This window comes from Aegilops tauschii, chromosome 5 (genome assembly GCF_002575655.3).
Source record: "Aegilops tauschii subsp. strangulata cultivar AL8/78 chromosome 5, Aet v6.0, whole genome shotgun sequence".
Classification (NCBI taxonomy): domain Eukaryota; kingdom Viridiplantae; phylum Streptophyta; class Magnoliopsida; order Poales; family Poaceae; genus Aegilops; species Aegilops tauschii.
In genome coordinates, this window is record NC_053039.3 from 425,060,441 (window position 1) to 425,131,865 (window position 71,425).

General features: G+C 46.0%; 4 protein-coding genes and 1 long non-coding RNA gene across 5 annotated transcripts in view; 2 read left to right on the plus strand and 3 right to left on the minus strand.

Moving 5' to 3' along the window:
* Nucleotides 1–1,330, minus strand: part of LOC120965236 (uncharacterized) — a 3,027-nt gene extending 1,697 nt beyond the window's left edge. The window contains exon 1 of the long non-coding RNA XR_012182979.1: nt 425–1,330. This is a non-coding gene — a long non-coding RNA (uncharacterized lncRNA). The remainder of the gene's footprint in view (nt 1–424) is intronic.
* Nucleotides 1,331–10,336: 9,006 nt separating this feature from the next.
* On the plus strand, nt 10,337–11,449 carry LOC109753234 (putative F-box protein At3g10240). The gene is made up of 2 exons (XM_020312152.1): nt 10,337–10,519; nt 10,625–11,449. The coding sequence occupies exons 1-2, from the start codon at nt 10,337–10,339 to the stop codon at nt 11,447–11,449; spliced, it is 1,008 nt and encodes a 335-aa protein (XP_020167741.1).
* Nucleotides 11,450–24,077: 12,628 nt separating this feature from the next.
* LOC109753240 (ATPase GET3A) lies at nt 24,078–28,720 on the minus strand. Its single transcript, XM_020312153.4, has 7 exons — nt 28,263–28,720; nt 26,853–26,974; nt 26,581–26,731; nt 26,087–26,197; nt 25,082–25,220; nt 24,706–24,821; nt 24,078–24,624 (listed from the first exon to the last, which is right to left on the minus strand). Exons 1-7 carry the CDS (start codon nt 28,536–28,538, stop codon nt 24,448–24,450), a joined length of 1,092 nt encoding a protein of 363 aa, XP_020167742.1. The 5' UTR covers nt 28,539–28,720; the 3' UTR covers nt 24,078–24,447.
* A 19,355-nt stretch (nt 28,721–48,075) lies between these two features.
* Nucleotides 48,076–50,798, minus strand: LOC109753248 (SPX domain-containing membrane protein OsI_32082-like). The gene is made up of 5 exons (XM_040388493.3): nt 50,723–50,798; nt 50,493–50,613; nt 50,094–50,405; nt 49,836–49,943; nt 48,076–49,740 (listed from the first exon to the last, which is right to left on the minus strand). Exons 1-5 carry the CDS (start codon nt 50,773–50,775, stop codon nt 48,250–48,252), a joined length of 2,085 nt encoding a protein of 694 aa, XP_040244427.1. The 5' UTR covers nt 50,776–50,798; the 3' UTR covers nt 48,076–48,249.
* A 3,763-nt stretch (nt 50,799–54,561) lies between these two features.
* LOC109753263 (flap endonuclease GEN-like 1) lies at nt 54,562–58,426 on the plus strand. Its single transcript, XM_020312173.4, has 8 exons — nt 54,562–54,937; nt 55,246–55,443; nt 55,712–55,882; nt 55,968–56,149; nt 56,250–56,499; nt 56,887–57,019; nt 57,203–57,717; nt 57,864–58,426. Exons 1-8 carry the CDS (start codon nt 54,734–54,736, stop codon nt 58,134–58,136), a joined length of 1,926 nt encoding a protein of 641 aa, XP_020167762.1. The 5' UTR covers nt 54,562–54,733; the 3' UTR covers nt 58,137–58,426.
* Nucleotides 58,427–71,425: the final 12,999 nt, after the last annotated feature.

Below are 71,425 nucleotides of genomic sequence, written 5' to 3' on the forward strand. Positions count from 1 at the left end.
ACAGAAGAATAACCAAGCAGATTTCAGTATGCAATTGGATTTCATTAGTACTATATGAGTAAGGCTATCACAGATTATCGAATCCATCAAGCACTATAACTGAGGAATGACCAATTCAAACAGTGACAAGCAAGCAAATCTTTTCAGAAGGACAAACCGATCTTTCAAGCATTCAGTTCAGAAGATTCAGAACACACGTGTTTGGTTCACAGCTTCAGAGTGATTTTGGCTAGCTAGACAGGAAACTAACGGAAGGAAAAGGCACGAGCGAGCAGCGGCAGCAGCAGGGACATGCACAAGCACGAGAGCAGCAGCAGTCACCGCGCACGGGCTCGCCAGCGAGCAGCGGCAGCAGCAGGGACGCGCACGGGCTCGCCAGCGCGACAGGGGACAGGAAAATAAATCAAACAGGGGTCAAACATACCTCTGGTGTAGCCGCTGCTGGCGACATTGGAGTGCTCGACGTCTGTTCTTGTAGCTCCGACGAACTCGACGTTTCTTCCTCCGGCGAACTCGACCAATACATTGGATGTTTCGTCCAAATCAAAAATTGATCTCATGGAGATTCTGGCCGACTACCCTTCCTTCTTATAGCAGAAAACAACAATCCGGGTTGGGCACTCCATTGAACTGTGTTCGACAAGGACACGGCCTGCAATCCGATCCAAATCAGGCACGGGTCTCGTGCGTGAGCACGGCGCCGCTCACGGCCCGCAGCCCCTGAAGCAAGCTGTTGACGACTGCATCGTCAAGCTGCAGCCGCCGTTGATGGCTCCATGAGAACACATCCTCCTTGTCGCCCGTCAAACCACAGGCCCGGCCCCGGCGCCATTGGCAATGGCCCGACGTCGTGCTGCCGCGCCCGAGCCCCGGCGAGGCGGCCTCAATCCTCCCAAGCGAGCACGCCGGCCGCCGCCAATCCCTCGCGACCGCTGTAGCCCTCGCCAAGCCCCCGCCGGAGCGCCACCGGCCTCCGTCCTCCTGCGCCTCCTCGACCCCGCCTCCTCGCGCCTCCGCCTTGGCCTCTCCTCGCCGGCGACAAGCCCCCTCCGGAGCTTCCCGAGCTCGCTCGCCTGCTCGCCGGAAGCCGCCGCCGCCGGGAATGGATTTGCCAACGCCAGCTGCGACGCCTTGACCCGTTCCGGGAATGGATAAGTGGTGGAGCTGGCCGGTGGTGGCAGGGTTTGTTTTGCAAAAAGATGAAACGTTTTCCATCACTTTAAGTAGGACGGCGGGTTAATTTCTCAAAAACAGAGGGACGTTTTTGCAAAAAGACTAACAACGGACGACCAGCAGCAATCGCTGGTTTATTACTGATAGCGAAAAGGCCCGTGAGTTGCAACGGGAGAAAAAAAATACCACACGCTCTTAATTTACAAAAAAATTGTCTATAATCTAAGAATTTGTAGCTACGGTCCAAACAAAGATGGTCTTAGCCTACAAAAGCGTGTTGAAAATATGCCCTAGAGGCAATAATAAAATGGTTATTATTGTATTTCCTTGTTCATGATAATTGTCTATTATTCATGCTATAATTGTATTAACTGAAAACCGTAATACATGTGTGAATACATAGACCACAACATGTCCCTAGTAAGCCTCTAGTTGACTAGCTCGTTGATCAATATATGGTTATGGTTTCCTGACCATGGACATTGGATGTCATTGATAACGAGATCACATCATTAGGAGAATGATGTGATGGACAAGACCCAATCCTAAGCATAGCACAAGATCGTGTAGTTCGTTTGCTAAGAGCTTTTCTAATGTCAAGTATCATTTCCTTAGACCATGAGATTGTGCAACTCCCGGATACCGTAAGAATGTTTTGGGTGTACCAAACGTCACAACGTAACTGGGTGGCTATAAAGGTGCACTACAGGTATCTCCGAAAGTGTCTGTTGGGTTGGCACGAATCGAGACTGGGATTTGTCACTCCGTATGACGGAGAGGTATCTCTAGGCCCACTCGGTAATGCATCATCATAATGAGCTCAATGTGACTAATGAGTTAGCCACGGGATCATGCGTTACGGAACGAGTAAAGAGACTTACCGGTAACGAGTAAAGAGATCATGTGACTAATGAGTTTCCCCTGTGGCCGCCGCCCCTCCCCTAGGGAACCCTAGGGCGCCTCCTCCACCCCCTTCCCCCTATATATAGTGAGGGAGAGGGAGGGCAGCCGCACCCCTGGCCTGGCGCAGCCCTCTCCTCCTCCAACTCCTCCTCCTCCTCCGTAGTGCTTAGCGAAGCCCTGCCGGAGAACCACGAGCTCCATTGCCACCACGCCGTCGTGCTGCTGGAGTTCTCCCTCAACTTCTCCACTCCCCTTGCTGGATCAAGAAGGAGGAGACGTCCCCGGGCTGTACGTGTGTTGAACGCGGAGGCGCCGTCCGTTCGGCGCTAGATCGGATCTTCCGCGATTTGAATCGCCGTGAGTATGACTCCATCAACCGCGTTCTTATAACGCTTCCGCTTAGCGATCTTCAAGGGTATGAAGATGCACTCCCTCTCTCTCGTTGCTAGCATCTCCTAGATTGATCTTGATGACACGTAGGAAAATTTTGAATTATTGCTTCGTTCCCCAACAGTGGTATCAGAGCTAGGTCTATGCGTAGATTCTATGCACGAGTAGAACACAAAGTAGTTGTGGGCGATGATTTGTTCAATTTGCTTACCGTTACTAGTCTTATCTTGATTCGGCGGCATTGTGGGATGAAGCGGCCCGGACCGACCTTACACGTACTCTTACGTGAGACAGGTTCCACCGACTGACATGCACTTGATGCATAAGGTGGCTAGCGGGTGTCTGTCTCTCCCACTTTAGTCGGATCGGATTCGATGAAGAGGCTCCTTATGAAGGGTAAATAGCAATTGGCATATCACCGTTGTGGCTTTTGCGTAGGTAAGAAACGTTCTTGCTAGAAACCCATAGCAGCCACGTAAAACATGCAACAACAATTAGAGGACGTCTAACTTTTTTTTGCAGGGTATGCTATGTGATGTGATATGGCCAAAAGGATGTGATGAATGATATATGTGATGTATGAGATTGATCATGTTCTTGTAATAGGAATCACGACTTGCATGTCGATGAGTATGATAACCGGCAGGAGCCATAGGAGTTGTCTTAATTTATTCTATGACCTGTGTGTCAATGAAAAACGCCATGTAATTACTTTACTTTATTGCTAACCGTTAGCCATAGTAGTAGAAGTAATAGTTGGCGAGACAACTTCATGAAGACACGATGATGGAGATCATGATGATGGAGATCATGGTGTCATGCCGGTGACAAAGATGATATTGGCCATATCATGTCACTTTATGATTTGCATGTGATGTTTGTCATGTTTACATCTTATTTTCTTAGTAAGACGGTAGCATAAATAAGATGATCCCTCACTAAAATTTCAAGAGATGTGTTCCCCCTAACTGTGCACCGTTGCGAAGGTTCGTTGTTTCGAAGCACCACGTGCTGATCGGGTGTGATAGATTCTACCGTTCGCATACAACGGGTGTAAGCCAGATTTACACATGTGAAACAGTTAGGTTGACTTGACGAGCCTAGCATGTACAGACATGGCCTCGGAACACGAGAGACCGAAAGGTCGAACATGAGTCGTATGGTAGATGCGATCAACATGGAGATGTTCACCGTTGATGATTAGTCCGTCTCGCGTGATGATCGGACACGGTTTAGTCGATACGGATCATGTATCACTTAGATGACTAGAGGGATGTCTATCTATGTGGGAGTTCATTAAATAATCAGATGAACTTAATTATCGTGAACATAGTCAAAAGGTCTTTGCAAATTATGTCATAGCTTATGTTTTGGTTCAATTGTTTAAGATATGTTCCTAGAGAAAATTTAGTTGAAAGTTGATAGTAGAAATTATGTGGACTGGGTCCGTAAACTGAGGATTATCCTCATTGCTGCGCAGAAGGCTTATGTCCTTAATGCACCGCTCGGTGTGTGAACCTCGAGCGTCGTCTGTGGATGTTGCGAACATCTGACATACACGTTTTGATGACTACGTGATAGTTCAGTCTGTAATGCTAACGGTTTAGAATTAAGGCGCCAAAGACGTTTTTGAAACGTCGCAGAACATATGAGATGTTCCAAAGACTGAAATTGGGATTTCAGACTAGTGCCCACGTCAAGAGGTATGAGACCTCTGACAAGTTTCTTAAGCCTGCAAACTAAGGGAGAAAAGCTCAATCATTGAGCATGTGCTCAGATTGTCTGAGTACTACAATCGCTTGAATCGAGTGGGAGTTAATCTTCCAGATGAGATAGTGATGGTTCTCCATAGTCACTGCCACCAAGCTATTAGAGCTTCGTGATGAACTATAACATATCAGGGACAGACATGATGATCCTTGAGCAACTCGCGATGTTTGACACCGCGAAAGTAGAAATCAAATAGGAGCATCAATTGTTGATGGTTAGTAAAACCACTAGTTTCAAGAAGGGCAAGGGAAAGAAGGGATACTTCATGAAATGGAAAATCAGTTGCTGCTCTAGTGAAGAAACCCAAGGTTGAACCCAAACCCGAGACTAAGTGCTTCTGTAATGAGGGGAACGGTCACTGAAGCAGAACTACCCTAGATACTTGGTAGATGAGAAGGCAGGCAAGGTCGACAGAAGTATATTGGATATACATTATATTAATGTGTACTTTACTAGTACTCCTAGTAGCACCAGGGTATTAGATACCGGTTCGGTTGCTAAGTGTTGGTAACTCAAAATAAAAGGCTACGGAATAAACGGAGACTAGCTAAAGGTGAGATGACGATATGTGTTGGAAGTGTTTCCAAGGTTGATGTAATCAAACATCGTACGCTCCCTCTACCATCGGGATTGGTTTTAAACCTAAATGATTGTTATTTGGTGTTTGCGTTGAGCATAGACATGATTGGATTATGTTTATCGCAATACGTTCATTCATTTAAGGAGAATAATGGTTACTCTGTTTATTTGAATAATACCTTCAATGGTCTTGCACCTAAAATGAATGGTTTATTGAATCTCGATCGTAGTGATACACATGTTCATGCCAAAAGATATAAAATAGTAATGATAGTACCACATACTTGTGGCACTGCCATTTGAGTCATATTGGTATAAAACGCATGAAGAAGCTCCATGTTGATGGATCTTTGGACTCACTCGTTTTTGAAAAGATTGAGACATGCGAACCATGTCTATTGGTAGATATGCATGAAGAAACTCCATACAGATGGATCGTTTGGACTCACTTGATTTTGAATCACTTGAGACATGCAAATCATAACACATGGGCAAGATGACTGAAAGGCCTCGTTTTCAGTAAGATGGAACAAGAAAGCAACTTGTTGGAAGTAATACATTTTGATGTGTGCAGTCCAATGAGTGTTGAGGCACGCAGTGGATATCGTTATGTTCTTACTTCACAGATGATTTGAGTAGATGCTAAGAATATTTACTTGATGAAACACAAGTCTGAATTATTGAAAGGTTCAAATAATTTCAGAGTGAAGTTGAAGATCGTCGTGACAAGAGGATAAAATGTCTATGATGTGATCATAGAGATGAATATCTGAGTTACGCGTTTGGCACACAATTAAGACATTGTGGAAATTGTTTCACAACTAATACTGCCTGAAACACCATAGTGTGATGGTGTGTCCGAACATCATAACTGCACCCTATTGGATATGGTGCATACCATGATGTCTCTTATCGAATTACCACTATCGTTTATGGGTTAGGCATTAGAGACAACCGCATTCACTTTAAATAGGGCACCACGCAATTCCGTTGAGACGACACCGTATGAACTATGGTTTAGAGAAACCTAAGTTGTCGTTTCTTAAAAGTTTGGGGCTGCGACGCTTATGTGAAAAAGTTTCAGGCTGATAAGCTCGAACCCAAAACGGATAAATGCATCTTCATAGAATACCCAAAACAGTTGGGTATACCTCCTATTTTAGATCCGGAAGCAAAGTGATTGTTTCTAGAAACAGGTCCTTTCTTGAGGAAAAGTTTCTCTCGAAAGAATTGAGTGGGAGGATGGTGGAGACTTGATGAGGTTATTGAACCGTCACTTCAACTAGTGTGTAGCAGGGCACAAGAAGTTGTTCCTGTGGCACCTACACCAATTGAAGTGGAAGCTTATGATAGTGATCATGAAACTTCGGATCGAGTCACTACCAAACCTCGTAGGACGACAAGGATGCGTACTACTTCAGAGTGGTATGTAATCCTGTCTTGGAAGTCATGTTGCTAGACAACAATGAACCTACGAGCTATGGAGAAACGATGGTGGGCCCAGATTTCGACGAATGGCTCGAGGCCATAAAATCCGAGAGAGGATCCATGTATAAAAACAAAGTATAGACTTTGGAAGAACTACTTGATGGTCGTAAGGCTGTTGGGTGCAGATGGATTTTAAAAGGAAGACGGACAATGATGGTAAGTGTTACCATTAAGAAAGCTCGACTTGTCGTTAAGATGTTTTCCGACAAGTTCAAGGAGTTGACTACGATGAGACTTTCTCACTCGTAGTGTAGTGATGCTAAGAGTCTGTTGGAATTATATTAGCAGTTACTGCATTATTTATGAAATCTTGCAGATGGGATGTCAAAACATTGTTTCCTCGACGATTTTCTTGAGGAAAGGTTGTATGTGATACAACCAGAAGGTTTTGTCAATCCTGAAAGATGCTAACAAGTATGCAAAGCTCCAGCAATCCTTCTAAGGACTGGAGTAAGCATCTCAGAGTTGGAATGTACACTTTGATGAGATGATCAAAGATTTTGGGTTTTTACAAAGTTTATGAGAAACTTGTATTTCCAAAGAAGTGAGTGGGAGCACTATAGAATTTTTGATGAGTATATGTTGTTAACATATTGTTGATCAGAAATGATGTAGAATTTCTGGAAAGCATACAGGGTTATTTGAAAAGTGTTTTTCAATGGAAAACCTGGATTAAGCTACTTGAACATTGAGCATCAAGATCTATAAGGATAGATCAAAAACGCTTAATAGTACTTTCAAATGAATACATACCGTGACAAGATTTTGAAGGAGTTCAAAATAGATCAGCAAAGAAGGAGTTCTTGGCTGTGTTACAAGGTGTGAGTATTGAGTGAGACTCATGACCTGACCACGACAGAAGAGAGAGAAAGGACGAAGGTCGTCCCCTATGCTTTAGACGTAGGCTCTACAGTATGCTATGCTGTGTACCGCACCTGAAGTGTGCCTTGCCATGAGTTAGTCAAGGGGTACAATAGTGATCCAGGAATGGATCACATGACAGCGGTCGGACTTATCCTTAGTAACTAGTGGACTAAGGAATTTTCTCGATTATGGAGGTAGTAAAAGAGTTCATCGTAAAGGGTTACGTCGATACAAATTTTGACACTAATCCGGATGACTCTGAGTAGTAAACCGGATTAGTATAGTAGAGCAGTTATTTGGAATAGCTCCAAGTAGCGCGTGGTAGCTGCATCTACAAGATGACATAGATATTTGTAAAGCACACATGGATCTGGAAGGTTCAGACCTGTTGACTAATAACCTCTCTCACAAGCGAGATATGAACGAACCCCATGCGTGTTGGATTCATTACAATCACATAGTGATGTGAACTAGATTATTGATTCTAGTGCAAGTGGGAGACTGTTGGAAATATGCCCTAGAGGCAATAATAAAATGGTTATTATTGTATTTCCTTGTTCATGATAATTGTCTATTATTCATGCTATAATTGTATTAACTGGAAACCGTAATACATGTGTGAATACATAGACCACAACATGTCCCTAGTAAGCCTCTAGTTGACTAGCTCGTTGATCAATAGATGGTTATGGTTTCCTGACCATGGACATTGGATGTCATTGATAACGGGATCACATCATTAGGAGAATGATGTGATGGACAAGACCCAATCCTAAGCATAGCACAAGATCGTGTAGTTCGTTTGCTAAGAGCTTTTCTAATGTCAAGTATCATTTCCTTAGACCATGAGATTGTGCAACTCCCGGATACCGTAGGAATGCTTTGGGTGTACCAAACGTCACAACGTAACTGGGTGGCTATAAAGGTGCACTACAGGTATCCCCGAAAGTGTCTGTTGGGTTGGCACGAATCGAGACTGGGATTTGTCACTCCGTATGACGGAGAGGTATCTCTGGGCCCACTCGGTAATGCATCATCATAATGAGCTCAATGTGACTAATGAGTTAGCCACGGGATCATGCGTTACGGAACGAGTAAAGAGACTTACCGGTAACGAGATTGAACGAGGTATTGGGATACCGACGATCGAATCTCGGGCAAGTAACATACCGATAGACAAAGGGAATTGTATACGGGATTGATTGAATCCCCGACATCGTGGTTCATCCGATGAGATCATCGTGGAACATGTGGGAGCCAATATGGGTATCCAGATCCCGCTATTGGTTATTGGCCGGAGAGGTGTCTCGATCATGTCTGCATGGTTCCCGAACCCGTAGGGTCTACACACTTAAGGTTCGGTGACGCTAGAGTTGTTATGGGAAATAGTATGTGGTTACCGAAGGTTGTTCGGAGTCCCGGATGAGATCCTAGACGTGACGAGGAACTCCGGAGTGGTCCGGAGGTGAAGAACGATATATTGAACGAAGGGTATTGGAGTCCGGAATTGTTCTGGGAGTACCGGGTGACGACCAGCCTGACCGAAAGGTGTTTCGGAGGCCCCGGCAAGCGTTGGGGGGCCTTATGGGCCAAGGGGAGGGGGCACACCAGCCCACTAAGGGGCTGTGCGCCCCTCCCAACCCCTCTCACGTAACGTGGAGAGGTGGGGGCGCCTCCCCTAGGGCAGCCACCCCTCCCGGCTTGGGGGGCAAGTTTCCCAGGGGTGGGGGCGCCCAAACCCATCTAGGGTTTCCCCTGTGGCCGCCGCCCCTCCCCTAGGGAACCCTAGGGCGCCTCCTCCACCCCCCTTCCCCCTATATATAGTGAGGGAGAGGGAGGGCAGCCGCACCACTGGCCTGGCGCAGCCCTCTCCTCCTCCAACTCCTCCTCCTCCTCCGTAGTGCTTAGTGAAGCCCTGCCGGAGAACCACGAGCTCCATTGCCACCACGTCGTCGTGCTGCTGGAGTTCTCCCTCAACTTCTCCTCTCCCCTTGCTGGATCAAGAAGGAGGAGACGTCCCCGGGCTGTACGTGTGTTGAACGCGGAGGCGCCGTCCGTTCGGCGCTAGATCGGATCTTCCGCGATTTGAATCGCCACGAGTACGACTCCATCAACCGCGTTCTTGTAACGCTTCCGCTTAGCGATCTTCAAGGGTATGAAGATGCACTCCCTCTCTCTCATTGCTAGCATCTCCTAGATTGATCTTGGTGACACGTAGGAAAATTTTGATTATTGCTACGTTCCCCAACAAAGCGCAGTTCAAGATTCCACAGGAATTCTATTTCAACGCGGCTTGCATATATATTTAATCCGTACAAAGAAACGGGATCATGCATTTATTCATGTCATGTGTGAAATGGGGTATTATTACGGGCCGGTAAAAGAAAACGACAAAAATAGACGATGAAACATAAGCACACTACGGACACATGTGTGCATCAAGGGCGGTTTTCAGTTTAAGCATCACCAACTTAGTGTAACACTTGAACACTTTTTTTTCACATGCATATTTCTTAAATACATGTTGTTAAAAAGATACATGATTTTTTAAGCATAAAGAGAGATTTTTTTTGTCTGAAAAAGAACATTTTTGTATGGTCTCCTATGGACGCAGGTACTTGCGTCCATATTTCATCACTATTTCTTGCCATACATGTCATAGGTATTGGTCCCTAGATAGTAATTTTTTAAAGGTTTTTAATAAGTAAAATAACATTATATTTTGATTCTACATATTTTTCTAATCAAAATTCATATATAACATGTTAAATTCAGAGTTAAGGTTTAGAAGATATGCCTATTTTAAAAAACATTTAATATATTTACTGCGGGTTTAACGTCAGAAAAATCGGGGGGTTTCTGTAAAATAGTATGACGGACTAAGAATATCTATTTCTTTTATTAGTAGGTATAGATATAGATATAGACTAGGTAATAAAAAGATAGATATATATATATAGATTAGGCAGAGAGCTGGCCGAGTGATTCAGTTTAAGCATTGACGGATTCATTGTGGCCTGAAAATCGGATCCAAACTTGGCAGCCAAGTTCGTTCCGGATACAAAGGAACTTGACGACCAAGTAGGATCCAATCCCGTCCCGTTAAAAGGATCGGAAATGATGGGCAATATAAACTGGAAGATCGAGAACAAATCAGAGATCAAATCCAATGGAGGCGTGCTTCCTCCCCACCGACCTGCTGGTGGAGATCCTGCTCCGGCTCCCGCCCAGCGCCCGCCGCCGCGCCCGCCTCGTCTGCAAGCTCTGGCACGACCTCGTCGCCGAGCACACCACGGAGATGCAGAGCCGCGCCAAGGTCCTCCTCTGGCACGCCGGCTCCGCCGCCGCCTACGTCGTCGACGACCTCTCCTCCTCCTCCACGGGGAGCTACACGGAGCTGTGGCGAATCGCCCGCGTGCCCGGCGAGCGCACATATTACTACCCGGATGAGGTGCAGCTGGTGGGCACGTGCAACGGCCTCCTCTGCATATGCGACAACCGCGGCGAGAGGACCGGCGGCACCGTCACCCTCGTCAACCCGGCAACCGGGGAGAAGCTGTCCATCCCGCCGCTACCAGGCGCCGCCCAGTTCGCGCTAAACTACCACTGCCAGAAGTGGGACAGGGCGTACAGCTTCGCCTACCACCCGACGTCCGGGCAGTACAAGGTGGTGCACGTCCCGTGCAGCTTCGACCGGGTCTGCGACTATGACGCCGCACATGTGCTCACGCTTGGGGAGGCGGCCTGGCGGGAGGTGCCGGACTCCAATGGCAAGAGATGCAACCTCCACGCCGGCATCGTCAGTGTCGACGGCGTGACATACTGGGTCACGGACGGCGGCACCGCGAGGATTGTCTCGCTCGACCTCGATGATGAGCACGTCGCCTCCTCCACCATGGCGTTGCCTTCTCTGCCGGACAAGCCTGACGACTACAACTTGACCGAGGTGGACGGGAGGCTGGGAGTCGTCCTCCGCAGCCCCTCGGGGACAAGGGAAGCGTGGGTTCGGGACAAGGGGAAGTGGATCTGCCGGTACGTGCTCAGGTGCAAATGGCAGCAGATTCCACGCCCGTACTTCGCGCACGGCGAATACTTCCTGAAGTTTGAGGGCAGATTGTTGTTGTATGTGTACTCACGGAAGTCCGGCGTCGTGAAGGTTAGTCGCAAGGATGAGGGAAGGCTGGTGGCCAAGATGAAAGATGATAGCTACGGTTCTAACTACCAAACCTTTGCGTATGTCAAGACGTCTGAGCCATTAGGTGTTTACGATGGAACCAAGTAGGGTAGAGTTAGTGCTTACTCCCTCTTTCACATGTATGTGTTCCCCTAGCCATGAACACCTTGTTTCATTATTTTTGTCCATTGCAAAATTAAAGAATGGTGTTGAGTATCGTGATTATTAGGAAAGCTAGGATAGCGTAGGATATTATTCTACCTTGCCTTGTACTCCAAGATGATCATGTACTCCTATATATATGCCCACGAGGCTCAACCAATACAATGAATATTACACCAATCCCTCTCTCCCTTCTAACATGGTATCAGTTTTCGGGTTCTAAACCCTAGCCGCCGCCGCTTCCTCACCCGCGCGCAGCCACCGGGATGGTCGGCCTCCATGACCGCCGTCGGGGGCCGCGCCGCCCGTACCTAGGGTTCGTCCGCCGCTCGTGTTGACCGGTTGCCCTAGAGTCTTTTTCTCGAGCCCTTTGCTCCGGGTTTTTTTTTCGCTCTCTTGCAGGTCGTTTTGATCGGCATTTTTCCTTTTTGATTTTTCGATCTATGCTTGATCGGTTTGCGTCGCCCGCCGCCGCCGTCGACCACCGTGCGCCTCTACACCGACACCGACGCGACCGGTCGGCCTCTTCACCGACCCGGCGGCCCCGCACGACAGGCGGCCCCTAACGGCCGTCGTCCGTGCGTCTGCCCGCCCGTCGCCCCGACCTGGCTGCCTCGTGCGACAGGCGGCCCCTCATGGCCTTCGTCCGCGCGTCGGCCCGCTCGCCGACCTACGCCGGCCGTCGCCGCCCTGTCCCCGAGTTCAGCACGCCCCTCCACCGATCGAGCAATGGGCAGTCGCTGCGTCGTCCCATCGGGCCGCAGCGCCGCCGCCCCGTGGTTCTCCCTGTGGCTACACCGATCCGCGTCGCCACTGCGTTGCCCATTCGGGCCGTAAGGTTGGGGTAAGAAGATTGTGATCAAGTTGAAGGATGTCTTCTGTTGCCGGAACTTGGTCCTCCGTGGCCTTCTTGATCCCTCCATCCTTGTTGATTTCCATGGGTTCTTCCCTCTTCAGCTCTATCTTCATTAGCCAAGCATTGTTGTCACCATTGTTGGCGGAGGGGGACGACATGATGCCTGGCCTTGACAACCCTGACAGAAAACAGCTCGAAACAAGAACAGAGGACAATTGCGTGATACGGTGGCCAAAACCTTCGGGAGATTATATAATGAATTTTTACCGACCAAAATACATATCGTGCAAGAAAACGGAGTCCGGAGAGCACACGTGGTGCCCACGAGGCAGGGGGCGCGCCCTCCACCCTCGTGGAGGCCTCGTGCCCTTCCCGGACTGCTTCTTATTTTTCTATTTTTCTAAATATTTCAAAACGGAGAAAAATTGCCATTAGAACTGTTTTGGTGTCGGTTTACTTACTGTACCACATACCTCTTCCTTTTCGGAGTCTGAAACGTTCTGGAAAGTCTCTTATGTATTCCTCCGGGGTTACGGTTTCAATAACATTAGTTTCAACATTTATAGGATTACCTGAGATATAATGTTTGATTCTTTGACCGTTCACCACCTTTGGATTTGTGCCTTCGAAGTTGTTGATTTTTATGGCACCGGAACGATAGACCTCCTCGATAACGTAAGGACCTTCCCATTTGGAGAGAAGTTTTCCTGCAAAAAATCTTAAACGAGAGTTGAATAGCAACACATAGTCACCTACATTAAACTCACGCTTTTGTATCCTTTTGTCATGCCATCTTTTAACTTTTCTTTAAACAACTTGGCATTCTCATAGGCTTGGGTTCTCCATTCATCAAGTGAGCTTATGTCAAATAGTCTCTTCTCACCGGCAAGTTTGAAATCATAATTGAGCTCTTTAATAGCCCAATATGCCTTATGTTCTAGCTCGAGAGGTAAGTGACATGCTTTTCCATAAACCATTTTATACGGAGACATACCCATAGGATTTTTATATGCAATTCTATATGCCCATAGTGCATCATCAAATTTCTTGGACCAATTCTTTCTAGATCTATTAACAGTCTTTTGCAAAATTAATTTGAGCTCTCTATTACTCAATTCTACTTGACCACTAGACTGTGGGTGATAAGGAGATGCAATTTTATGATTAACATCATACTTAGCAAGCATTTTACGAAAAGCACCATGAATAAAATGTGAACCACCATCAGTCATTAAATATCTAGGGACTCCAAACCTCGGAAAAATAACTTCTTTTAGCATCTTAATAGAGGTGTTATGATCAGCACTACTAGTAGGAATAGCTTCTACCCACTTAGTAACGTAATCAACAGCAACTAAAATATGTGTATATCCATTAGAGGCAGGAAACGGTCCCATATAATCAAAGCCCCAAACATCAAATGGTTCAATAACAAGTGAATAATTCATAGGCATTTCTTGACGTCTACTAATATTACCAATTCTTTGACATTCATCACAAGATAAGACAAACTTACGGGCATCCTTGAAGAGAGTAGGCCAATAAAAACCAGATTGCAATACCTTGTGTGCAGTTCTATCTCCAGCGTGGTGCCCTCCGTAAGCCTCGGGGTGACACTTGCGTAGGATCTGTTCCTGTTCATGCTCAGGTACACAACGTCTAATAACACCATCTACTCCTTCTTTATAAAGATGTGGGTCATCCCAGAAATAATGTCTTAAATCATAGAAAAACCTTTTCTTTTGCTGGTATGTGAAACTAGGTGGTATGAATTTAGCAACAATGTAATTAGCATAATCAGCATACCATGGAGTAGTACGAGAAGCATTTGTGACATTTAATTGTTCATCAGGAAAGCTATCATCAATAGGTAGTGGGTCATCAAGAACATTCTCTAACCTAGACAAGTTGTCTGCAACGGGGTTCTCAGCTCCCTTTCTATCAATAATATGCAAATCAAATTCTTGTAGCAAAAGAACCCATCTAATAAGTCTAGGCTTAGCATCTTTCTTTTCCATAAGGTATTTAATAGCAGCATGATCTGTGTGAATAGTTACTTTAGAATCAACAATATAAGGTTTGAACTTATCACAAGCAAAAACAACTGCTAAGAATTCTTTTTCAGTAGTAGCATAATTTCTCTGGGCATTGTCTAGAGTTTTACTAGCATATTGAATAACATTTAATTTCTTATCAACTCTTTGCCCTAGAGCAGCACCTACAACATAATCACTAGCATCACACATAATTTTAAAGGGTAAATTCCAATCAGGTGGCTGAACAATAGGTGCAGAAATCAATGCTTTCTTAAGTATTTCAAATGCTTCTACACAATCATCATCAAAGACAAAAGGAATATCTTTTTGTAATAGATTAGTCAGGGCCGAGAAATTTTTGAGAAGTCCTTAATGAACCTCCTATAAAAACCGGCATGACCGAGGAAACTTCTTATACCTTTAATGTCCTTAGGACACGACATCTTTTCAATAGCATCCACTTTATCTTTGTCAACTTCAATACCTCTTTCAGAAATTTTATGCCGCAAGAGAATACCTTCATTAACCATAAAGTGGCACTTCTCCCAATTCAAGACAAGGTTAGTGTCTTCACATCTCTGCAAAACTCGATCAAGGTTGCTCAAGCAATCATCAAAAGAGGATCCATAAACGGAGAAATCATCCATGAAAACCTCACAAATCTTTTCACAAAAATCAGAGAATATAGCCATCATGCATCTTTGAAAGGTAGCAGGTGCATTACATAAACCAAAAGGCATACGTCTATAAGCAAAAGTACCGAAAAGGCAAGTAAAAGTGGTCTTTGCTTGATCATCAGCTGACACAGGTATTTGAGAGAAACCAGAATAACCATCTAGAAAGCAAAAATGTGTGTGTTTGGATAATCTTTCTAGCATTTGATCAATGAATGGCAAGGGGTAATGATCTTTTTTAGTAGCTTTATTTAATTTGCGGAAATCAATTACCATCCTATAACCTGTAATAATACTTTGCGGAATCAATTCATCTTTATCATTAGGAACAACAGTAATACCTCCTTTCTTAGGGACACAATGGACAGGACTTACCCACTGACTATCAGCAACGGGATAAATTATACCTGCCTCAAGGAGCTTTAGTATTTCCTTTCTTACCACTTCCCTCATCTTCAGATTTAGCCGTTGTTGGTGATCAATAACTACTTTGGCATCTTTCTCAAAATTTATTTTGTGTTGACATAGAGTGGGACTAATGCCCTTAAGATCATCGAGAGTATATCCAATAGCAGCACGGTGTTTCTTCAAAGTTTTCAATAATTTACCTTCTTCATGCTCTGAAAGGTTAGCACTAATAATAACAGGATATATCTTCTTTTCATCTAGATAAGCATATTTAAGAGTATCAGGCAAGGGTTTAAGCTCAAACACAGGATCACCTTGGGTGGAGGAGGATCCCCTAGGATTTCAACAGGCAGGTTGTGTTTCAGAATGGGTCCCTATTTAAAGAATAGTTCATCTATTTCCCTTCTTTCATTCATAAACATATCATTTTCATGGTCTAGCAAATATTGTTCTAAAGGATCATTAGGAGGCACAGCAATAGAAGCAAGACCAATAATTTCATCCTTACTAGGCAATTCCTCTTCACGGTGTTGTCTACGAAATTTAGAAAAATTAAACTCATGAGACATATCACCCAAACCAATAGTAACAACATCCTTTTCGCAGTCTATCTTAGCATTAACAGTGTTCAAGATGGGTCTACCAAATATAATGGGACAAAAGCTATCTTGAGGGGAACCAAGAACAAGAAAATCAGCAGGATATTTAGTTTTCCCACACAAGACTTCAACATCTCTAACAATCCCAATCGGTGAAATATTATCTCTATTGGCAAGTTTAATGGTAACATCGATATCTTCTAACTCAGCGGGTGCAATATCATGCATAATTTCTTTGTATAAGGAAATAGGTATTGCACTAGCACCCATATCACACAAGCCATGATAACAATGATCTCCTATTTTAATAGAAAGTCTATGTTTATCTTTAGCACCAGGTTTAGCAATTCTAGCAGTCTCATCACAGAAGTAAATAACATGCCCATCAATATTATCAGCCAAGAGATCTTTAACAATAGCAATATGAGGTTCAACCTTAATTTGCTCAGGGGGTGTATAAGTTCTAGTATTACTCTTACGAACCACAGTTGAAGCTTTAGCATGATCCTTTATTCTAACAGGGAAGGGTGGTTTCTCAACATAAGCAGTAGGAACAACAGGATCATTATAAGTGATAGTCTTTTCTTCAACTTTAATAGGTGCAACTACTTTTAGTTCAACGGGAGGATTATATTTAAACCACTTCTCCTTAGGGAGATCAACGTGAGCAGCAAAAGCTTCACAAAAAGAAGCTACTATCTCAGAGTCAAGTCCATATTTAGTGCTAAATTTACAGAAAACATCGGTATTCATAAAAGATCTAACACAATCAAACTTAGGTGTTATACCTGACTCTTTACCTTCGTCGAGATCCCAATCTTCAGAGTTGTGTTTAATTCTTTTAAATAAATCCCATTTGAATTCAATAGTCTTCATCATAAAGGAACCAGTACAAGAAGTATCGAGCATGGAGCGATTGTTGTCAGAAAGCCGAGCATAAAATTTTTGAATAATCATTTCTCTTGAGAGCTCATGATTGGGGCATGAATATAACATTGACTTAAGCCTCCCTCAAGCTTGAGCGATGCTTTCTCCTTCACGAGGCCAAAAATTATATATATAATTACGATCACGATGAACAAGATGCATAGGATAAAACTTCTGATGGAATTCAAATTTCAACCGTTTGTAGTCCCATGATCCCATATCATCACATAGCCTATACCATGTCAATGCATCTCCCTTCAAAGATAAAGGGAAGACCTTCTTCTTGATAACATCATCAGGCATATCTTCAAGCTTAAATAATCCACAAACTTCATCCACATAGATTAAGTGTAAATCGGGATGCAATGTTCCATCTCCTGCAAAAGGATTAGCTAGCAGTTTCTCTATCATACCCGAAGGAATTTCAAAGTAGACATTTTCATTTTCAGTAGGTTCAGTAGGTTGAGGAGCAACTCTTTGCTCTACTGGTCGGGGTGAAGATACCCCGAACAAGCCCCTCAAAGGATTACTTTCCATAGTAACAAGTGACAGTAAATTTCAGCACACTATATAAATTTTTCCTTACCAAATTCCACCTACCAAAGGCGCTTCACTCCCCGGCAACGGCGCCAGAAAAGAGTCTTGATGACCCACAAGTATAGGGGATCTATCGTAGTCCTTTCGATAAGTAAGAGTGTCGAACCCAACGAGGAGCAGAAGGAAATGATAAGCGGTTTTCAGCAAGGTATTCTCTGCAAGCACTGAAATTATCGGTAACAGATAGTTTTGTGATAAGGTAATTTGTAACGGGTAACAAGTAACAAGTGTAAATAAAGTGCAGCAATATGACCCAATCCTTTTTGTAGCAAAGGACAAGCCTGGACAAACACTTATATGAAGGAAAACGCTCCCGAGGACACATGGGAATTATCGTCCAGCTAGTTTTCATCACGTTCATATGATTCGCGTTCGGTACTTTGATAATTTGATATGTGGGTGGACCGGTGCTTGGGTGTTGTCCTTACTTGGACAAGCATCCCACTTATGATTAACTCCTATTGCAAGCATCCGCAACTACAAAATAAGTATTAAGGTAAACCTAACCATAGCATGAAACATATGGATCCAAATCAGCCCCTTACGAAGCAACGCATAAACTAGGGTTTAAGCTTCTGTCACTCTAGCAACCCATCATCTACTTATTACTTCCCAATGCCTTCCTCTAGGCCCAAATAATGGTGAAGTGTCATGTAGTCGACGTTCACATGACACCACTAGAGGAGAGACAACATGCATCTCATCAAAATATCGAACGAATACCAAATTCACATGACTACTAATAGCAAGACTTCCCCCTGTCCTCAGGAACAAACGTAACTACTCACAAAGCATATTCATGTTCATAATCGGAGGAGTATTAATATGCATAAAGGATCTGAACATATGATCTTCCACCAAATAAACCAACTAGCATCAACTACAAGGAGTAATCAACACTACTAGCAACCTACAGGTACCAATCTCAGACTTAGAGACAAGAATTGGATACAAGAGATGAACTAGGGTTTGAGAGGAGATGGTGCTGGTGAAGATGTTGATGGAGATTGGCCCCCTCCCGATGAGAGGAGAGTTGGTGATGACGATGGCGATGATTTCCCCCTCCCAGAGGGAAGTGTCCCCGGCAGAACAGCTTCGTCGGAGCCCTAGATTGGTTCCGCCAAGGTTTCGCCTCGTGGCGGCGGAGTCTCGTCCCGAAAGCTTGCTTATGATTTTTCCTCGGACGAAAGACTTCATATAGCGGAAGATGGGCACCGGAGGGCCAACAGGGGGCCCACGAGGCAGGAGGCGCGCCCCCCACCCTCGTGGCCAGGGTGTGGGCCCCCTCTGGTATTTTCTTCGCTCAGTATTTTTTATTATTTCCAAAAATAACTTCCGTGGAGTTTCAGGACTTTTGGAGTTGTGCAAAGTAGGTCTCTAATATTTGCTCCTTTTGCAGCCCAGAATTTCAGCTGCCGGCATTCTCCCTCTTTATGTAAACCCTCGTAAAATAAGAGAGGATAGGCATAAGTATTGTGACATAATGTGTAATAACAGCCCATAATGCAATAAATATCGATATAAAAGCATGATGCAAAATGGACGTATCAGCCGTCCACTCCAGGCCGTCCCCGAGGCTGCACCGACCCTCGTGCTGCCGTTGCGTCGCCCCGTCGGGCCGTAGCGAGTGTGGCACGTGATCCCTGCAACCGCCCTGAGGTCTTCCCCGCCGTCGCCCCGACCAAGCCGCCGTTGTTGCGTCGCTCCTTCGTGCCGTAACGCTGTGGCCCGCGGTCCACCGCCGTCCGCGCGTGTTGACTTCCACGTGATATGCGCCGCGCCGCCTCCCTTGGCGCGGGAACGTCACCGTCCGCGCCGATCTTCGTCACGTTGTCGGGTTCATTATCGCCTACTTCGAGCACCGCCGCCGCCCTCCTTTTCTAGCCGCCGCCGCTGCTCTTCTTCCGCGGCTCCACGGCGACTACCTCGACACCGGCGACCCCCGACTCGACACCGACCATGGCGTTCTTCGCGCGGCTACCTCGACTATGGCTACACCACCTGCGCTCTCGACTACCTCGACAAACGGCACAAAGGGCTACCGCCTTGCTTGAGCAACCTCGTCGGTTTCCACTCCAGCCACGACTCCGCGATGCATCGACCGTTACGACTGTGGGGAGGTGTCCGTCGGCTTCCATTCGGATTCTTCTCCAGTCTCAGCATGTGTGTCGCTACCGTTGTGACTGCGGGAGGATGTTGAGTATCGTGATTATTAGGAAAGCTAGGATAGCATAGGATATTCTTCTACCTTGCCTTGTACTCCAAGATGATCATGGACTCCTATATATATGCCCACGAGGCTCAAGCAATACAACGAATATTACACCAATCCCTCTCTCCCTTCTAACAAATGGAATTATCATCAAACTTTAGTTTTCTTTTTTTTTACAACATGGCATTTATAGGGTGTACTCCTGTATGGTCACTTCTGAAATGAGAGCAGTCCACATTACAGCCTTCAAATAAGGTGTGTACTCTGCTATGTGCCCCCTTCGTTTGCCCTTGGTGGAACGAACTAAGCGTACTGACCATCGTGGAGTGAATTACAGAAAACCATCACATTTGAAGTTCATTTCCAGATTTGCCACACATTTCTTGTGCGCCCAAAAAATATTTTCTTGCTAATTTTCTTAATAAACGGTGATGACTGGTTTGACGCGATTTAATTCAATCTCTGGCATACATACCGGGCTCGCTGGTCAGGTCCACGTGGCACCACTTGTAAACACCGTTTGCATTGACGGTTAAAAAAATGTCCCACGCTTACACCACACACCCACCTCCTCTCGCCCATGACCGGCGTCGCCCCGCTACAGGGCTGTTTGGATTGTGAACATGCCTCCTCTCTCTCTTGCCTACCCCGCCACCTTCCTCCATCTCTTCTCCCTACCAGCACCGGCGAGATCCACCACCGCGCATCCCGCCCCATGCTAGATATGGTGGCTCCCGCGACGCGGCCCCTCCCCTTGCGCTGCCCCAACGAGCTCTGGCCCCCTCCTCTGGCGCACGGTGAGCCGGCCCCCTGCTCAGTAGGCTGGGCCACTCCCTACCCCTCTATTCTCGTCCGAAGCAGCCCAATGCATGCGGCGGCGTCAGATGGGCTGCCAGAGTAGCGTGCAGGCTCCCGAACGTGGACGAGCAGCCACGCCTTGGGGTCCCTGGTCCGGCGCCGCTGTGACGCCTTCAACCTCACCAGTGATTCACCGACGAGAAGCACAACTTCCCCGCCTCGACAATAATGGCGGCTGCTCCCTTTGGCTCCCGTGGCTCTTGTGCGTCCAGCTTGGAGCTAAGAGCAACTCCAACGGGCCGACCCAAACGGACGGCGCTTTTGTCCGCTTTTTGTCCGTCTGGGTCGGCCCGGCGGACACAAACGTCCGGCGCTGTGTTTGGGTCGGCGCGAGCGCCCAACGCTGGCCCGACCCATTTCGTCGGCGCGCCAAAAAAAGTATTGCAAGCCTTTTGAAAATAAATACATGCATTTAATTAAACATAAAAGCCGGCCACGAAGGCTGGCGAAAGTCCACATTACATTAATTAAAACACTAAAAATTAGACGACGCGCTGCCCTAGGCGTCCTCGTCCGCGGCGGCGGCTGCGTCGCGACCGGTGAGGTCGATCAACGTCGGCACAGAGCCGGCCCAGGGGAACGCCGTGTTCCAGACGGCGGTGATGTCGGGCTTTGCCGCCGCTGCCTGCGCTCCCGCTGCCTGGGCCTGGTGCGCCTCCTCTTCGGCCTCGCGCTCGAGCATCTGCAGGCGCTCGCCCTCCCGGCGGTCCTCGGCCAGCCGAACGCGGCGCCCGTGGTCGAGGTAGGCCGCCTCCTGCTTCTCCGTCGCCCCGAGCCAGATCGGCGGAGCGCTGACCCACTCACGCACTACTCCGGTCCATGAGTAGCGCTCGAGGTAGGCCGGCTCCTCCGGCTCGGCTTTGGGCGGGGACGGCGGGGCCACCGGCGGCACGACACAGTCCCGCCGCGGAGAGGGCCATGGCCTCCGCCATGGCAGCCTCGAAAGCCGCCTCGTCCGCCTCCCTCCACCGCTCCTCCTCCTCGCTCTCCTTGATGGCCGCCTGGTAGGCGGCCTCGGCCTCCTGGTCCTCGTCGCGGACGACGAGCGCGGGCGGCGGCAGGCTGTGGTCGACGCCGCGTCGCCTCGCCTCCTCGTGCTCGAAGGCGAACCATCGAGCCCAGTTGGGCGAGTCGACGGCGAAGTGCGGGTCGGCGCGCTGCTCCGACGTCAGCAACGCCCGCTGGCGCCGCACCTCCTCCGCATGGGCCCTCGCCGTCCGCGGCGTCGCCGGCACTGGGATCCTCTCCGGATCCAAAATGTCAGTCATGCGGCAGCGTCACGTCCGGGTATGGCAGAGGCACGCGGTGGTGCCAGTGCCACTCGGCCTGGTGCAACGGCACGTTGATGCGCTGCCTCTGCCGGGGAGCGCGCCCCGGCGCGGGGAGGGAGGGGGAATGGCGGGCGGGGGCTTTGCCCTTGCGGCTGCTGCCGATGCCGGAGAAGAAACCCGTGCTGGCGGTGGCTAGGGTTGTCGCCGGCGTGGGGGCAGGGGTGGCCAGATGGGGACGGGGGGCGAGTGGTAGTGGATGAGGACGGCCCCGCCGCACGCCCGGCTTAAAAAAGGACGACCGCCGTCGCTGACGCGTGGGCCCAAGGTGGGCGGTCGTCATAAATTATGTTGACCGTCGTAGTTGGACGGCCGCCAGGTGGGGACGCGACGGACGGCGAGGAGACGCGCGGCGCGTCCGCTTCACGTCCGCGCCGACGCATTCCAGGCGCAATTTTGGGCCGGAAATGGGTCGGCGCGGACGCCGGGCGGACACGATTTGAGTTTGGGTCGGCGCATTGGGCCGCCACTTTTGTCCGCGCCGACCCAAACGGACGCGGGCGGACGAAATGGGTCGCCCCATTGGAGTTGCTCTAACGAGAAGATGGGAAGGAGATTAGCTTGGCGTGAGGGGAAGGAGGAGCTCGCCTCTGGCCGTTTTCAGCGGCGATGGCTGCCCGAGCAGAGCACCGTGCGGATGAGCACCTCCGACAGTCCTCGTGTGTTTGCGCCGCATATACTAGATGAGGCCCTGACGGGCGGGCCCTCTAGTGTTGACTTTTAGTGCCACGTGGCAACGACCGGTAGGCCCGTTATGTTAGAAATAGGATTAACTTGCCCTAAACTGGTCATCAGTGTTTATTGAAAAAATTAGTAAGGAATCAATAGATTTTTTAGGCGCACAAGAAATGTCGTGGCAAATCCGGAAGTGAACTTCAAATGTGGTGGTTTTTTGCAATTCACTCACCATTGTGTCATACCATGTTGTGTGTGAATATTGGGGTACATCTTTATATTACTGGCCATTAAAGCTTTTGAATCCAAAATTTGTTCAAATTGTTTCGGCGCTAAATACCAAATTTGCCATTGTAGGTGACCCTATCTGTCCGTTTTCCCGGTAAAGAAAATGCTCTTGAGAAGAAAAAAGACTTGGACATATGTACATCATATTATTTGTTCATTTGATAAGAGTTGTGTCTTTTGTCCGCTTGCTAAGAGTTGTATGTATTGTGAATTCATACAAGTAACCATATTTTATTACCCCGCAAAAAAACCATATTTTATCCACTTGCTAAGAGCTGTATGTACCGTGAATTCATACAAGTAAATCATATTCAGCTGCACCGCTTCAATCAAGATCTATCAAACCCGCTTCAATCAAGATCTATCAAACTATCTGGGTATGCTGGTAGTTGAACTTGGTGGCTTCTTTTATATTGTTTTAACAATATACTCCCTCCGTCCGATAATATAAGAGCGTTTTTGACGCTGCATTACCGTAAAAAACGCTCTTATATTATGGGATGGAGGGAGTAGTAAATACAAGATTTTATCAATATGTATGGCCAATGTAAGTTGCAAATACAACAAAATAGTGTATCCACGCACATAAATGTATTTCGAAGTCTTGAAAAATTCCTTTAAAATTAGGCACACGCTATCAAGTTAAAACTTACCCAAGTAAATTTTCGCAAAATAGTATGATGATTTAGGACTTGCATGAGAAATAGAAAACAAGAATGCTAATCATTTAAGTTTCCAATGCAGAGGAGAGTGGTAGCTTGTCTGGAGTTAAGGTATGTTGTGATGCTCCCGCTGTTGCAAATCTTCTTTTTGCTGACGACTCCTCAATCCTGATGAAAGCTCTTTCTATATGTCACAAAAATTATACTTTTTGTAGCATTTATTATATATTTTAGTAGTCATATGAATTGACAAAGTTTGGCTCAAAATACTGGGGGCCTAATAAACCCGGACAGAGATAGTACATGCTTAAAAGCAATTCTAGATATGTGCACATACAATGCATGCCTCTTTGCGACTATGTTGCATCACCATCACCATCACCAGTAAGCGTCGGTGACAAAAGTTGCTGAGCATTGCAGTTTGTCAAGAGTGTTCATTGTTGCTATTGAGACATTTATGCTATACTATGGTCAACTTGTTGCTCTCAGCAATCCTTTATTGATTTTCCAAACTTATGTTTAACAAGATACTACAGCAGTGCACAAGGGTTTCTAGGTAATCAATTCCAATCTCAGCCCAGAACAACTCCTAAACAGCGGCATCGCCTCTCAAACAGACCCCCTAACACAAGGGCAAAAAAAGACACCTATATATATATCGCGTGCTTACAGTACACTTCTCTTCTCATGACTATAACAACAAATCTAAAAAATTTAACTGAGCAAACAGGAAATGGAGGAAATCAACCGGAGAATGCAGGACAAACAAAATCTCTATAACTGGTGTCCGCCGAGTGCAACAACTTCTGACAGGTGAAAAAGGCTCATGCTACCTGCTTCCCTTTCCTAACTCTATCTAGTTCCGACTCGGCTTCTTGCAGCGCTGATTTCAGTGTGCCTACTCTCTCTTCTAGCTCCTCCACGCTGCCCCTTTTCAGCGCCGCACTGTACGGTGCCAGGAAGTGCTTGGAGAAGTTCTGCAGAGCTTGCACACCACATACCTGAAAAGTAAAACGAGCAAATTGTCATCAAGTACTGGTAAGTCATACGAGTACGAAAATGTTCAGTGCTGGATTTCTTGCCTCCTCTGGGAGCAAGGGCAACTTGATGATGTTGAAGTCGTCGTATAACATATGGAACTGATCGACGTACTTTTGTTGCATCTTTACCCGCGCTCTTAGCAGTTTCGACTCGACGGCTGCAAGGTGATGGCACAAGTTTTAGATAGAGATGCACAAATGCACTAAGAAGAGTTCAAAACAAACCATTGTGCAAAGTCATCGTTATGTCCTGTTTTTAAAAGGCTTCGTGTTTAAACACTACAGAATCTCTATTCAGCCAAAGTTCACGAGGACAAGATTCTCTGCTTGCGCAATATGTGTTTATGATAATCAAAGGTGGATCTGGTATGTTTTCATTTCCAATGAAATCTCAAGACAGTATATTTTGTGTACTAACCTTCCTCGTCAAAAATAACTTGATTGATTATAATATTGTGTGCATCGATCTCGAATTTCGCTAACTCTTGCACCAATCTCTCCGTTTCATACAATGAAAGAAATTCAGGAATACAAACACAAACAAAGGTTGTCAAGTCCTGAGAATAAAACCAAAAAAATAAGTCAGAACATGATAAATGTCTAACATAAGGTGCTTTCAATAATGTAGAGACATAAATTAATGGTAAAATTATAGGATAATCCAGCATGATTCCAAATTATATGTTAATCCAGTAGAACTTTCATATACTATACACATAACCTGTTGCATATACATGCTTTGCAAGCATGTACACCACAGTAAACTACACAAACTGTTGATTCCGAGCATACCATGAAACAGTTCTACCTACCCTCTAACAATAAATTTAAATTTCATAATCTCACAGGACCACTAATACATCATTGCGAAGTCAACAAGACCATAATTTATATGTGCTGGAGTTGACTACTATTAGATCCGTGTGGTACAGGCCCATTCTTCATTGTGTTTTCGACTTATTTTTACGTAACGCATAACTGCGTAAGCATATTCTTCTAGTGACAGTTGGTCATGTTCCTAATTTACTAGTCTACAAACGCCTTCCCATTTAAAACCAGAGTTAACAGGATAAACATCCTAGAGTCTTTATTTTTCAGAAGGGGTTTACCCAGACTCCATAACAGAAGTTTGCGGTCAATAGTACATTCCGATTTTTAAAACATGCAGCCAGTGAGTGCAGCCTCTAAAGCATACCTAATGCTCCAGGATCACACGCCCAGTTGCAACAAGAGCAGCTCACAAAACATTAAATCTGGCATACAACTTTCAAAACAATACCAGCGCTAAAAAGCAAAAGCAACAAAAATAACTAGCTATCCTTCTACAATTCCAACTTGAGGGAGCAGCACAGAACAGCCATTGAAGTCAATTAATAAGCATCTTATGGACAAAATTTATTTGGTTCAAGGTTGGTAGTCTTACTGGATCTTTAAACTGCCTGTTCACTTGCTCGATTACGTCCTTCATGCCTTCAATTCTCCCAAGCATTATATCCTCGTTCAAATCATCACCGAGACCAAAAAGTCGACTGGCCTGTCACGACCATAAATTGTAGTGTCCAACTCAGTTAGTCCAATTACAAGTTTCTACTGCATGTGAAAGTACATATCAAAAGCATATTATACCATTAAACTTCAATACAAACAGTGGAACAGTGCAATGGAGTCATCACAATATTTTTCTTTGTAAGACTCAACATATCAAACAATTATGCAACCATCTTTCATTCAGGCTGCCATTAATTTCTCAGCATCTTGGTAGTTCATGCTCTAATGAACCGAAACCATAGACTTACTCTGCTTTTTTTGTTAGTTATACAATGTACTGCCATGGTGGAATGCACTGATACATAATATAGTATGCGACAACAATCATACTAACCCAATAGGTTGAAATTTATCAAGAATAAAGAATACCTGATTTATCAGACCACCGTATCTATTCTTTAAGTCCATCATTTTCTCTAGGCCCTTCTCCAGTGTTGCTGGAAACTGCAGCAACCGTAAAGTATGCCCTGTAGGAGCAGTATCAAAAACTACAACGGAGTAATCCATTGTTTGAACTAATCTGCAGCAAGAGAACAAAAGTTAAGACTCTGATAGTTGCTGGAAATTGAGGTGCGGGCTGAAAAAGAAACTTTGCTTGCAAAGGGAAGAAAGGTGAACACCAAACTGGAGGCTATAATTACTTCAGCATTTCAGCAAAACTCATAGCTTCATCGACTCCTGGAATTGCATTTGTCAATTCTGAAATAAATCCTTCCATTCCTTCATTGCCGAAATCATCATTTTCTACCTTGGGATCAATTTCCTGAAAATTAAGGATCAGAGTTTAGTCGATGAGCCAGAAGACCTTTTCCAGTAAGAGTGAAAGTTTACATTTACAGAAAGAGCGGGACTAATGAAAGTGGCAACCCAGATTATAAAACAACAAAGGTACTAAAAGAAGGAGGAAAATCACATGACCAGGTACCAAAACATAGTGGCAGCAATAGTCTGCACAAGAAAATTATCACTGGATTAGGGCATGTTTTATATCGTGTATCCAGTAAATAACTGAATATGTTGTAAAAAAAAAGGCTTGGAACAAAATGTTCTCAGAGAGAGGGAGTATATAACATGGATCATACAAGTTATGACCAACTGATGCAGTAATAAGGATTCCACTAAACGAAAGCCCTCTTTGCGATGAATCAGACATCTTATTTTCTATTTCCCTTCGCGTAATATTTAAATTGAATGCTAGATAATTGGTACTACCTCTGTTCCTAAATATAAGACGTTTTTGCAGTTCAAATTGAATTGAACTTAAAACGTCTTATATTTAGGAACAGAGTAGTACTTCTTTTTCCTACAAGTCAGACACCTTGCTTTCTTCTGAAAGCCGAGTCCTCCGCAGAACACATAAAAAGGAAATTCCTAGAGAGCGTATTTATTTTCCACTAGTCACAGACCTTATCGTCAGCTGCCACCTTCCAAGGACCATGTAAGATGAAATTGTCACCATATTATTAGGAATCTTTTAAGTACCGAACGCCAGGTACAAGCACATGGCAACTCCAAACGTTTTCGACAGCAAGTTCAGTGACGCGAGGATGACAAGCATGGCAACTTTCGTGCTTCAGTTTATTTTTTGACAGAAAATTGCCGTGCTTGCCAACTAACTTGCTCCAGGTCGAAAGGTTGGTGAACATACAGGTTCTTCCATAACTACACAACCACCCACATATCACAAGTAGTAACAAAAACCCAAACCAGACCCAAATTGGAAATTTCCAGTTTTAACAACCATCACGAGGGCCCTCTGGTAGGGGTACGTCTCTAGTGGTATCCCACATATAGTAGGAAATAGGAGTAACGTAAGAAAATTCTACTGGCACACTCTCTCCTCTTCCACAGTACCATCCCATCCCCCTCCCCCTCCCGCAATTCGGGGATTAACCCACAGTTCTAGTGTCCTACCGAAGCGCCATCACACGGGCAGGCAGAGTATATCCATCCCATCCAATCCACGCAAACACCAAGGAATTAGGCGGATTCGAGTTGAACCGGCGGGAAGCCAGGGGAGAGGGGAGAGGGGAGAGGGGCTATGAAATCACCATGGCGTAGAGGTTGGAGAAGCCCTTGACGAGGGTGGGGAACTTGGTGAAGCGCTGCTGGAAGGCGTCGCTGAGGTTGTGGGCGGGGTCGGTGGAGATGACGAGCACGGACTGGCGCACGGAGGCGAGGAGGATGGAGACGATGGAGCTGCAGGTGGTCTTGCCGACGCCGCCCTTGCCGCCGACGAAGACCCACTTGAGGGTGTCCTGCTCCAGGAGGTTCCGCACCGTCGGGTCCGGCACGTCGCCGGCCGGCACCACCGCCGTGGTCGACATCGTCGCGCGCTCCTCCGATTCCGGGGGCCGGGCGCGCGGGCGTTGGGGTCGAGGGAGATCTGGGTGGGAGGGGAGGGGGGTGGGAGGCGGGCGACGCCTTGGAGATGGGGGCAGGTGGTACACGACGCGAATCGCCTAGGTGGAAATCTCTTTCCCCTTCTGGACGTTTTCGTACTGGAAGCATTTTTCTTTTCCCTGTCCAAAAGGAATCTTGGAGGAGTTTGATTTCCCACTAATTTAATTCCTTTTTTTTAGTCGATTTCTTTTTTTTAAATAATAACGCCTGAACATCAGATTTCTGCATCTCACCCAGAATGCTCCCGCTGCCGTACGATCCCACTGCATGAATCGTGGCATCGGGTTGTTGCCACCTCACTGTGGTGTACTCGTTCGGTCTGGGAGCGAACGGCCCGAACGCCTCACCCACTTATCAGTCAATCTGTTGAGGAACGCAGTAATTTAAAAAAAATCGTACGTACACGCAAGATTCATCTAGGTGATGCATAGCAACATGACGGTGATGATGAAGTTATCGACGCAGGGCTTCGCCTAAGCACTACAACGATATGACCGAGGTGGAATCTATGAAGGGGGCACCGCACACGGTTAAGACAACTGTCAACTTGTGTGTTCTAGGGGTGCCCCCCTCCCCCGTATATAAAGGAGCAAGGGGAGGGGGCCGGCGGCCTCATAGGGTGCGCGCCAAGGGGGAATCCTACTCCTACTAGGAGTAGGTTCCCCTTTTCCTAGTCCAACTAGGAGGGGAAGGAAAGAGGAGGAGGGGAGAAGGAAAGAGGGGGCCGCCCCCCAAGCCCTAAACCAATTCGGTTTGGGCCTAGGGGGGCGCGCCCCATAGCTCCCTTGCTGCCCTCTATTTCCACTAAGGCCCATTGACCCTCCGGGGTGTTCCGGTAACTCCACGGTACTCTGGTATTTATCCGGTGACCCCCGGAACCTTTCCGGTGTTCGAATATAACCTTACAATGTATCAATCTTTATGTATCAACCATTTGAAGACTCCTCGTCATGTCCGTGATCTCATCCGGGACTCCGAACAACTTTTGGTACATCAAAACACATAAACTCATAATACCGATCGTCATCGAACGTTAAGCGTGCGAACCCTACGGGTTCGAGAACTATGTAGACATGACCGAGACTCATCTCCGGTCAATAACCAATAGCGGAACCTGAATGCTCTTATTGGTTCCTACATATTCTACGAAGATCTTTATCGGTCAAACCGCACAACAACATACGTTGTACCCTTTGTCATCGGTATGTTACTTGCCCGAGATTCGATCATCGGTATCTCAATGCCTAGTTCAATCTCGTTACCGGCAAGTCTCTTTACTCGTTCCGTAATGCATCATCCCGCAACTAACTCAGTAGTCACATTGCTTGCAAGGCTTATAGTGATGTGCATTACCTAGAGGGCCCAGAGATACCTCTCCGAAACACGGAGTGACAAATCCTAATCTCGATCTATGCCAACCCGCCAAACACCATCGGAGACACCTGTAGAGCATCTTTATAATCACCCAGTTACGTTGTGACGTTTGATAGCACACTAAGTGTTCCTCCGGTATTCGGGAGTTGCATAATCTCATAGTCAGAGGAACATGTATAAGTCATGAAGAAAGCAATAGCAATAAAACTCAACGATCATAATGCTAAGCTAACGGATGGGTCTTGTCCATCACATCATTCTCTAATGATGTGATCCCGTTCATCAAATGACAACACATGTCTATGGTCAGGAAATATAACCATCTTTGATTAACGAGCTAGTCAAGTAGAGGCATACTAGGGACACTCTGTTTTGTCTATGTATTCACATATGTACTAAGTTTCCGGTTAATACAATTCTATCATGAATAATAAACATTTATCATGATATAAGGAAATATAAATAACAACTTTATTATTCCCTCTAGGGCATATTTCCTTCAAGGGACTTATCCAAACTATAGCCAGCCTCGACGCGGAGCAGTCGCGTGCACCGGGAAGCGGCGCTCTCTCGGCCATCGCACTGCTTCAAAGCCGGCGCCAGTGAGAGGTCGCCTCCGCTCTGGCTGGGCATTAATGCAACACTGACACTCCGGGGCGACGCTGACCATTTCACATGGGAAGCGCGCGTCAGCAAGGGAGGGGGGTTGGTCGGCCAGGGCGGTCAGACGCGGGCGTGGTGGTGGTATTGGTTTTGAACCGTTTCAGGTGTAGTACCGGTAGTTTGCAAAACTACTCAATTATTGCACTCGGTTTCCTAACAAATTATGGTAAAAAACATTACTCCACAGCCCGCTTCCCTTCTCCTTCCTCTTCCACCGCCCGCGCACGTCCGCGGGAAGCGACCGATCAACCCTTATATAGGAGTGCTAGCACAAAAAGATGCATGCATGACCACTAAAATTTCCAGATTAAAGCGCCGCTCCGGCGGGAGTATGGCGTATTTCGTTACCTTTGGCCGGGCCATGGCTACCGGGCGACGGCAAATAGAGAAGAGGCGGCAGGAGGGGAATGAATGCAGCTACTGTTTGGGTTCGCCGTCCGGCTTAAATAAATGCGCACCATCACGTGTACCCGCAGGTGCACAAATTGTAACATACGTGTCTGCTTAAGGGGGCGTCACGTAACTGGCGTGTGTGAGATTCTGAGAGACAAAGTGCGTGTGTGCGACTCTACTCTTTGGACATGTACTCAACCTTTTGCATCGGGATATAAGTATAATGGTATTACACTTTAGCTAGTGATTTACGTGGCCATGTTAATGTGGTTGTGTAAAAAAATGTCACTTCCTGCTCGTGATTTGCATTATATAATTACTAGCAAGATGCTCGTCCATTGCACAGAACATCAAGATGCATTTTACAAAACACCTGTTGTGATTGACCCATGCAGGAGTAATCCCATGTGTAAAAACTAATGATATCTCGAGAATTTTATCAAAACAATGATATCTCGAGAATTTCATCGAAAAAATGAAAGATGAGAGATAATGTGAGGAGGAGTGGAGCGTGGTGGTGATTGGTGGTCGGACTGGGCGAAGGCATGGGGATGGACGGCGCCGGCAGGCGGCAGCGGCCACCATGCTAGATTGTTCCAGAGACTTCCTTTTTTAATTGCTCAGCAATGAGGTTGTGGGAGATAAGGATGAACGAGGCAAGGCCTTATCTGTAAATGTGGAGAGAGGTGCGGGTATCTTTTGTAAAATTGTCATAGTTTGCTTTCTATCCGTCAGATATAGATCGGAAGGTCTATATTACAAGATGGCAGGCACACCATCATCACCAACTCGGTTTTTTATAAGAGTAGAGATGATAAGTTTGCTAACTACTAAAGTAAAGTGGAATTTGTCCATGTTATACAAGTAAATTAAGGTGATTGTTTATCATACGGGTAAGGTTGGACGAAGGGTGGTAGGAACAAATGCTCCGCCTAGAGCATGTGTGTGTGAGATGGAGTCTTAGTGTGCGTGTGTGTGTGTGGGTGGGTGGGCGGGTGGGTGTGTGCGTGTGTGTGTGTGACGTGGAGTCCTCGGTGGCGAATGTAATTTAAGTGTGCGTGGCTTCATCGTAGAGAGGTGATGTGTATGGCAGAGGCCACCAACAAGGGGGTGCGAGAGAGAAAAGGCCCGTAGAGAGGGAAGAGAAGGCGTGTGCGCGTGAGAGGAGTCGACATCGAGAGAACGTGTTTGTTCGAGAGACACCAATGAAGACTACTATATATCGATGGTGCATGTAGGCGGGAATTAAACGAAGGGATGGTCTTATTGGTTTCCAGGATATAGGGGAAGAGTGAGAAAGGGGGGTAGCTAGAAGGAGATTGTTAAGTGTGAGTGTGTGTTTTACCCATCCAGGCGGAAGTTATGTGCACACAAGAAGAGAACGATTCGGTGTGGCGTTAGGACTGAGGGTAATTAACTACGTATGGAGACATAGGAGACCTTGAACGTGCATGTGCGAGAGGTATACATGTATACGTGGGATGTGTGTGTGTGTGTGCGCTCGCGCATGATCTGTTGGAAATATGCCCTAGAGGCAATAATAAATGGTTATTATTATATTTCTGTGTTCATGATAATAGTCTATTATTCGTGCTATAATTGTATTGTCCGGAAATCATAATACATGTGTGAATACATAGACCACAACCTGTCCCTAGTAAGCCTCTAGTTGACTAGCTCGTTGATCAACAGATAGTCATGGTTTCCTGACTATGGACATTGGATGTCATTGATAACGGGATCACATCATTAGAAGAATGATGTGATGGACAAGACCCAACTTAAGCATAGCATAAAAGATCGTGTAGTTTCGTTTGCTAGAGCTTTTCCAATGTCAAGTATCTTTTCCTTAGACCATGAGATCGTGCAACTCCCGGATACCGTATGAGTGCTTTGGGTGTGCCAAACGTCACAACGTAACTGGGTGACTATAAAGGTGCATTACGGGTATCTCCGAAAGTGTCTGTTGGGTTGGCACGGATCGAGACTGGGATTTGTCACTCCGTGTAAACGGAGAGGTATCTCTGGGCCCACTCGGTAATGCATCATCATAATGAGCTCAATGTGACTAAGGCGTTAGTCACGGGATCATGCATTGCGGTACGAGTAAAGAGACTTGCCGGTAACGAGATTGAACAAGGTATTGGGATACCGACGATCGAATCTCGGGCAAGTAACATACCGATTGACAAAGGGAATTGCATACGGATTGATTGAATCCTCGACACCGTGGTTCACCCGATGATATCATCGTGGAACATGTGGGAGCCAACATGGGTATCCAGATCCCGCTGTTGGTTATTGACCGGAGAGGCGTCTCGGTCATGTCTGCATGTCTCCCGAACCCGTAGGGTCTACACACTTAAGGTCCGGTGACGCTAGGGTTGTAGAGATATATGTATGCGGAAACCCGAAAGTTGTTCGGAGTCCCGGATGAGATCCCGGACGTCACGAGAGGTTCCGGAATGGTCCGGAGGTAAAGATTTATATATGGGAAGTCTTATTTTGGTCGCCGGAAAAGTTTCACGCTTTATCGGTATTGTACCGGGAGTGCCGAAAGGGGTCCGGGGGTCCACCAAGGGGGTCCACCAGCCCCGGGGGGCCACATGGGCTGTAAGGGGTGCGCCTTGGCCTATATGGGCCAAGGGCACCAGCCCCAAGAGGCCCATGCGCAAGAGATAAGAAAGAAGGGAGAGTCCTAAAGGGGGAAGGCACCTCCGAGGTGCCTTGGGGGGGGAAGGACTCCCCCCTGGCCGCACCCTTCCTTGAAGGAAGGGGCAAGGCTGTGCCCCCCCTCTCCCTTGGCCCTATATATAGTGGGGGGAAGGGAGGGCAGCAACATCTAAGCCTTGGGCGCCTCCCTCCTCCCCTGCAACACCTCTCTCTCTCTCGCAGAAGCTCGGCGAAGCCCTGCCGGAGACCCGCTACATCCACCACCACGCCGTCGTGCTGTTGGATCTCCATCAACCTCTCCTTCCCCCTTGCTGGATCAAGAAGGAGGAGACGTTGCTGCACCGTACGTGTGTTGAACGCGGAGGTGCCGTCCGTTCGGCACTCGGTCATCGGTGATTTGGATCACGGCGAGTACGACTCCGTCATCCACGTTCATTGGAACGCTTCCGCTCGCGATCTACAAGGGTATGTAGATCCACTCCTTTCCCCTCGTTGCTAGTAGACTCCATAGATGCATCTTGGTGAGCGTAGGAAAATTTTAAATTATGCTACGATTCCCAACATGATCGAGATAAAAGAAAGAAGACATAAGTCATAAGATCAACGACATGGGAGAGACGGATCGGTATGACAATATGCATGCATGTGAGAGTGCAGGGAAGAAGGCCCGATAATTGAGCATGTGTTTTTGTCTTTAAGAGATAGTGGCGTGGGCTAGAGCATGCATCTATGGCGAGCAGAGGGAGTGAGACACAATGATTGTGCAAAAGAGATCAACCTATAGATGCATGTATGGAGAGACATATATAGTGTGCATGATAGGAAGCAAGAGTGCATGCGAGAAAGAAATGTTGACGGAGAAACTACAGATAGATACAGAGATATAGATGCTAGCTAGAGGGACATCGGCTAGTTTGAGTGTTGGAGATGACCGCCGGGTGGTTCAGAGGGTGAAGTTATGTGTGTGTGAGAGAAAGATAAAAAGAGGGCACATGACTGCATGTAGAGAGAAACATATATAGTGTGCGTGATAGGAAGCAAGAGTGAGGGCGAGAAAGAAGGTTGATGGAGAAGCAGATAAATAGAAAGATAAAGATGCTAGCTAGTGTGTGTTAGAGATAGGAGTCGAGTGGATCAGAAGGCTAAGTTATGTGTGCGGGTGTGAGAGAGATAGAGAGAGGATGCATGTGAGTCACATACAAACAAATATCAGAGAGAAATGAGATCCCGAGAGATGGAGTTTTGTGTCTGCGAGAGAGAAAGATATTTCACAATGAGAGTGATAGCTAGAGAGACATATGAGGGAACGCAAGATATCTCTAGGGAGAGAGAGTGTGTGTGAGCGACATACAAGAGAATGGTGTAGAGATATGAGACCCTGTGAGACAGAGTTTGTGTTTGTGTGTGAGAAAGAGATATTTAAGAGGAAGAGTCGTAGCTTCTCATACCTAAGGAGCGAAAGACATCTCTGTGTGAGAGGGGGTGTGCGAGTGGCACACAGGGGAATAGTAGAGAGAAATGAGACCCCGGGAGACAAAGTTTGTGTTTGTGTGAGAGAAAGAGATTTCACATGGAGAATCATAGTTAGAGACACATAACAGGGAGCGAGATATACTTAGAGAGAGATAGAGTGATGAAGGTCGAGTGAGAGAGTACCGTCAGTGTGTTACGAAGATGAAAGATCATTGTCGATATACAGGTAGCACGAGAGATACCCGAGAGACGATCACGCGTATAGGTCTAGAGAGATACTCCTATATAAGCATGAGTGATAGCTATATGAGATGAATATCTGAATTAAAGGGGATTTAAATATTTAAACTAGAGATCACGACATCGATAATATCATAACGCAAATTGGTGTATCAAACTTGCATATTCATTTGAATTTGGGGACACGTGTAATGTTATATAGTTTATGAATATTAGTGATCCATAGATTCTTTAATTAGAGACAATGCATGGTTTATATGCAATTATGTCTAAACGGGATTACACTATATGTTGCGTGTGTGAAACACATTATACATGTTTGAGAAGTAAAAAACCCGCATGAAACACACAATAATTGGAGACAGTTAGCGAGGAATGCATACATTGGATTTCAGCATAAAGTGGTTTCAAATATTTGAAAATCCAAATTAAGATGGATACAGCCTTATGAATCTGAGATCATGCCATTTGTAAACCATATTTATGTATAAAGGGTGTTGTGCTTTTGAAAATATATATAAGAAAATGATGTATATAGAATTTTATTACAATAAAAAATGGATCCTGCCCGAACAAAAATAGAATACAAACTGGATTCTAATTGAGTTGGCACGGCAAACGTGCACTCTTGCTCTGCAAAAATTTGAACGAAGCCGGGAAAGACGTAGTAACCGCGTGAAACCAAAATCTACGAGATGGAAATTACTGCCTATCCCTGAAACGCAAAGCCTATCGGCTCGATTTCTACAGGTTTCAATAGGGGTAGGTTTGTAATTTCACTCAAACATGACATAACTACCTCTCACCTGGATTCATACTACACGGTGGGCGCCAAAACACAGTGTCTCCTCGGCCGAAATCGAATCCCTCCCCGATTCATACATGGTGGGTGCCAAAACAAATTCTTGTCGGCAAATATTCGGTGTATGCAAGATTACCGTCCTATCCCCAACCGACTAATATTGTTGTGATGTAGGAAATTTTAAACGGGGGCTAAGTTTATAAATTTCCTCGCATTTGAGACAAGCGCGCCCTGAAGACATGGTTCTCCCCTTCCTCTCTCCCTCCATTTCCCCATTCGTACTCCGTGGGCGCCAAAACACCCTCTCCACCCCAGCCTCCTCCGTCCGCCACCCCATCCACCGCCATCCTCCTCCACCATGCCGGAGCTGATACCCCGACGCCTTCGTCCATTACAAGAGATCGACCTCTCTCATCCACGGCTTCAGACCGGGATCCTTGCATCCCGTCCTCTCGCTTCATCCCCGCCGTCGTCCACCTTGCCGACGCCGCTCCTATGACCGTATCGTCCACCACGCCCCACCGCCACCGTCTACCCTCCTAGATCTTCTTCCACGCCGCCGACAGCCATCGCTACCGCAGCACCGTCAAATTCTCAGCAGATGCATACACGGCGCCACACCAGAGGCTGTACTCTTTCGTATCTGCTCAACTTATTTATCGCAACAAGAAAATAGATCGCCACTGCTTTACTCTGATTTCTTGTCCATCACTTACTTGTTAGTTGAAAGCAAACATTGGTTGTGAAGTTGCCTTTGTCCGGTTTGCACCTTCAGATCTGCCATGGCACGCTCAACACTATACTTGCAATGCTTATGGTTTTCCCCTTTTATATTCCACACTAGTTAAATGACAATAGACTAAATTTCAAAATTGGGTCAGTCGATTTTTGAGAGCTCGCAGGAGTTTGCCGGTGCGAAGGAAGGGGCTCGGGTGGGGACGGTGGTTGTGTGGGAGGTGGTGGGGCCTCACGAACGAAGAAAACTTGATGCGGGTGGGGGTGGGGGTGGGGGTGGCGGGGGAACACAGGCGGTGGGGGCGGTTCAGGGGAGGGCGGGGGGTTGGGGCCGGTGGTTCGGCCGGCGGCCCATGCGATGTTATGTATTGGAAGAATCACAGATGAGGAAGAAGAAGGGTTAGGAGACATAGGATCTTCATCCAACCGCCTGAAATGGTCGACTGACCCAAATGACAAAAGTCACGCAACTTGCATGCAGACATGCCTTTATATTCAGTACCATCATCGTAGCTGCTTACTGATACGTCTCCAACGTATCTATAATTTTTTATTGTTCCAAGCTATATTATATTCTGTTTTGGATGATTAATGGGCTTTATTATACACTTTTATATTATTTTTGGGACTAACCTATTAACCGGAGGCCCAGCCCAAATTGCTGTTTTTTTGCCTATTTCAGTGTTTCGTAGAAAAAGAATATCAAACGGAGTCCAAATGGAATAAAACCTTCGGGAACGTGATTTTCGGAACAAACGTGATCTAGAGGACTTGGAGTGGACGTCAAGCAACAGACGAGGAAGCCACGAGGTAGGGGGGCGCGCCCTCCACCCTCGTGGGCCCCTCGTTGCTCCACCGACATACTTCTTCCTCCTACATATACCCATATACCCTGGAAACATCATATACGGATCCAAAACCCTATTTCCACCGCCGCAACTTTCTGTACCCATGAGATCCCATCTTGGGGCCTTTTCCGGCATCCTGCCAGAGGGGGCATTGATCACGGAGGGCTTCTACATCAACACCATAGCCTCTCCGATGATGTGTGAGTAGTTTACCTCAGACCTGTGGGTCCATAGTTATTAGCTAGATGGCTTCTTCTCTCTCTTTGGATCTCAATACAAAGTTCTCCTCGATCTTCTTGGGGATGCTTGATACGTCTCCAACGTATCTATAATTTTTTATTGTTCCATGCTATATTATATTCTGTGTTGGATGATTAATGGGCTTTATTATACACTTTTATATTATTTTGGGACTCACCTATTAACCGGAGGCCCAGCCCAAATTGCTGGTTTTTTTGCCTATTTCAGTGTTTCGCAGAAAAAGAATATCAAACGGAGTCCAAACGGAATGAAACCTTTGGGAACGTGATTTTAGGAACAAACGTGATCCAAAGGACTTGGAGTGGACGTCAAGCAACAGACGAGGAAGCCACGAGGTAGGGGGGCCCCCTCCACCCTCGTGGGCCCCTCGTTGCTCCACCGACGTACTTCTTCCTCCTATATATACCCATATACCCTGGAAACATCATATACGGAGCCAAAACCCTATTTCCACCGCCGCAACCTTCTGTACCCGTGAGATCCCATCTTGGGGCCTTTTCCAGCGTCCTGCCGGAGGGGGCATTGATCACGGAGGGCTTCTACATCAACACCATAGCCTCTCTGATGATGTGTGAGTAGTTTACCTCAGACCTTTGGGTCCATACTTATTAGCTAGATGGCTTCTTCTCTCTCTTTGGATCTCAAAACAAAGTTCTCCTCGATCTTCTTGGAGATCTATTTGATGTAATCTTCTTTTGCGGTGTGTTTGTCGAGATCCGATGAATTGTGGGTTTATGATCAAGTTTATCTATGAACAATATTTGAATCTCCTCTGAATTCTTTTATGTATGATTGGTTATCTTTGCAAGTCTCTTCGAATTATCAGTTTGGTTTGTCCTACTAGATTGATCTTTCTTGCAATGGGAGAAGTGCTTAGCTTTGGGTTCAATCTTGCGGTGTCCTTTCCCAGTGACAGCAGGGGCAGCAAGGCATGTATTGTATTGTTGCCATCGAGGATAAAAATATGGGGTTTATATCATATTGCATGAGTTTATCCCTCTACATCATGTCATCTTGCTTAAAGCATTACTCTGTTCTTATGAACTTAATACTCTAGACGCATGCTGGATAGCGGTCCATGTGTGGAGTAATAGTAGTAGATGCAGAATCGTTTCAGTCTACTTGTCACGGACGTGATGCCTATATACATGATCATACCTAGATATTCTCATAACTATGCTCAATTCTATCAATTGCTCGACAGTAATTCGTTTACCCACCGTAATACTTATGCTATCTTGAGAGAAGCCACTAGTGAAACCTATGGCCCCCGGGTCTATTTTCCATCATATTAATCTTCCAACACTTAGCTATTTCTATTGCCGTTTATTTTACTTTGCATCTTTATTTCTCTTTATCATAAAAATACCAAAAATATTATCTTATCATATCTATCAGATCTCACTCTCGTAAGTGACCGTCAAGGGATTGACAACCCCTTTATCGCGTTGGTTGCGAGGTTCTTATTTGTTTGTGTAGGTGCGTGGGACTCGAGCGTGGTCTCCTACTGGATTGATACCTTGGTTCTCAAAAACTGAGGGAAATACTTACGCTACTTTACTGTATCGCCCATTCCTCTTCAAGGGAAAACCAACGCAGTGCTCAAGAGGTAGCACTTACCACTGCTCCTGAATCCATCAAGCTAAACAACGTGCCACTCATAATTCCAAACTTGTTGCTCAAATACAAATATGATATGATGCTGATATTACTAAAACAGATAAAGTTAAATTGGTCAGCTAATGTTCCTACTTTACTTTCGAAAAGCACGTGCACCACATATAGAGAGACAGCAGGGAGTTGCAATTTTAATGCGCTCTGGTTCATCATGTGTGGGCACTGCGCAACGAACATTTTATTATCCAAAATCTGCTTGCTCTTCTTTAGCATGTTCCTCTTCCGTTTTTCTTTAATAAGTACTCTCTCCGTTCTTCTTAGGACGTATGATAGTAGTACAGTATGTTCCTTGTAGTGAAGATGAGCAGGGACATTTGCAGTGTAGAGGTCTATACGTCGGTTGTGATGGACACTTTGAACTCTTCGGGCCTCTTTGATTCGTAGGATTTTGTAAACATAGGAATAGGAATTGTAGTGGCCTACCCAGTTGAATCCTATAAGATTAGCAAGGAAATGCGGGGAGCTGTGTCGCCTTTGAGAGTTACACTTATATTAACAGTACCGCACCTTCAGTTGAAGAGAGCTGGTATCCGAAGCCTTTCTAGCCGTACCGGCAATACTAGCACATATATTCCAGTCCACTTTGCTGATTTTACTCCTGATGCTTAGGGTTTTCCCATTATATCTACACTACGATCTGCGTAGGTGCTTTGTGTCCTACTAGCAGCTATTCACCCTTTAAAGCTAAATAACCGACCAATCATACGTCCTAAGGTTCTTCAAATACGAATGTGATATGATACTGACATTAGCTAACAGACACACATTTAATTGGTTAATTAGCTAATGCTCCCAATTGAGTTTTCAAATGCATGTGGCCACATATAGAGAGACATCATGGAATTGCATTTCTTTGGGCGCTCTGATTCATCATGGGTGGGCAACCAACACTGTATAGAAAGAAGGGGAATCTCAATATTATGCTTCCTCTTCTGTTCTTTAACATGTTCCTCTTCTGTTCTTCTTTAGTAAGCACAGTATGTTCCTTGTCAGGAAGGGGAGCAAGGACATCTGCAATCGACAGCTCTATTGGGCCGGTTCTGCTAAATGATTTCGCACTTCGAGTTGGTCTACCATAATACCCCGGAAATGGTGGGAGCCGCGCGGTCTTTGATAGACTAAACTGATAGTTACAGCCGTGCGCCTTCAGATGAATAGAGCTGGCATGTAGCGGCAAAACCCTGTGTTTTCCAGCCAGTTTTGCTTTCCTGATTTATTTATGGTGGTTATGGTGTACCCCTATTATCTACACTATGATCTGCCTACTGGCTCTGCGCTCTCGTTATCATGGTTTGGCAATAAACTTTCTATATGGTATATTATGAACCTATCATCTACCAACTATCCTTACATCTGGGCCCCCAACAGGGAGCCTATTTTTTGTGTAGTTGTGCCAGATTATATTAATCTACTCACCATATTACAACACACATGGGCTCTCTCATCAGAATCCAGTGATAGCACACAAGGGTTTACAGGGAGCCTCTATTATATTACAATATCATGTGCATTACAAAGATAATCTCACTACTATTTGTGTTTTCATGCTTTACAGATATTGTACGTAATCACAATCAATATAAGAATGCGCACATTAGAAGAATATTGCGGAACCGTTCAATAGGTAACAAACTTGGCATCAAGGGATTGAGGTCCATTGTGGATGCAACAAAACCCACAAGCTCCCGACCTATAGATTCGTATTCAGAATATGATCCTAATGACTATTCTAGGCTCAAGGAGTCAAAGGCAGATGACCTATCCTGTTCACCCAATAAGGTGCCTGTTCTAATTTGGCAAGGTTTTATTGGTTGCACATATCTTACATAAGGTGCCTTGCATTTCTTTTGCTTCGTTGCACCGCTATCTGCTTAGTTTACTCATAATATATGTGAAGATGCCATGCCCATCCACTATCAACACCTATTCCATTTGTCGTCATACCATGTTTTCCCATTCAAATGTTGTTCTTGTGTTTCAGACATCCAAAAGGAAGAGGGTGATTGCAGAACCTGAAGGAGTATAAGCAAAGTCCTTGAAAAAGGTGGTGCTACCGGAGAAATCACATAGCACCCGACATATATTGGCGATAGAACCAGCGCAGCAAAACCTAGGATATCGCAACTATGTTGGTCGCTGCTTTGCTCTTGTGAGTACCTATTGTCCTATCGCTGTCCTTACATTCATACCTGGTGGATTATGTGACATCATTGTGCATTATAGCTTGCTTATCCACGGTTTGCTCCAAATTATCAGATCTATATTAATGCTTAAATTAATGTAGAATAAATCCAATGCTTATGACAAAATTTAGTTCTGCATTGTTCTTGTAAGTATCTGCTGTCCTTCATCACTGTACTTATATTTGTCAGCTAGTTCTTCATGTACACTTTGCAGCTTATTTTCCCTTGTCCTCCTTTTTTCTACACACCAGATATACATTTACTCTTGCCAAAATGTTGAATAAAACCAATGTTATTGAAGAAGTTTAGCTCCGCATTGCTCTTGTCAGTGCCTTCTGCCTATATGTTGTATTTACATTTGTACTCTGCATCTTAAGTTAAATAATCGCCATTTGTTCCTATATTTTCACATTTATATTTAATCTGAACAAAATGTAGAATAAAGTCAATACTCTTGAAGAAGAGTGTGCGGTAAACTTCTTGAATTGCCCCCCATCAATATGGACAAGGCCTTTATAGAGCCCGTCTTCACTACTAATGTAAGTTTGTCCTCCTCGAGCCTTCAAACTTTGTTGTGTATATTTGGATAGCTATGAGTGCAAATGCTGTTTATTTTTGTCGTCTGCATCAAATTGCTTGTTCAAAGTTTATAAAGTAGAAGTACATAAACATAAGTTTGTCCTTCTCAATTTCAGCCTTTAGTTGTACAATCTAGTTCCTTATTTGTACCATGTAAATTAAACTAAACATAGCAAGTTATCTTCTTTAGCACTATGTGTATGCTTGTGTTCTTGATCTGTAATCCAGTGGTGTGGTGAGACTACCAACAACAGCACAATGTCATATCCTGCTATGTCTCAACTATGAACAATGCCATATTATATTAATGTTATTTAAATCGTGTCTCTTTATTTACCAATCTAAAATGGTATAAATTGACAGTACACTCATCATTCATGCTTATATGTTGTTTAGAACTACATCTATGCTTGTGTTCTTGATCTATAATCCAGTGGTCTGGTGAAGTTGGCCGCTCCTGCACAATGCCATTTCCTGTCGTCTTAACTATGAACAATGCCTATTATGTTAATGCTATTTTAAACCGTGTCTCTTTATTTCTGACAAAGAAATGAGATGAATTGACAGCGCTGATGCTTATACGTGCAAAACCTGTTATCTACCTACTTGTTTCTCTTTCAGGGTGACAACACTGCTGCTAGGAAGAACTGCCACAATGATAGTGAGACGAACCCATTGTTTATCCCTCTAACACATATTCCAGAGGAGAAGGCAACACATCTTGAGGGTAGGGATACAACCACGAAGTCACATCTTGATGTAGTGTCAAACTTACTCAGTGACACAAGCTCGATGAAGTCGCCGCCTGAATCTGTTCGACTTCTTCAGTCTGAAATTCGAGTAGAAATACATGCTTCCGCTCAAATCTGACTGGAACTCCAATCTCTATGCAAGATTAACCATAAGTACATGACGTTTATTGATGCTATGCAGCTTAAGTTGGTGGATATGAGCGCCAAGCGCAGTCTCATCAGGTTGCTAAGCTGCTTGCACTGCAGCTCTTGGGCCGGGCTAACCTTCCTTGAACTGTTTTGAAGTGTTGTCGGTTCTGTCTATTATTTTGTCCGCCTGTTAACTTCCACTAGTGGCGACCTGCCCAGTTTATGTAATCTGCTGTCTGGTTGCCCTTTATTATCACTGGCGGCGAATTTTGATGCCGAAGGGATGTAATATGCTGTAATTTCTTTGTTGTATAGTCTAGGTTTATTCTTCATCATGATGTTGTAATTTACTGTTTCTGTTGTCGTTGCTCTGAGAAAAGGTCGTAATATTCGATCGGTGCACAATAAGCCAATAGGTTAGGTTTATAAAATAATAATTTCTGTACTAAAACTGGCCGTCGCCAATCGCTAGTACGGGCCGTACCATGGGCCTACAATCATCTTGGGCCATTAGTTTGGTCTAGTCTTAATCTGGTCCACTATTAGTTTCGGGCCTTTAAAAGGCCGAGTAAACCGCTTGCCTTAATTGGGCCCGAAAATTAAATAGGCTTTTAACATATTGAAATATTTTTGGGCCTTGGCTGACCCAATTACATGACGGGCGGGAAGCAGGCCGGATGTATAATGGGCCTAAATTGGGCCCAACGCTCTCAAGGGCCTTTAACGGGCCTATAGGCAGTTTGGGATAGAATGTATCCACAAAGACTACGGGTCGTTAAGAGGCCGAAAGTAACTATGGACCATAATTAGGCCCAACACTCTCGAGGGCCTTTAACGGGCCTATAGGCAGTTTGGGCTAGAATGTATCCACAAAGACTACGGGCCGTTAAGAGGCCGAAAGTAACTACGGACCATAATTAGGCCCAGGTGCAACTCGGGCCTTTAAATGGCCGAAAGTGAAACCGGGCCAAAAGAGGCCCATATATAGATAGGGCCGCTGACAGCCCAAACTAGTATCGGGCTGAACTGTTAAACGGGCCATTAAGAGGCCGAAGAGCAAATCAGGCCGCCAATGGGCCCAATGGCACAATAGCTATTAAAAGGGTTGTATCTGTTATGGGCCGTAATTTGGCCCAATAAATAAAAGTCAGTTAACAGGCCGGATCAGGTGTGGACCGTAATTTGGCCCAAACTATTGCAGGTTGTTAACGGGACGGATCTGACATGGGCCGTAAACTGGGCCCAGAATATTGTAGTCATTTAACGGCCCGTGTCTGATGTGGGCTATAATTTGGTCCAGAAAATGTTAGGTTGTTAGCGGGCCGGCCCATTAGATCTGACGAAATCTTGTGGGCCTGTCCCTGGGCCGTCTTTTAGACCTATATGGGCCTCTATTGGGCCGTCCCACGTGTCAACGTTTCATTGGCGATTCTTGTCAAATGGACGGTTGACATCTGTCCCAACGCTGAGCCGACACGTGGTTCGTCGGCGAATGAGAATTTTACATGTGGAAAATCATCATTGGTCCGGGCTGTTAACGGGTTATCGGATCCAAACCGGAACCGATAGCATAACGACGACCCGTTACGGTGGATGCCATGTGTCAGTCACCCTTACCGAAAGCACTTCTATGACACGCGATTTATCGTCATGGAAGTGGACACTTCCGTGATGATAATTTTGGTAATGTCATGGAACACTTCTACGACAGCACATGTATGACTATCCTGATTCTGTCATAAAATCGTCATGGATGTACATGCATGACAAAAAAGTGACCTACTGTGACAAACACATATCATCACGGAAGTGTATTTTTTTGTAGTGATGATTTTTATATACCATGGCAATTTTTTTATCAAAAGTTGCCATGATAGCTTTTGTTCTACTAAAAAATGCTATGCCAAAGTGCTATTCATTCTTTCATAGATTACCTTGGCCTTTTGTCAATCCACTATGATGTCTAATTTTTGCCATATATTAGACATATGCAAATTTTGCCATGACAAATGATGTATACTTGAGTCAGGCCGGCAGCGCACCCTGGGCCGCCTTCAAGTAATACCCCTGGATTTGGGCATCACCTCTCTGGTAACACTACAGTCACCAAAGGAGTTGGGCCTCACGCCCCGGGCCCAGGCCCCGGGACCTGGGTCCTGTCTCCACCCCTGCTTCATACCACTTTTATCCTACATTTCTCATGAATTAGACATCGTTTAGTTTCATATACCATGGCAAATTATCATCGATTGACATGACAAATTTACAATCCTTTTATAGCTACCATCTTTTCATTTAGTAAATACCTACCACGACATTTTTTATGTGAATTTGCCATGTTTTTGCAAAAAAAAGAACAACCCACAGCAAAATCATACTTCACATAGCATGGAATTTTGTTTCTATACATAATTTTCATGACCTCCAGAGTTTCTTCTGCCATGCTTTTCACATAGCATGGCAATTTTTATTCATTTTTTCTTTTTAATGTTCTGAAAAAGTGCCATCAGATGGCTATTGGTAAATTATTTTTTCAGCATGTTTTGCAATGGCAAATTATGATGACAAAGCGCCAAATTATATTGAAAAACGTCGTCAGAGTTGTCATAGGCAAATTACTCTTTTAAGCATAAGTTGTCATGGTAAATTATAAAATGACAAAAAGATGGCAAATTTTACTTTTCACATTCCATGGCAAATTTACCTATAACGCCCTGGCAAATTCTTATAACCTCTATTTTTTGTAAAAATTTTACTTTTTATTTTTTCATGGCAATTTTACCCTTTTTAACATGGCAAATTTACCTACATAGCCATGGGAATTTATAACCTTTACACACATGTCAATATAATCACTAATGGTAAAAAAATTTCATGGAAATTTAACTTTTATGGGACTATGGCAATTTACTTTAAATTTCTTGCAAATTTATTTACATCCATGGAAAATTTCACTTTTCATCTTTCATGGGACCGGTAAATTACTTTAAGAAACATGGCGGTTACTACCCAAACAATATATGGTACACTTTTTTGTGTTCTACACGGTGATTTTTTTTAATACACATTCTTTTGTGTCTTCATGCATATATTAAAAGTACCATCAAAATTTTTAATGCACGTTTTCTGCCACTATTTGGAGATGCAAATTGCCATGACTTCTTCCTGTTTGCCCCATTTTGAAGAAAAAAACTTGGCGATTTTTCCGTGGATTATGGCATTTTTTTGTTTGAACCACATTTTTACTAAAGTAAATGGTATCTTTGTTTTTCATTCCCTTACACGTCAAATTTATTTTCCATTTTTTGAACCATGGCGTTCATAGCATGGCAAAAGGCAGGCTTTATTAGTCACATAAAACTTGGCTTTTATTAGCCATAGCTTAAACTGGGCTTTATTTTTTGTTTTCTCACATCAAAAGGCTTGTAGGCCCTGGAGGAGGCCGTTCGTGTTGGGGCACTTCTCGTTAGGAAAAATGGTTTCCCCCCGCTTTATATTATAAAGCATCCATCATCGATTACAACCGAGAGCCGATACAAACACACACCATCACTACACACCACACATCCAAGGCAAGAACACACACCTAGGGCGAGATACAAGGGTGCCGGGCACCGACGCACCACACCGGCACTTCTCGTTAACGAATTGTTCGATCTGGGGAGCTCCCAGACCGAACGTCAGGGCGTTATCAGGGTCCTTTTTCTGCCCAGTTTTGTAGTTCACATTTATCATGAATTGGATATTTGATTTTTTTTAATAAAATTGCATAGAATATAAATATTGTATTTTATGTTTGAAATACTTAAGAACTTTTACAAAAATATATATTATGTAAACGTATACATGTCAGAATTAAATACAACGTGATTAAAGGCTACTTGCATTGACACAAGTTGCATTGCAGAGAGGCTCTCATGTTCGGATAAGACAAAATTGCGAATCTAACGGTTACAACAATTCTGATTTTCAACCTTCAGCGGTAGAAAATGGTTACTAATGCTTGCTAGTGGAGTTTGTCCGAACATAAGATATGATAGTAAACTTATAAAAACAGTAGCCACGCATTTCAAATACGTGGACAAAAACGTGGAGCCCACACGAGACATCAAGAACAACAATGTCATGAAGCTTGGCAAAAAGGACTACCAAAAAGGACAAATTACAATTGACTCCATATCACCTGTGCCTCGCAGGATTATCTCCCGGTCACCACCGCAAGTACAACACCATCGAAAAGAGAGGGACAAACCATCAAACCTAGAACTGGAGGAGCACCATCACTACTTTTCGAGCGGATGAAACAACCCGCCATAGTGTACAACATTGAGTCTATGTGGCATGTCGGTTGGGGATCATCCGAGTGTCCGCCAATTACCGGCACCGCCATCTTCATCGAGGAAGAAGAGCACGGCCGCCAACCTTCAACAGTGAAGCTCGCTTCAAGACAACAAGCCTTCTGCAGGAGCCGATCACCATATCCTAAGACCGCCTATCCGAAAATCGACTATACGATCGAGCTGACTGCCCCAAGCCACAAGCTGGAGGCGAGGGAGAGGGAGGGGGAGAACAGCGGTGATATATTCGCACGAGACGTCGTCCCCTCCACTGAAGCGGCGGCCGGAGGAGGCGGGCCCGTGGCGAGGGAGGGAGGGAGGGAGGGAGGGGGAACTCTTATCCTCACAAATCGCTGCGAAATGGATCCAACCTGACGCACCGTCCAATTGGTTTGCCGTGTGCCCCGAGCCATCCCACGTTCCGAGCAGCACACGCCCACACCTCGCGAGTCACAAACAACACAACACAAAACACACACCGTGACACCGTGACGGAGGCGCTCGCTCGCTGGCTGGCTAGTAGAAGAGCGAGTTGTAGGTGGAGAGCGTGGCGGCGATGGACGCGGCGCAGATGAGCAGCGACGGCAGCAGCGTGGCGTTCAGCAGCGCCCCCTGCCCCAGGTACCCGGCCAGCGTGATGGTCCCGTCGGCGGCCACCCGCGCCAGCGTGCCGGCCTCGGTCGACAGCAGCCCGCCGTTCCACGTCCCGCGGGACAGCCGCGCCGGCATCACCTGCGACAGCAGCGACAGGTTCACCCCCTCCAGCACCTCCGCCGCCACGAACGTCAGCAGCGCCGAGCACACGTACTGCGCCGCCGTGTACGCCGTCCCCGGCACGTGGAAGCTCAGCGCCACGCCCGCCAGCAGCACCGCCTCCGACGCCACCAGGATCTGCCGGTCCTCGAACATGTTGCTGATGTAGGTGCCCACCACGGCGTTGATGGGGAGCACCGTCAGCCCCAGCGCCGCCAGGAACACCGCCACCGAGCTCGTGTTCCACCCGAAGTAGTAGCTCGTCACCACGCTCGACTCCGACAGCAGAATCTCCATGGAGAACTTGAGCATGAAGTAGATCAGCAGCTGCACCTTCACCGACGGCGTCAGCAGCCCGTACGCCTCGCCGATCGACGGCGCCGCCACCGGAGCCGGCGTCTCCTCCTGGTCGCTCTCGCCCTGAGCGTCCTGCTTCAGCAGGTATTCACCCGCAAGCCCTTGCTTCCGGTATCCTAAGCTGGAGGAGCCGCCAGAGGAGCCCTGACGGCGACCTTCTTCGTCGGCGTCGCCGAGAACCGGCTCTTTGAACGAGATCCACAGCCAGACCAGGTACGCGAGCCAGCCAAACGCCATGACCCAGCCAGGCAAGGTGTCCTGGTTGATGGTGACCGCATACACCCTGTAGTTGACCTGGAGCAGGCCGGCGATCGCCGGGCCGCAGGCCATGCCGAGGGCGCTGGCGCTGACGAACGCCGCGGACGCCTGCATCCGGATCCTCTGCGGAACGCAGTCGCTGATGTACCTCCGGTTGACGGCCCTCGCCGACCCCATCCCGCACAGCACGCGGCCGGCGAGGAGGATGGCGAGGGAGTCGAGGTCGTAGGCGAGGGCGTACATGACGTTGCCGAGGAGGAGCACGACGCTGCTGAAGAGCAGCGGGCGGAAGTAGGAGCGGTTGGACCAGGCGCTGAAGTAGACGGAGGAGAAGAGCTGCGCCACGGCCATGGAGCCGATGATGACGCCGCAGACCGTGGCGGCGGCGCCGAGGCTGGTGGCGTAGTCGTCGGCCGTGGGGACGACGATGTACGTGTTCACCATGTAGAGGAAGGTGTTGGCCAGGTTGAGCACCAGGGAGATGAAGTGGTACTTGTCCTCCGACACCTGCTGCTCCTCCGGCGAGTCGTCGGCGATGCTCCCCTGCCTGATCAGCGCGTGCTGCCCCAGGAACCGCAGGAAGTTGGTCGAGTTGGTCAGCTTGTCCGCCGTCGCCTTGATCATGTCGATTATGGGGTCCTTCAGGTGCCACCACATACAAGATTTTATCATTTTTAGCCACATATAAGAACAACACGATGACACTGAAAAGAGAAAGCACAAGACTGAAGAACCTTTGGAATGGCCAGTGGGTTCTGGTCATAGATATTCAGATAACTTCCTTCACGCTCCTCGAGGTCGCCGAGGTTGCGAGACAATGCCCCCACAACGGCTCCAATACCCTACTCATAGTTCAAGTTTATAAAATCTAAATGGTTGTAACAAGAAATTTTCAGATTTTAAGTTCACAGACAAATTTGAAATGGTTGAATTCATCTTCAGATTGAAATGTGAAAGTAGCAAGCCCGAAAGATGTTGGCCAATTAACTCACCACATGCTTGAAAACCTGCTGGAGCTGAGAGTAGGGGTGGTTGGATCTGCTCCTGACATAGTAATCGGTGAACTTATACCCTAGACGCTCATCGAACTTCTTGAGGATCTTCCGGACCGCGTTGGCGTTGAGATCGACGAACCTCAGAAGCCTGACAAGATCATGGCCGACTGCCCTGTAGTCCTCCCTCAGTTCAGTTATCTCCTGGAGCAGTGGGATGTCCTCAAGCACCGCCCTTCGCTTCCCTAGCTCCTCAAGCCGTGCCGCGATCAGCCCTTGCTGTTCGATCATGAACAACACTATCTTCTCAATCTGAAACAAAGGGGAACGACATGAGATCATATTAAAATGAGAGATTCATGGCGCGTGAAGCCGATTGGACTATCGAGAAGTTGGAACCTCGTCGTCAAGCAGCTTTGAGAAATCCTTCAGAACGCGTCTTCGGTCGTGATTGCCTTGCTTTGTCTGCACCGTGTACACCTTCACTCTTGCCTTGAGCAATTTGTAGTTGAAGTAGTACCTGAAAGAAACAAGCAGACAGATGATGTTTCATCAGGACTGACAAAACAGAGTAGAACAACAGATGAGCAGAGTCTAGTTGACCAAAAAAGTGAGGAAATTTCACGTACTCCTCCCATCCTGGAACCTGGTCTGTTGTTAGTTTCTTGGAGAAGTTCACCATTTTTTGCTCGGTCTATATGGACCTATAGGAGAAGCACACCGGTCGATGCGACGATACAGTTTTCCGTCAGAAAAAAAAGGAAGATTCAGATAAGAACAAAAGAATTTTAGCAACGAGGTGAACCATACCAGGATGCAACAAGAAACCGATGATTAGTTCTTGGTAGTAAGGTTGCTGGGTGGTGTGCTACTACTATGTGCTCAGTATATATAGCTTTCCATCAGGGAATGATTCCAGCACGTTGGATGAACTGATTATTAATCGGTGCTGAACAAATCCATGCTAACATTAGATGGAGATCAAGTTTGATACGCACAGCTGGGCAGCAGATAATTTTATATGTATTTTTCACTATCATATATCCATTTAACTTCTCCATGGATTAAATCATGGTAGTGTCAGGTCCAGCTAATGATCGCCGTGTCTGACTTTTGTGATATTGTATCATACTATCTGTGCTCATCCTATTGAGAAATAGCCATCAACTAACGGACCAGCAACAGATTACACACCTGCAAAGAATATAGATTAAATACATATTCCATTTAGTTTTCTTTTTTCTACATACATAATGTCCAGGACTACTACATCTACATGGCGCCTGTCCACATGCATCTATAATTTGGTGGAGTTGACAACAGAACCATTTTTTTCTCTTTTTTTTGTGTGAGAAACTTAGAAATGTTTCTTTCATCGACCATTGGGGTTGACAATCCATAATGTAGTGCTTTGGGGTACGAAAATAAACAAAAGTCAGCCACTTCTTTTTTGCAAGGGTGGAGAGAAAATGTCATCTTACACCGAAAAAAAATGGTACAGTCAGGTGCACCTGTCAAAACAATAAAAAGAGGTACAGTCAGGCACAAGCTCTTACCTTTCCACGGAAGCTTTTTTTTTTTTGAATGAAAAGGCTTTTTCCCCTACCACATTTTATTGATGAAGCAGAAAAGAAAACAACAGAGTTCTTGGCCAGGCCATAAGCGGACCTGCCAGCATCGCAACCTCAGGCAACCAAACAGACTGTCAGAGAAGAAAACGAACTTCAAGTTCCTAGCAACTGCAAACAGCCTAAAAGAGCTTAGTATAATTCATTATATCTCAAGAAACACACCATCGATTACGTCTAATTGATCTCGATCATGTGAGAGGCTCACGGGAACTTTGTATTTTTTTTTGAATAAAAAGGTAGAGCATTTTCTACCTTATGCATTCAAAACGGGCGAAAAAACCCGAATGACCAAAGTCATTTACATGAAGGTGATGTTAACGCCGCACAAAGGAGTACAGCAGGCCATCACCAGACCTATTGGGAAGTTGGAGTGAAGGCGGCTGCCCAATCCAACATGTAGTGCCTAATATGTTGTGAGGCACGCAGGCTCCATAACTTGAGCAGCTCAGTGACTCCAGTGTATACTTGGCGCTCCTGCCAAAAGGATCCGTCGAAGACTCGAGCGTTCCTGGCGTTCCAAAGGGTGACCGCACACGCCGCGAAAAGAATATGCCACATCTTGCCATGCAGCGCCTTCGGCTGATCCGAGCACAGAAAAAGTTCAGGTTCTGTGGAAGATGTGGCCAACTCCTGCAGGCCTAAATTGGACCATAGCGCTTGTGCAAGTTTGCATCTCAGCAAAATATGGCTCATTGTCTCCGCAGCTGGGCAAAGATCGCAGCCATTGTGCGGAGCAATTTTATCCCAATGCTTCCTCACCATATTATCTCTAGTGTTGTGTGTGTCCCGGAGTGCAATCCACAGAAAGATACGATATTTATGTGGTATGATTCTGTCCCAAATGAGTTTGGCTGGCATATAGAGTTTGCCTCGAAAGGTGAAAAGCTTGTAGAAATAAGAAGTGCTCAAGCTCTTGTCAACGAGCAGCGGCATTCTGGTGTCAGCTGTATTAACCTGCGGCTGCACATAGCTCAAGATTTCAGCAAGGGCTGCCAGCTCTTGTGTGGCCGTGCAAGATAGATCTGGATGAAGCTGGAGGCTCCATTGGCCGTCTCTGAACTGTGAAGCAACTGTGCAAAACTGGGCCATAGCGAAAGTAAAAAGTGTCGGGAAAACAACCATAAGTCGACCACAGTCCAGCCAGAGGTCAAACCAGAAGGCAATGCTTTGGCCGCCCCCAAGTTTGCATTTGGAAACTTCCATAACCATCTGCATTGTGGTTCTAAAACCTTTCCAAATAGCAGTATCTCGATTGTGAGGGGTCCAGGATAGTTCCTTCTGACAATATGTCTGTGCGAACCAACTGTAACACGGCACATCCTCGTGCTGCAGCACTTTTGCCATAAACTTGCATACCAAGGCCTTGTTGTGTGCTGCAAGGCTGCGCACCCCAGCCCTCCATTCTCTTTTGGGAGTGTGACCACATCCCAAGCGACAAGGCACTGCCCCCCCTTGGCCTTATCCTTCCCTTGCCAAAGAAACCCCCTCAAATTTGATCAACTTTCTCCAAGGACTGACTCGGCCACAAGAAGCAGCCCATGTAATAGCTAGGGATCGCCGCCAAAACTGCATTAATCAAGGTGAGACGCCCTCCCCAGGACAGAAAAGTTGCTAGCCAACCAGACAAGCGCTTGTCCACCTTCTGAATCACAGGCATCAACAGTCCGTGCGGTATCTTGTTAAGAGAGAGTGGTAACCCCAGGTAGGTGCAAGGGAAGACTGCAGTCTGACAATTCAAAGCCTCAGCAATACCTTGACAAGCTTGTTGGTCCAATCCAATTGGAACAAAAGTACTCTTGTTATAATTGATCTTAAGACCAGTGAAATTGCCGAAGTCTTCCAAAATCCGCTTGATAATTCCCACTTGTTGGACATCTCCTCTCAACAAAATGAGCGTGTCATCCGCGTACTGCAGGATTGGGAAAGGCCCGTGGGCTCCCAAGGGGTGCACTAGGTTCCCCTCCTGGTACTCGTTCTGGCAGAGCTGTTGTAGAATATCTGCGACCAAAATGATAAGGTATGGGAACTTTGTATTGAAGCCCCCAAAAGAGAGAAAGTCATCTAGCCACTACTATGGACCCTAAGGTTCTGATGGAACTACTCACACATCATCATGGATGCATCAAGGTTGATGAAAAAGACTATGGCAATGGCTTCCCCCTCGGGCAGAACTCCGGAACAGGCCTTTAGATTGGATCTACGCGAAACAGGAACATGTGACGACGATAAAATTCTTCTAAAAATAAGACGGATGATTTCAGTCTTTATAGAGATATATAGAGGTGGAATCGAGCAAAGACGGTTGATGTGGCCCTACAAGCTCAGATGGCGCGCCACCTAGGCGTGTGGCCCCTCTGGTGGTCGTCTACTCCTTCCTCGAAGCTTCCATGATCTCTTCCGGTCCAGAAAAAAGTTTAAAATTGGCATTTGTTTTGACATTAGTAGATTTTCTGCGAAATCGAAAACAAGTACTCCCTCCGTCCCAAAATAAGTGTCTTCGCTTGGTATAACTTTGTACTAAAGTTAGTATAAAATGTAAGACACTTATTTTGGGACAGAGGGAGTAGAAAAAACAAACAGTCCCTGGGCACTAAATTAAAAGGTTAGTCCAGAAAAATAATATAAAAATACATAAAAGTGATAATATAATAGAATGAAACAATCCAAAATTATAAATACCTTTGAGACATATCAAGCATCTATGTTTGTACTGTGTTAAAAAAATATTTTTTTTCTTTTAAAAAATAATCTTTTTTGAACAATTAAAAATCATTTCAGTTTCTGGCGCAAAAGGCAACCGCTTCAGTTTTTCTAGTCGAACGGCCGCAACGCGTCCTGCGCACAGCGGCCAGGCCCACCTGGCACTGGCACCGAGAGCCGACCCACCCAACGGCCCATTAGCCGCAGCGGCGAGACCCGCGATTCGCTGAGCCCGAGCGCCCTAGAACCCCCCGCCGTGTCCGGCGACGACAACGACGACGACGACGACGCCGGCGAAGAGGAGGCGAGATGGGCGTGGGGGGCAGCTTCTGGGACCTCCTGAAGCCGTACGCGCGGCAGGAGGGGCCGGGGTACCTCCGCGGCCGCCGCGTCGCCGTCGACCTCTCCTTCTGGATCGTCTCCCACAGCACCGCCATCCGGGCGCGCTCGCCGCACGCGCGCCGCCCCCACGTCCGCAACACCTTCTTCCGGACGCTCTCCCTCTTCGCCAAGGTCCGTTTGGTTTCCCCTCTCTTTCTCTCCCCCGTCTCTCCCTTCGGCCTCTCTCCCCCATCTCGTCTCTGGATTCTAGTTTTGTTCCTCGCCGATTTCTCCCGTTCGTCGGCAGTGGTCATCCCGGCGATTAGTCTCCTGCATTGAGGTATTGGGACATCCTGCGTCCCGCAGTGGTCATCCCGCGATATTCAAGCGCCAATCTTGGAGATTTGGCCGCGGCCCAATCTGTGTTGGGAATACTCCTTTGTGTTTGATTCCTCTGTTTTTTGACTCACTGGCTGGCTTTGTCTTTGGAACTGCTGCAGATGGGTGCTTTCCCGGTGTTCGTGGTGGACGGCGAGCCGTCGCCGCTCAAATCGCAGGCCAGGGCCGCGCGCTTCTTCAGAGGCTCTGGGGTGGACCCGCCTGCGTCGTCCAGCGCGGAGGCGGAAGGGGACGCCAGTGCCCCGGCGCCGGTGAAGGCCAGAAACGCTATGTTCACGCGATGCGTCAAGGACTGCGTGGTCAGTGCCCCCATGTCTTTGCAAATGTTGTTTTCACTTTTTCAAGATTCAGAATTTAATTTTGGTTCAGAAAGGTTGGCTGAAATGCAGTGTATTTACACTAATTTATCATCATTTGTCTGTGTGAGAGTGTGTTTATAAGCCTTTCTGACCTCTCATTAGTACTCCATGTAAGTTTCCAATCTAGGTTTGCTGATGCATTTCGGTGCTCTTTAGGGAACCGGTAAAGGTTCTTTCTTTGACAGTTTTCATGTTCTGTGACGGATAGGAATTGCTTACAAATCTTGGGATGCCAGTATTGTGGGCAAAGGGTGAAGCCGAAGCCCTTTGCGCTCAGTTGAACAATGAGGGTCAAGTGGATGCCTGCATTACTTCAGACAGTGATGCTTTTCTCTTTGGAGCTAAGACTGTCATAAAAGTGATGCGGTCGAATTGTAAGGTAGGCACTCTGTTATACGTCATGAGATGAATGATTTGCTCCACTTTCCCTGTACCATGGTGCGATGATCAGGAACTTCTTTCAGGAACCTTTTGAGTGCTACAACATAGCAGATATTGAGTCTGGGATTGGATTGAAGAGGAAACAAATGGTGGCCATGGCACTTCTTATCGGCAGTGACCATGATTTGCATGGCGTGCCTGGTTTTGGTGTCGAGACTGCACTTCGATTTGTGCGGTTATTTGATGAAGATCAGATTTTAGATAAGTATGTTTTTTTTACTTTGATGAGAGATTCTTGTAATTTGTAGCATAATGAGTTGCCCAACATTGCATGTCTGAATCTGATCTTATTTCTACTTCTCCAGATTACATGAAATTGGTAAAGGAATCTATCCATTCCTAGAAGGATTTGACAAGGCCCATGTTGATGATCTACCATCACCATCCACACAGAGCCCATCAGTCGCGAGATCGCCTCACTGCTCACACTGTGGTCACCCCGGTAGCAAGAAAAATCACAGCAAGACTGGATGCAATTATTGCTTGGTGGATTCATTAGAATTTTGCATGGAAAAACCAGCTGGTTTCGTATGCGAATGTCCTAGCTGTGAGAAGGTAATCTCACTTGATCTACTGTAAAGCAAAACTTTGTACTTTTTTCATAAACCTTCTCAACTTCCTTGCAACTATTGCTTGTTTCAGTGTGTGTTCCTCAGTTCAAAACACTTGTATTGTATAATTTACCATGCCTGATTTGGATAAAAACTATTGGTTAAGCTTGTCAAGGTTTTTTCATAGCACTACCTGTTGCTGCTATATTCACATAATCCGTGTTCTTATACCTGTATTCATCATCTTCTTTAAATTACACACAAAAACTGGTTTGTTGAGTTGTTCACTGTCAGAATGCTTCTGTTTTCTTCCTGTATTCCTTCTTTTTAAATGGTTTATAGCTCTTAATTCTCTATCTATTAATAGTATCTTTACTGGAATCAATTTTAGGCACGTGATCTGAAAGCACAGAGAAGACATGAGAATTGGCAAATCAAGGTGTGCAAAAGATTAGCTGCTGAGACAAATTTCCCAAATGAGGAGATAATTAAATTGTATCTATCTGATGACAATTTAGACAGAGGTAAAAGGTTAACACTGCTTTTAATATTTCTCCATATGACCTGGACCTAAAAGTGAAGCTTCTGAACTTACTGGAAGTGCCAGTTATTGTCCTTACTTTTTTCTTCACTATTTGACTGCATTGAAATATGTTGAATGTCTTCATCGACGTATACTAAATGAGTCCTTATTGTGCTGTCTGCAGAGAGTGCTGATCCAAAGCTTGAGTGGACTGAGCCTAAAGTTGATGATTTGGTTGACTTGCTAACTTATATGCAGAACTGGGAGCCATCGTATGTCCGCCAGCACATGCTCCCTATGCTATCAACTATATATTTACGCAAAATGGCTTCCTCTCCATGCAAATCATTGCTTCTCTGTGACCAATATGAATTCCATTCGATTCAACGTATTAAGATAAAATATGGCCACTCTTATTACTTGGTCAAATGGAAGAGGGCCACTGGTGGTATTGTTTCTGGTGGTGCGTCTCACAAGCCAGAGTTAGATGGGGAGAGTCGTGCTGAGGTGGTGGTTTTGGATGATGACGAGGAGGAAGAGGAGGCAACAGTGAATATTGAATCTTCCGACTCGTTGGATGAGCCAGATCTGCCACAAGTGCTCAGGGATGATGATCAAGTATTTCTATTGACTGATGAAGATATACAGCTCGTGAATGCTGCATTTCCTAACGATGCATGGCGGTTTCAGGAAGCGCAGGTACACATCGATTGCTTCCTTTCTTCCCTGTGGACGAGAAGTAAAATCATGATGATGCTTCCTGAACATTATACCGAGCTACATTTGCATTATATATGCACTTACATTTATCTCTTGAACACTGGTTAAAATGTCATTGGTCGCAGAGGCTGAAAGATGCAAAATCAAGATCACGGAAATCCAAGCTGAGCCTAGCAGAGAGCATGCTGGAGACGCCAAAGGGCCCAAGACCCAGCGGGGTTCAGCTCAGCATCAAGGAGTTTTACCGGTCGAAGAAAGCGGCGGGAGACGAAGCCGGGAAGAAGCCGGTCGTCGAGGGCGAGACGTCGTCGTCCAGAGCTGGCTCGAGAAGATCACCGCCGGTGGACCTGACAAAAAGGATGCCCAAGTCGCTGCGACGACGCCTGCTGTTCGACTGAGACAGCCCGCGGTTGGGTTCTCCTGACGGTACTTTTGCTGCCACTGCTGTACATGCTCTCGGTGAATGTGTTGGTGTTTCTCTTGGCCCCTTAGATGTAAATTAATTATGTAGTCCATCTTCTGTATAGTGAAGACGCGATCTTATTATTGTGGAGGAAAGAGAGCAGGCTTTTGTTTTAGTTGAACTCGAGTGTTGCAGCCTCTTGTGGTGTGTGCTGTGATTACCAGGCCAGATACTGTTGTTGATGCTATTTTTGTAGAATTACAGCATGTAGAGCCCTTTTTTCTAGTGGACTTCGCTTGATTTGTACGACTAGAATTCAGGTAAATTTGCATAGTCTCTTTAATGTTTGACTTAAGAACTTCTCGGAAAATTATATAGCAACTTCTTTCTTCTAAGGCTGGCCATAGTGGGTAGTATCATATACTAGTATCGACATCCATAGTGCATAGTATCAAAGATTAGTATCATAGGTGGTCTCATTTATTGCCATGCAAGACATATAGTAGCATAACATTTATTATGATACGGTATCTATCTATGTTACTATAACCCTCTCTCTTTCTTTAATTGTCTTCCACATAAGCATGTTTGTGAGTCCCAAGCGCATGATACCGGTTATGTTACCCCCACTATGGCCAGCGTAAGAGCAAGTACAATAGAGCTGAGTCAGCTGGCTATAAGAGGTGAAAACTGCCCTCTTCCAAATGTATCCAACGAAGGCTCCGGGGCCGGACGGATACCCGGCGCATTTTTTCTAGCGACATTGGGAGCTGTGTGGTGGCGAGGTAACTGAAGTAGTGCTTCACATTTTGCGTGGAGAGGAAGGTCCGGAGGCTATCAATGAGACGATCCTTGTTTTAATACCAAAGGTAAAAGACCCCTCTGACTTGACACAGTTTAGACCCATCAGCTTATGCAACATTTTATATAAGATTGCCTCCAAGGTGTTATCCAACAGATTGAAATAGATATTGCCTGACATCATCTCAGAAGAGTAGTCTGCGTTTGTGCCTGGTCGTTTAATCACAGATAATATCATAACAGCCTATGAATGCCTGCATTTCATGAAAAGGAACAAGGCCCAACGGAATAGATATTGTGCAGTAAAACTGGATATGATGAAGGCCTATGACCGTGTTGAGTGGAACTACCTTGAGGCTATCATGACCAAGATGGGTTTTGCACCTACTTGGGTAGCCTCAATCATGAGGATGGTGACTTCGGTAAAATTTTCTGTCCTATTCAATGGAAACAAGCTTGAGGAATTCACACCATCCAAAGGGATCCGTCAGGGAGACCCAATTTCTCCATACCTGTTTTTGATTGCAGCTAAGGGCCTTTCGTGCCTCTTAAAAACCCAAGATGAACCATCGCACCTCAGTGGTATTCGAGTGGCTCCGACGGCACCGCCGGTAAGCCACTTGCTTTTTGCAGATGATAGCGTGCTGTTTATCAAAGCCAGTTCAGCTGGAGCAAATGAGTTGTCTTCCTTGATGGATAGTTATTGCAATGCCTCAGGCCAGAGAATAAATTTAGCAAAGTCTTCAGTGTTTTTCAGTAAGGGCACGACGAATTCGCTGAAAACGGAGGTAAAAAACATTTTGAATATTCCGAATGAATCTCTTTCTGATAGATATTTGGGCATGCCCACCGATGTGGGAGCGAGTAAAAACGGAGCCTTCAAATTTCTTAAAGATAGAGTATGGAGCAAGATTAAGGGGTGGATGGAAAAGCTATTGTCAGCCGGAGGAAAAGCGTTTACTCCATGTCATGTTTTAAGCTCCCACGAGGCCTATGTGAGCATATCAACACGCTCATCAGAAAGTTTTGGTGGGGTAGCAAGGAAGGGAAACGGAAAGCGAGTTGGGTTTCATGGAGCACTATGACCATGCCAAAATTCTGCGGTGGATTGGGATTTCGGGATATTGAGCTTTTCAACCTAGAGTTGCTAGCGAGACAAGCCTGGAGAGTCTTGACGGACCCGCAGTCCCTTAGCGCCCGAGTCCTGAAAGCAAAGTACCACCCTACAACGGATTTCTTGAGCGCGAAGCTGGGTTCGGCTCCCTCCCAAATCTGGCGAGCTATCATGGATGGACGAGAAGTGCTAAATCAGGGGTTAATCCGGCGCATTGGTGATGGCCTAACCACGCATATTTGGAACCAAAACTGGCTACCACGCCCGGCTAATATGAGACCGATAGTGAGCAGAATAGCGAATCCACCTCAGGGGTGAACGAACTAATATTGCCAGGTGCACAATGGGACAGCACAGCGATCTCAAAGATTTTTCTTCCAACAGACGCACAGGTGATTATGTCAATACCCTTGTGTACGAGACACATTGAGGACTTCTAGTCTTGGATCCATGAAAAGAATGGGATGTTCTCCGTAAGATCTGCTTACCGCATGCTGGTTAACACCAAGATGAGGAGAGAAGCATGGCTAGAAGGCCGAGCTAATTCCTCAGATATTGACAGGGACTCAAAGGCATGGGAGCAGTTATGGAAAGTTAATGTACCCCCCAAGGTGAAGATCTTTTTATGGAGGCTTGCTCAGCAATCTATCCCCACGGCAGACTTGCTACATCACCGAAACTTGTCCACAAGCACACGGTGCGGCTTGTGCGGGGCAGAAGATTCATGGCAACACTCGTTACTACACTGCACAGTCGCACGTTGTGTGTGGGCGCTGCAAGATCCGGAGCTAGTTGAGGCTTTGAACAACACAACAGAGCCGGACGCGAAGAGGTGGTTGTTTGCCCTAATGGAAATGCTTTCGCCGACAGAGTTTACTCAGGTCGCGGTCACCATGTGGGCGCTTTGGCACTCACGGAGACAGGCGCTGCATGAGAACATATTCCAGAGTCCTTTGTTAACGCATAGCTTCATCTCAAAGTATATCCGGGAAATCGAGGAATGCAAGCCCAAAGTGACTCGAGGAGCTGTGAACCCAAACCGGGTCCAGGTTCAGGCTAAATGGATACCACCGCCGCCGGGAGTGGCGAAGATCAGAGTTGATGGAGCAACGGCGAGAAATACCCTTGATGGTACGTTCAGCGCAGTATGCAGAGATGATACGGGTGTATTTGTTGGGGCACGTAGTGGAAATTCAAAATTTTCTACGCATCACCAAGATCAATCTATGGAGTAATCTAGCAACGAGGGGAAGGGGAGTGCATCTACATACCCTTTTAGATCGCGATGCGGAAGCGTTGCAAGAACGCGGATGAAGGAGTCGTACTCGTAGCGATTCAGATCGCGGTTGATTCCGATCTAAGCGCCGAACCACGGCGCCTCCGCGTTCAACACACGTGCAGCCCGGTGACGTCTCCCACGCCTTGATCCAGCAAGGAGAGAGGGAGAGGTTGGGGAAGACTCCATCCAGCAGCAGCACGATGGCGTGGTGGTGGTGGAGGAGCGTGGCAATCCTGCAGGGCTTCGCCAAGCACCTCGGGAGAGGAGGAGGAGGGAGAGGGGTAGGGCTGCGCCAAGAGAGAGAAAGTCTCATGTCTATGGCAGCCCCAAAACCCCCACTATATATAGGGGAGGGGGAGGGGCTGCGCCCCCATCTAGGGTTCCCCCCCCAAGGGGTGCGGCCAGCCCTAGATGGGAGTTGGGGGCGGCCAAGGGGGGGAGAGAGGGGGGCGCCCCACTAGATGGGCCTAAGGCCCATCTGAGCCTAGGGTTTCCCCCTTCCCCCCTTCCTGCGCCCTGGGCCTCTTGTGGGGGGGCGCACCAGCCCATCTGGGGCTGGTCCCCTCCCACACTTGGCCCACGCAGCCCTCTGGGGCCGGTGGCCCCACCTGGTGGACCCCCGGGACCCTCCCGGTGGTCCCGGTACGTTACCGATAGCACCTGAAACTTTGCCGGTGACCAAAACAGGACTTCCCATATATAAATCTTTACCTCCGGACCATTCCGGAACTCCTCGTGACGTCCGGGATCTCATCCGGGACTTCGAACAACATTCGGTAACCACGTATATCTATTCCCTATAACCCTAGCGTCATCGAACCTTAAGTGTGTAGACCCTACGGGTTCGGGAACCATGCAGACATGACCGACACGTTCTCCGGCCAATAACCAACAGCGGGATCTGGATACCCATGTTGGCTCCCACATGTTCCACGATGATCTCATCGGATGAACCACGATGTCGGGGATTCAATCAATCCCGTATACAATTCCCTTTGTCTATCGGTATGTTACTTGCCCGAGATTCGATCGTCGGTATCCCGATACCTTGTTCAATCTCGTTACCGGCAAGTCTCTTTACTCGTTCCGTAACTCACATCATCCCGTGATTAACTCCTTGGTCACATTGTGCACATTATCATGATGTCCTACCGAGTGGGCCCAGAGATACCTCTCCGTTTACACAGAGTGACAAATCCCAGTCTCGATTCGTGCCAACCCAACAGACACTTTCGGAGATACCTGTAGTGCACCTTTATAGCCACCCAGTTACGTTGTGACGTCTGGTACACCCAAAGCATTCCTACGGTATCCGGGAGTTGCACAATCTCATGGTCTAAGGAAATGATACTTGACATTAGAAAAGCTCTTAGCAAACGAACTACACGATCTTGTGCTAGGCTTAGGATTGGGTCTTGTCCATCACATCATTCTCCTAATGATGTGATCCCGTTATCAACGACATCCAATGTCTATGGTCAGGAAACCGTAACCATCTATTGATCAACGAGCTAGTCAACTAGAGGCTTACTAGGGACATGGTGTTGTCTATGTATCCACACATGTATCTGAGTTTCCTATCAATACAATTCTAGCATGGATAATAAACGATTATCATGAACAAGGAAATATAATAATAACCAATTTATTATTGCCTCTAGGGCATATTTCCAACAGTCTCCCACTTGCATTAGAGTCAATAATCTAGTTCACATCACCATGTGATTAACACTCACAGGTCACATCACCATGTGACCAACATCCAAAGAGTTTACTAGAGTCAACAATCTAGTTCACATCACTATGTGATTAACACTCAATGAGTTCTGGTTTGATCATGTTATGCTTGTGAGAGAGGTTATTAGTCAACGGGTCTGAACCTTTCAGATCCGTGTGTGCTTTACGAATATCTATGTCATCTTGTGGATGCTACCACGCGCTACTTGGAGCCATTTCAAATAACTGCTCTACTATACGAATCTGGTTTACTACTCAGAGTCATCCGGATTAGTGTCAAAGTTCGCATCGACGTAACCCTTTACGACGAACTCCTTTTCACCTCCATAATCGAGAAAATTCCTTAGTCCACTAGATACTAAGGATAAGTTCGACCGCTGTCATGTGATCCATTCCCGGATCACTATTGTACCCCTTGACCAACTCATGGCAAGGCACATTTCATGTGCGGTACACAGCATAGCATACTGTAGAGCCTACGTCTAAAGCATAGGGGACGACCTTCGTCCTTTCTCTCTCTTCTACCGTGGTCAGGTCTTGAGTCTTACTCAATACTCACACCTTGTAACACAGCCAAGAACTCCTTCTTTGTTGGTCTATTTTGAACTCTTTCAAAATCATGTCAAGGTGTGCGTTCTTTGAAAGTATCATCAGGCGTCTTGATCTATCTCTATAGATCTTGATGCCCAATATGTAAGCAGCTTTATCCAGGTCTTCCTTTGAAAAACTCCTTTCAAACAACCCTGTATGCTTTCCAGAAATTTTACATCATTTCGGATCAACAATATGTCATTCACATATACTTATCAGAAATGTTGTAGCGCTCCCACTCACTTTATTGTAAATACAAGTTTCTAACAAACTTTGTATAATCCCAAAAACTTTGATCACTCCATCAAAGCGTATATTCTGACTCCGAGATGCTTGCTCTAGTCCATGGAAGGATCGCTGGAGCTAGCATACCTTTTAGCATCCTTAGGATCGACAAAACCTTTCTGATTGTATCACATACAACCTTTCCTTACGAAAACTGGTAAGGAAACTTGTTTTGACATCCATCTGCCAGATTTCATAAATGCAGCTAATGCTAACATGATTCCGACAGACTTAAGCATCGCTACGGATGAGAAAATCTCATCGTAGTCAACTCCTTGAACTTGTGAAAATACTCTTTGCCACAAGTCGAGCTTCATAGACGGTAACATTGCCGTCCACGTCCGTCTTCTTCTTACAGATCCATTTATCTCAATGGCTTGCCAATCATCGGGCAAGTTCACCAAAGTCCATGCTTTGTTTTGATACATGGATCCTATCTCGGATTTCATGGCTTCTAACCATTTGTCAGAATATGGGCCCACCATCGCTTCTCCATAGCTCGTAGGTTCAGTGTTGTCTAGCAACATGACTTCCAAGACAGGATCACGTACCACTCTGAAGTAGCACGCATCCTCGTCGTCCTACGAGGTTTGGTAGTGACTTGATCCTGAAGTTTCATGATCACTATCATAAGCTTCCACTTCAATTGGTGTAGGTGCCACAGGAACAACTTCCTGTGCCCTGCTACACACTAGTTGAAGTGACGGTTCAATAACCTTATCAAGTTTCCACCATCCTCCCACTCAATTCTTTCGAGAGAAACTTTTCCTCGAGAAAGGACTCGTTTCTAGAAGCAATTACTTTTGCTTCCAGATCTGAAATAGGAGGTATACCCAACTGTTTTGGGTATTCTATGAAGATGCATTTATCCGCTTTGGGTTCGAGCTTATCGGCCTGAAACTTTTTCACATAAGCATCACAGCCCCAAACTTTTATGAAACGATAGCTTAGGTTTCTCTAAACCATAGGTCATACGGTGTCGTCTCAACGGAATTGCGTGGTGCCCTATTTAAAGTGAATGCGGTTGTCTCTAATGCCTAACCCATAAACGATAGTGGTAATTCGATAAGAGACATCATGGTATGCACCATATCCAATAGGGTGCAGTTATGCTGTTCGGACACACCATCACACTGTGGTGTTCCAGGCGCTATTAGTCGTGAAACAATTTCCACAATGTCTTAATTGTGTGCCAAACTCGTAACTCAGATACTCATCTCTATGATCATATCACAGACATTTTATCCTCTTGTCACGACGATCTTCAACTTCACTCTGAAATTACTTGAACCTTTCAATAATTCAGACTTGTGTTTCATCAAGTAAATACACTCAGCATCTACTCAAATCATCTGTGAAGTAAGAACATAACGATATCCACTGCGTGCCTCAGCACTCATTGGACTGCACACATCAAATGTATTACTTCCAACAAGTTGCTCTCTTGTTCCATCTTACTGAAAACGAGGCCTTTCAGTCATCTTGCCCATGTGGTATGATTTGCATGTCTCAAGTGATTCAAAATCAAGTGAGTCCAAACGATCCATCTGCATGGAGTTTCTTCATGCATATATACCAATAGACATGGTTCGCATGTCTCATTCTTTTCAAAAAACGAGTGAGTCCAAAGATCCATCTACATGGAGCTTCTTCATGCGTTCTATACCAATATGACTCAAATGGCAGTGCCACAAGTATGTGGTACTATCATTACTATTTTATATCTTTTGGCACGAACATGTGTATCACTGCGATCGAGATTCATTTTAGGTGCAAGACCATTGAAGGTATTATTCAAATAAACATAGTAACCATTATTCTCCTTAAATGAATAACCGTATTGCGATAAACATAATCCAATCATGTTTATGCTCAACGCAAACTCCAAATAACAATTATTTAGGTTTAACACCAATCTCGATGGTGGAGGGAGCATGCGATGCTTGATCACATCAACCTTGGAAACACTTCCAACGCATATCGTCATCTCACCTTTAGCTAGTCTCCGTTTATTCCGCAGCTTTTATTTCGAGTTACTAACACTTAGCAACCGAACCGGTATTTAATACCCTGGTGCTGCTGGGAGTACTAGTAAAGTACACATTCATATAATGTATATCCAATATACTTCTGTCGACCTTGCTTGCCTTCTCATCTACCAAGTATCTAGGGTAGTTCTGCTTCAGTGACCGTTCCCCTCATTACAGAAGCACTTAGTCTCGGGTTTGGGTTCAACCTTGGGATTCTTCACTAGAGCAGCAAATGATTTGCTGTTTCATGAAGTGTCCCTTTTGCCCTTGCCTTCTAGAAACTAGTGGTTTTACTAACCATCAACAATTGATGCTCCTTCTTGATTTCTACTTTCGCGGTGTCAAACATCACGAGTTGCTCAAGGATCATCATGTCTATCCCTGATATGTTATAGTTCATCACGAAGCTCTAATAGCTTGGTGGCAGTGACTATGGAGAACCATCACTATCTCATCTGGAAGATTAACTCCCACTCGATTCAAGTGATTGTAGTACTCAGACAATCTGAGCACATGCTCAACGATTGAGCTTTTCTCCCTTAGTTTGCAGGCTTAAGAAACTTGTCAGAGGTCTCATACCTCTTGACGTGGGCACTAGTCTGAAATCCCAATTTTAGTTTTCGGAACATCTCATATGTTCTGCAACGTTTCAAAAACGTCTATGGTGCCACAATTCTAAACCGTTAGCATTACGCACTGAACTATCATGCAGTCATCAAAACGTGTATGTCAGATGTTTCGCAACATCTACAGACGACGCTGAGGTTCAGCACACCGAGCGGTGCATTAAGGACACAAGCCTTCTGTGCAGCAATGAGGACAATCCTCAGTTTACGGACCCAGTCCGCATAATTGCTACTATCAACTTTCAACTAAATTTTCTCTAGGAACATATCTCAAACAGTAGAACTAAAGCGTAAGCTATGACATAATTTGCAAAGACCTTTTGGCTATGTTCATGATAATTAAGTTTATCTGATTATTTAATGAACTCCCACTCAGATAGACATCCCTCTAGTCATCTAAGTGATACATGATCCGAGTCAAACTAGGCCGTGTCCGATCATCACGTGAGACGGACTAGTCATCATCGGTGAACATCTCCATGTTGATCGCATCTACTATACGACTCATGTTCGACCTTTCGATCTCTTGTGTTCCGAGGCCATGTCTGTACATGCTAGGCTCGTCAAGTCAACCTAAGTGTTTCGCATGTGTTCCGAGGCCATGTCTGTACATGCTAGGCTCGTCAACACCCGTTGTATTCGAACGTTAGAATCTATCACACCCGATCATCACGTGGTGCTTCGAAACAACGAACCTTCGCAACGGTGCACAGTTAGGGGGAACACGTCTCTTGAAATTTTAGTGAGGGATCGTCTTATTTATGCTACCGTCGTTCTAAGCAAATAAGATGTAAACATGATAAACATCACATGCAAATCACAAGGTGACGTGATATGGCCAATATCATCTTGCGCCTTAGATCTCCATCTTCGAGGCGCGGCATGATCACCTTCGTCACCGGCATGACACCATGATCTTCATCATCATGATCTCCATCGTCGTGTCTTCATGAAGTTGTCTCGCCAACTATTACTTCTACTACTATGGCTAACGGTTAGCAATAAAGTAAAGTAATTACATGGTGTTTTCATTGACACGCAGGTCATACAATAAATTAAGACAACTCCTATGGCTCCTGCCGGTTGTCATACTCATCGACATGCAAGTCGTGATTCCTATTACAAGAACATGATCAATCTCATACATCACATATATCATTCATCACATCCTTTTGGCCATATCACATCACATAGCATACCCTGCAAAAACAAGTTAGACGTGCTCTAATTGTTGTTGCATGTTTTACGTGGCTGCTATGGGTTTCTAGCAAGAACGTTTCTTACCTACGCAAAAGCCACAACGTGATATGCCAATTTCTATTTACCCTTCATAAGGACCCTTTTCATTGAATCCGATCCGACTAAAGTGGGAGAGACAGACACCCGCTAGCCGCCTTATGCAACTAGTGCATGTCAGTCGGTGGAACCTGTCTCACGTAAGTGTACGTGTAAGGTCGGTCCGGGCCGCTTCATCCCACGATGCTGCCGAATCAAGATAAGACTAGTAACGGCAAGTAAATTGACAACATCGACGCCCACAACTACTTTGTGTTTTACTCGTGCATAGAAACTACGCATAGACCTAGCTCATGATGCCAAATTCAAAATTTTCTACGCATCACCAAGATCAATCTATGGAGTAATCTAGCAACGAGGGGAAGGGGAGTGCATCTACATACCCTTGTAGATCGCGATGCGGAAGCGTTGCAAGAACGCGGATGAAGGAGTCGTACTCGTAGCGATTCAGATCACGGTTGATTCCGATCTAAGCGCCGAACCACGGCGCCTCCGCGTTCAACACACGTGCAGCCCGGTGACGTCTCCCACGCCTTGATCCAGCAAGGAGAGAGGGAGAGGTTGGGGAAGACTCCATCCAGCAGCAGCACGACGGCGTGGTGGTGGTGGAGGAGCGTGGCAATCCTGCAGGGCTTCGCCAAGCACCTCGGGAGAGGAGGAGGAGGGAGAGGGGTAGGGCTGCGCCAAGAGAGAGGAAGTCTCATGTCTATGGCAGCCCCAAAACCCCCACTATATATAGGGGAGGGGGAGGGGCTGCGCCCCCATCTAGGAATCCCCCCCCCAAGGGGTGCGGCCAGCCCTAGATGGGAGTTGGGGGCGGCCAAGGGGGGGAGAGAGGGGGGCGCCCCACTAGATGGGCCTAAGGCCCATCTGAGCCTAGGGTTTCCCCCTTCCCCCCCTTCCTGCGCCCTGGGCCTCTTGTGGGGGGGCGCACCAGCCCACCTGGGGCTGGTCCCCTCCCACACTTGGCCCACGCAGCCCTCTGGGGTCGGTGGCCCCACCTGGTGGACCCCCGGGACCCTCCCGGTGGTCCCGGTACGTTACCGATAGCACCCGAAACTTTTCCGGTGACCAAAACAGGACTTCCCATATATAAATCTTTACCTCCGGACCATTACGGAACTCCTCGTGACGTCCGGGATCTCATCCGGGACTCCGAACAACATTCGGTAACCACGTATATCTATTCCCTATAACCCTAGCGTCATCGAACCTTAAGTGTGTAGACCCTACGGGTTCGGGAACCATGCAGACATGACCGACACGTTCTCCGGCCAATAACCAACAGCGGGATCTGGATACCCATGTTGGCTCCCACATGTTCCACGATGATCTCATCGGATGAACCACGATGTCGGGGATTCAATCAATCCCGTATATAATTCCCTTTGTCTATCGGTATGTTACTTGCCCGAGATTCGATTGTCGGTATCCCGATACCTTGTTCAATCTCGTTACCGGCAAGTCTCTTTACTCGTTCCGTAACTCACATCACCCCGTGATCAACTCCTTGGTCACATTGTGCACATTATCATGATGTCCTACCGAGTGGGCCCAGAGATACCTCTCCGTTTACACGGAGTGACAAATCCCAGTCTCGATTCGTGCCAACCCAACAGACACTTTCGGAGATACCTGTAGTGCACCTTTATAGCCACCCAGTTACGTTGTGACGTCTGGTACACCCAAAGCATTCCTACGGTATCCGGGAGTTGCACAATCTCATGGTCTAAGGAAATGATACTTGACATTAGAAAAGCTCTTAGCAAACGAACTACACGATCTTGTGCTAGGCTTAGGATTGGGCCTTGTCCATCACATCATTCTCCTAATGATGTGATCCCGTTATCAACGACATCCAATGTCTATGGTCAGGAAACCGTAACCATCTATTGATCAACGAGCTAGTCAACTAGAGGCTTACTAGGGACATGGTGTTGTCTATGTATCCACACATGTATCTGAGTTTCCTATCAATACAATTCTAGCATGGATAATAAACGATTATCATGAACAAGGAAATATAATAATAACCAATTTATTATTGCCTCTAGGGCATATTTCCAACAGTATTCCTAGGAGCCTCGGTGATCAAGATTCCAGGAGTGGTGGATCCAGCTACTCTGGAAGCCTTGGCGTGTCGTGAGGCGCTTGCTCTAGCGTCGGACTTGGATCTTCCCCGGCTTGTTATTGCTTCGGACTGCCAGGGTGTGATCAGGGACATCAAAGAAGGCACAGGAGGATTATATGCTAGTACTGTCAAGGAGATCAATGAGACGGCACAGGACTTTGATCAATGCACCTTCATATTTGAGGGCAGATCGACAAATATCGAGGCACATAGCCTCGCTAAACACGCTTTCGGACTAGATTATGGTCGCCATGTATGGCTTATAAACCCACCAGACATTCATTGTATTCCTATGAACTTTTATGATTAATAAAGTGTGTTTAGTCTAAAAAAAGCTGGCTATAAGAAATAAACTGTATATTTTTGCTTAGTTGGAGGAAAGAAAATGGGAGAGAGAAGGTAAGCGGGCTCTTGGTGAAGAGTCAGCTATAGCACGTGCTCCTAGGCACTTTGTGAGAGTGAAAGATGGGCCATATAATAAAAAAGTACTAGTACACTCTTTTTTTGGCGAATAGAGTAGTACACTCTTCTAATCAACTATTGTACATATTGGCTACAAGATGGGCTATACATGACATGGCAATGGCTTATAGCCAGCAGTTGGCTATACTATTAACCATGCTTTAAGGGTAAAATTACATACTTCTGGTCAATGTTGGCGTTGCCTCTGTGCTGCGGATAATTTGGATGACTGAAAATACGGAAGGCTGTGCGGTTCGAATGAGCCGAAAGAACGCGAAATCACTAATTAAGGAGTACTCGTTGCAAAGAACACTCCACCTTCCCAGGTCACGACAAGTGGCGCACATGCAGCGCGCCACTTGTCGCAACCTGGTAGTTTTCCCTTTTTTCTAAGATCCGTTTATTCAAAACGTTTTATCTCTTAAACCGTGCGTCCAAATCTCAAACCGTTTTCACCATTGGATTCCTCGCGTAGAGATCTTCAAAACTAGATCCAATGTTGATAGGTTTTGACGAACTTTTTTTTCATGAAAAAAAACCAACGAGAAAAACTAGACGAAAAAACCCAACCGGGAGCATGGTTTTTCCCTTTCTGAAAGAGGCACGCCTGTGCCTTTCGTGAAATCACAACCGTGCCTCTCGGGGAAGCAAAACCGTGACTCTCGTGGAAGAAAAAAAATAGAAAACTCGTTTTTTTTCTTTCCGAAAGAGGCACGCCCGTGACTCTCGCGAAAGCACAACCGTGCCTCTGGTGAAAGCAAAACCGTGACTTTCGTGAAAGAAAAAAAAACAGAAAACGCGTATTTTTTCCCTTTCCGAGAGACACGGCCATGACTCTCGCGAAAGCAAAACCGTGACTCTCGCGAAAGAAAAAAAAAACAGAAAACGCGTTTTGTTTTTCCCTTTCCGAGAGGCACGGCCGTGACTCTCGC

Bases quoted from the DNA above. Each gene is read 5' to 3' on its own strand.
- LOC109753234 (XM_020312152.1), top strand. From the start codon at position 10,337: ATGGAGGCGTGCTTCCTCCCCACCGACCTGCTGGTGGAGATCCTGCTC. The intron at 10,520-10,624 runs GTCGTCGACGAC...GATGAGGTGCAG, and splicing joins CCGGCTCCGCCGCCGCCTAC to CTGGTGGGCACGTGCAACGG.
- LOC109753240 (XM_020312153.4), bottom strand. From the start codon at position 28,538: ATGTCGACCACGGCGGTGGTGCCGGCCGGCGACGTGCCGGACCCGACG. The intron at 24,822-25,081 runs GTTAGTACACAA...ATCACCTTGCAG, and splicing joins AGTTATTTTTGACGAGGAAG to CCGTCGAGTCGAAACTGCTA. The intron at 24,625-24,705 runs GCAAGAAATCCA...TTTACTTTTCAG, and splicing joins TGCCCTTGCTCCCAGAGGAG to GTATGTGGTGTGCAAGCTCT.
- LOC109753248 (XM_040388493.3), bottom strand. From the start codon at position 50,775: ATGGTGAACTTCTCCAAGAAACTAACAACAGACCAGGTTCCAGGATGG. The intron at 50,614-50,722 runs GTACGTGAAATT...TGTTTCTTTCAG, and splicing joins CAGGTTCCAGGATGGGAGGA to GTACTACTTCAACTACAAAT. The intron at 49,741-49,835 runs GTTCTTCAGTCT...TGGCACCTGAAG, and splicing joins ACCCACTGGCCATTCCAAAG to GACCCCATAATCGACATGAT.
- LOC109753263 (XM_020312173.4), top strand. From the start codon at position 54,734: ATGGGCGTGGGGGGCAGCTTCTGGGACCTCCTGAAGCCGTACGCGCGG. The intron at 54,938-55,245 runs GTCCGTTTGGTT...GAACTGCTGCAG, and splicing joins CGCTCTCCCTCTTCGCCAAG to ATGGGTGCTTTCCCGGTGTT. The intron at 57,718-57,863 runs GTACACATCGAT...CATTGGTCGCAG, and splicing joins GGCGGTTTCAGGAAGCGCAG to AGGCTGAAAGATGCAAAATC.